The following is a 58705-nucleotide window of genomic DNA, read 5'->3' as shown; positions in this document are numbered from 1 at the left end:
TGGAGAGATGGCAGATGTAGTATTTCAAAACTGATGAAAAACTCAAATCAATGGGTCTAAGGAGCATCTCTGGACAAGGAGGATAAACAAAAAGTGGTCCATTGCTGGCTACAACATTTTGAAACTGCAAAAACACTGAAGTCAAGGAGAAGATTTTAAAAGGAGAGAATATTGAGATTGCTACAAAGTAGTAATTAGAATGATGAGCAGGCTTCTCAATAGTATCAATGGAAGCCAAAGTGAATAACGTTATATCCAAATTTTTGAGACAAAATAACTTTCGATCAAAACCATATGCTCAGTAAAACTGTCTTTCAATAGTGACAGTGAAATGAAGACATGTACAGATAAAAACTGAGAGTTTGCCACCAAGATCCTTGAACCAAATTTATCTTTAAAATACATTCTTTAAGAAGAGGAAAAACATTCTTGAGGGACAAGAACATGTGATAAACAAAAGCAATGGTAAGTATCATGGTGGATTTATTTTGTGTTGACTGGCTAAGCTGAAATGATATTTCTAAGAACTTCCTTCCCTGCGTGGATCTAGAGGGGTGTGGACCATCAGAGGCATTTTGCAAGAGATTCAGAATGGGAATGTTTGCAGCAGCAAGCATCTTTTTAGTCAAGAGATGCTGATGCAATTTATGTGCATTGCTGCTTATCTGCTGGTTCACAGTTTGGAACTTCAGAACACAAAAGTCAAAGAGAAGATCTTCAAAGCCATTAGAGAAAGTTACAAACGAACAACACTTAGAACAATAGCAGGTTTCTCAGTAACCCCTTCAAATGTCAGGTCCCAGCTCCTGTGCTGCTTGGTGTTCAGCTCTGTGCTGAAGGGCACCGGTTTCCTCTGCAGGTCCCCCTCACTGCCGTCCTGGGGGTAACGAGAGACTGATGTGGCTCCAGCTGACACCTGTAGGTCTCTGTTTGTCCTTGCTCCCCTTAAGTCACATGCATCTTCTATTTTTGACAGCCTGCCTGGCAGACCTGACACAGATGCAAAAGCATCATAGAAAAGGTTTAACCACAACTGAGGAAGACTGAATCCTCAAGGCAAAACTCTTGTTATATCTTTCCTAGTGATCCTGCTTCTCTGATGGAATCCTGACTCATACACATGAATATGAATTCAAATAAATATTCTCAATATAAATTAATAGCAGGGTCTAATTTCTAGGGTTAAAAGAAGGACATAATTAATATACTGGAGGATAATAATCATATGTGCATTCAGAGAGGTGGAATTAAAGTATTCTTTAATACTTTAAAGAATAGGCACTTACCCTCATGAACCCTGGGTCCTGGGATTGAGTCCTACATCAGGCTCCCCCCAGGGAGCCTGCTTCTCTCTGCCTATGTCTTTGTCTCTCTGTGTTACTCATGAATAAATAAATAAAATCTTTTTTAAAAAAATTAAAAAATCATCCAAAGAATAGAAAAAGAACATATGTATTTCCTGAATTTTACATCAAAATGAAAAAGAGGAAAGAAAACCAATTAAAAAGAGGCAAGAAATAGGGCACCTGGCTGGCTCAGTCAGAAGAGTTTTTTTTTTTTAAGAGTTTATGTATTTATTCATGAGAGACACAGAGAGAGAGAGAGGCAGAGACACAGGCAGAGGGAGAAGCAGGCTCCATGCAGGGAGCCTGATGTGGGACTCGATCCCAGGACCCCAGGATCATGAGCTGAACCAAATGCAAATGCTCAACCGCTGAGCCACCCAGGTGCCCCGAGTTTGTGACTCTTGATCTTGAGGTTTTAAGTTCGAACCCCACATTGAGTAGAGAATACTTTAAAATATTTTTTAAAAAGAAGAGGCAAGAAAGAAGAAAAAAGTAGTAGGATTCAAAAAGTTACTTGGTAAAATATAGGTTCAAAAACATCAATAATTTTGATACTTTAAACAATATAGGGACTCAATGAACCAATTAAAATATTGTCAGATTGGGGGCACCTGGGTGACTCACTCAGTTAAGCATCTGCCTTTGGCTCAGGTCATGATCCCAGGGTCCAGTATTGAGCTCCCTGATGAGCAGGGAGCCTGCTTCTCCCTCTCCCCCCTACGTGTACTCTCTCAAATAAAAACAAACAAACAAACAAATAAAATCTTTTTTAAAAAAGATTGTCAGATTAGATTTTTTAAAAACTAAGTCTGTGTGCATGTCATACACATGAGAGGCTCACATAAAATCTAAGGACATGGAAACATTGAAAGCTCAAGGGTACAAGAAGATATGCATGATAATTACTAAGCAAAAGACAGTGTGGTGGGGGTGAAGGGTTGGGATGTCTCTAGAGATCCACACTCTATTTTTGTGTAAACTTGGCACAGATTTAGTGACGGTTCTTGACACTGAACTAAATAGTTATGCTTATCACCCACACTTGCCTCTATTGTCCCTTATACTTTGTTGCTTTGTTGGGGGCTGTGTGTGTGATTTTTTTTTTACTTTATTATTGACTTTATGTATAACTGAAGTATGAAAGTGTCAAAATCGGAGGAGAAGAAGCTTTTGTTGATAATGAAATAGCTGAAAATTGCATCAGTGGGTTTGCTATGATATGAACTGATGTGAGTTTTGACAGTGAACAATTTATGGTGGGGAGAAAACTTCTCTAGAAAAGCTGATGAGGCACACACTCTTTGGTGTGCCAAGAGTGCTGCAGATACACACAAGATACATGTGGAACTAACAGGAAAAAACCCCAACATGTGCCATCATTGGAAAGTGTATACAACTTACTGTCTATTATCATGCAAATAAGACAACCAGAGAAATGTTTTCTGATTGACTAATAACCACTTTATGCCAGTGGTGCCAACTCATTGTAGGCATTCTGGGCTGGAAAAAAAGACTTATAAAATATTATCATCATTCCTGGAAAATTGCCATGTACGTCTCCTTCCTGAACTTCTTGTGAACACCAGTGTTTCAGTCTTTATGTCTCCCCAGTGAGATATGTGTATAACTGCCCAAGTACAAAGAATTTTAGAGCACGGATAAACACTTCTTTTCAGACTGTGCACTTGCTATAATCACAGAGCCTAGCTAGGACCCTGTGATTCCCCCAAAGAATTCACTCTTAAGAATGTTATTTACACAATTGCCAATGCTTAGGATGATGCTGACAAGTCAACTTTACCAGAGACTTGACACAGCCTCTGTGTACAGTGATATTTGAAAAATGAATCTCCCCATCAGGGCTTTGAAGACTTTTTCTTTGTGACTAATGAGAAGATGGTGATATAAAACTTCATTCTTGCATAAGAAGTTTATTAGCCTAAAATGTAAGTAAGTTAGAGGAGCTGATAGCAAAGAAATGGTAAACTCTAGGATTCATCTATTGTTCATTCCTTGTGAGATAGGGAAATTGTCGAAGTGGTGTTATACATAGATAAGAGTTGACTGGTAATCCTGATGGAGTTGTTGACATGGTGAACACAGATGAAAACATTCTCCTTGCCAATGTGGTGGATATCTGTTATCAGGTAATAGCCTTGAACAGTTTGCAATTAATAATGGGTAGAAGGTAATGGCAAATGGCCCAACCAGGAACAGACTTCTTGGAAGAAATCTAACTTAGTGGACTATCTCTGGAAAAAGTCATTAAAAAGAGATTTAGTTACAATGCTGTCTCTTCCTTTAAGACTTCTATTCCTGACTCAGCATCAAATATCCAATAGCAAAACTATGGTATCCTCAAATTAGGATGATTCAAGGGGTGTTTAATAAAGGAACTACTTACACAGATAGAGGCAGCATGTGGGGAACCAGAAAGAAGGGCTCAGTATCCCAGCGATAGGATTATGGACTTGTTGCATTCCTGGGTCCATAGAACTAAAAAGAGGAAGCATTTCCAAAACCTGGAAGGAGAGAATTGTGTACAGAGAGCTACCATGAGAAGGCCACTTTGCTTGTGGGCATGGTCAGCCCAAAGTAACTCTGCATGGAAAGAATCAGAGAAAGAAATACTCCATCGTCACCCTCCTCCTCTTCCCTCCATTCCTCCTTCCCTCCCTCTGATTTCCCCAAAGGCAGAGTTTCCCCTTGTCCAGAACTACCTGGAAGCCAGAGGACTAGGCTGTTATAATCCACACAGGTCATGTTCCTAGGGCAGAAATCAGGGTGGAGAAGAGTGTAGAGTAGATAGAAATGAGCAAATGAAGATATCTGGCACAATCCCCCCATTTTGCGCCCCTCACCATCTGCTCTTGTTCTTTATCCAAGGGGAAATTCCATGTTCCATGTACAGGGAACAGGGAAAGCCCCATCAGCTACAATATCATTGTAGGGCAATACCAACACAGACATATTCCCAACTGAAACCTAAAACATTTGCTGCCAAAGATATGCTTTATATAAATAGGGGGAGAGGTGGTGGTTTAAATAATATGATCGTAACAGTCACTGCCTCCCCAAGTGATCATAGGTCCTAAATGGGTAGTTCAAATTACTTCCCTCCCCCCACTCATTTCATTGTTCCCTTACTCTCTTCCAGCACATTGGCCAAATAGGGGCCTTTATTTATTGCGATGACCCAACACTTCATTCTATGGGATCTGAGTTATTGGAAGTCTTGTCTTTATTGAGTTGCCTCTGTTGGCCACTGACCAAGACTAGAGGGTAGGGAAATACTGTCACACACGTGAATCACTGCAGTTCCAGACATCACCTTCTTAATCTCCCTTCTGATAATAGGCATCAATAGCCCCAGTCAATACAGTGACTCCTTTCTCTGCCTGTTGGCTCAGTGGGACCCCAAATGTCTCTAATCTTTCAAAATGTGACTTTACCAGATCCCACAAGTTTTGGTATCCCATTGTTACCCAATTGTAGGTGTTCTTTAAATTCAAACATGATTATATTCTTTTTAAAGATTTATTTATTTATTTGAGAAAGAAAAAGCATGTGTGAGTGTGCACAGCATGGGGAAGGGCAGAGGGAGAGGGAGAGAAACCCAAGCAGATTTTTGCTGAGCATGGAGCCCGATGCTGGACTGAGATCATGACTAGAGCCAAAATCAAAAGTCAGATGCCCAACCAACTGCGCCACCCAAGCACCCTATGATTATATTCTTTGAGCTATTAGTTACTTAGTGTGCTTTTAAATTTCTAAATGTGTGAGGATTTTTTTAAAAGTTTTAATGGTCAAATATAACAATACAGAAAGTACATTAAAACAAAAATAACCGGAAACTAACAGGCTAATTTTCCAATAGCAGAAGTTAAAAAGGGAACAATAGAATTAGCGTAAGGACAGAAGGAAGAAATAACAAAGATAAGCACAGAAGTCAACAGCAACAACAAATAATACAGAAAAAGGTGAAAAAAAAAACCCAAAATAGTTTCTTTGGAAAGACTCTGGCAAGATTGATGAAGAGCAAAAAAAGAGATAAAAGAAAATAGTGTTAGGAATGAAAAAGAACCATAATGACAGATACAATAGAGATTTAAAAGAAACTCACAGAAATCCATCAAAAGCCAGAGGTCCTAATTTTAAATTTTATACAAAACAAATACTTAGAGTTTTATCAAGAGAACTAGAAGCCTGAATTTTCCCTTAAAACTGTTAAATAAACCAGAAGTATTTTACCTCACTAGGAATATACTACAGTTTTATGGGTGAATTCTACTAAACTTTCAAGGAACAGATCATGCTAATATGACAAAAAAACTTCCGGAAAATAGAAGCTAAAATACTTCCCCATTCATCTATGCAGCCAGAATTATCTTGATGCCCAAACTGACAAAGATAGTACAAGTAGTGAAAAGTATAAGCCAATTGCATTTATGAATATAGATAAACATTTTAGCAAATGAAATGCAGCAGAGTACCAAAAAAAGGCTAATACAGATGACTACATTAGGTTTAAACCAAGCATATAAGGGAACTCTGGCATTTAAACATTTATAAATGTTCACCACTGCATAAGACATTAAAGGAGAAAAACTATATGGTCATCCCAACAGATGTGGGAAAATGAAAATGATATTATTTAGAGATCCACTCATGATTTAAATCACATGAACATGCACACACACGAGCACACACAACTCTTAGTATACTGGAAATAAAGAGACTTTCTTAAGCTTATGAAGACCATCTTTAAGAAAACCTACAGGGGCACCTGGTGGCTCAGTCAGTTAACTCTTGGATTCGACTCAGGTCATGATCTCAGTAACCTGAGATGGAGCCCCACATCGGGCTCCCTGCTCAGCTCAGAGTCTGCTTCTCCCTTTACTCCTCCCCTTGATCTCTCTCTATTTCTCATAAATAAATAAAATCCTTGTAAAAAAAAAAAACACACCCTACAGCAAACATCATTCTTAAAACAAAAATACTGGAAATTAGCAGCAGTTTCTTCAAAAGGCAGGAAGAAGGCAAGAACACCGAGTACTGCTCATCTATGCAACACTAGAGGTCCTAGTCAGCTCAGTAGGACAATAAAAAGAAATTAAAGTATAAGGACTGCAAAGCAAAAGCCTATCTGTCACTATTCACATTTGATATAATTATCTGTATAGATAACCCAACAGAATGTACCGGCAAATTATTAGATCTGACAATAGAGTTTAGCTATGTGGCAGATTATATTAATACTAAAAGTTGATTGCCTTTTCACATACCAGCAATAAATAATTTGAAAAGAATTTTACATCAATAAAATCTTTAAGCTAGTTGGAAATAAATCTAAAGATGTGAAGACCTGTATGTATAAGATTACAAAACTAAACTGAATGATTAAAGACCAAAATAAATGGAAAGAGAGCCCATGTTCATGGATAGTAAACTAATATCATATAAAGATGTTTTTTCTTCCCATTGACTCACAGATAACCATAGGTTGAATGCAATTAGAAAAAAATACTCCAATATTTTTGTTTGTTTTTGTTGGTTTGTTCAAGGTTTCATAAATGTATTCTAAAATTTATATAGAAGAGGAAATGACTCAGGATAGCCCATGTACTCCTGAAGAAGAATAAAGTGATGAGACATGCCTTCCAGAAAGCAAGACTTCATATAAAGCAGTGGAAATGGAAAACAATGTGATACTGGTGCAGGAATTTACAATTTAGCAGTGGAACAAAATGAAGAGCCCAGAAATACCATGCACCCAGGGTATTTGATACATAAAAGAGGTACTCTTGCAAATCAATGGGGGAAAACAGGAACACAATTTTTAAAAAGTGCATGGACAAGCTGCTCAACCATATGGAACACAAAATAAAGGAGATTAAATCCCTAATTCAAACTATCCCAAAAGGCAATTCTAGATGTATTAAGTCATAAGGGGGAAAAGCAATACTTTGAGAGAATACATAGGATACTACTTACCTAATCTTGGGTTAGGTAAGGATTTCTTAAAGCGAAAACAAATAAATATTAATACATTTGACTACCACAAACTTAGGACATTCTGTTCATCAAAGACACAAGGGAAAACATAAGCCAAAATCTAGGAAATATTTGCAAGACATAATTGACAAAAGACTAGTATTCGGAATATAAAAGAATTCCTGCGTATCAATAAGAAAAATACAAATATATTTTTAAATGCACAAGAACCATAAATAAGAATTCCATTACAGAGAAAATAGTCATTAAATATATGGAAAGATATTGAGTAGAAATAAGAGGAATGTAAATTAATTCAATCACTTAGGAAAACTGTTTGCCATTAGTTTTAAAGTTGGTAATTTGTATATTTTATGACTCAGTGATGAACTCTTCTTGCACATGACCAGGAGACATAAACAAGAATATTTAGAGGCAAGTCTCTTTGCAAAAACAACCCAAATACCCATCCAGAGAATAGTCATTTTATCCATTAATTACAACACAATGGTGAAACACACACGAAGACATGGATGATTTTCAGAAACATATTGAATGAAGAAACCAAGTCTCCAAAGATATGATTTATTTTGATAAAGCTCAAAAACTATGAACAAAATACAGCAAACACAAAATTCAGGGAGGGAGGTAAGGAATGCATAGAGAGGAAGACACATAGAGATGATGACTGTGTTCTAGTACTTGGGTTTGAGTGATGGGTTCACAGCAATTTGTTATATTACACTTTATAGCTCACATACATGTGACATATATTCTTATCTATGCATCAAGTATGACATTAAAGATATAATTTATATTAAAAGGTTAAAAATTTAGATGAAAATGTTTCCATGGGAAGTTCTCCAATTTTCGGAACTTTGGCTTCATTTTGTGTGAATTAAATTATTTTGACCTATTAGACTAAGAGCATTCTTTCCCTCCCTGCCTTGGGCCACTTGGTACCTTTTTAGATGTTACGTGACACTGATTGGTTCTTGCTTTCCTCGTTCTATATGGGGCATGGCAGGAGTGAGGATGGCATCTCCCTTCTCTGTGATGATTGGATGGTGCCAGTATTTCCTAGAGGGAGTGGCTTCTATTGTTTATAGTGCCCAAGGCTGCAATAGAGAATCCATGAACTTATTGAACCTCAGTGGTTTTTTTTTTTGACATTCCAGCCAACAGCTGTGATGGAGGTGGGGCTTTCCTGAAAGACAGGGCAGGAGGAGGCTGTGGACTGCGGAGTCTGGCCTTGGAAAAGAACGGCTAGGGCAGGAGTCCAAGTCAGCACTGGTGTCAGGGAGGGATTCAAAGCTCTTCCCAGGCTGAAAAGTTTGGGACTTTCCACCTCGCAGTTCTGGTCAGTGTTCCATTTCCCTACAAGTACTAAATCCTGACAAGAGCCTCAGTTTGGAGATTTGTCTTTAGGGGCAAAGGGGAATAGGAGCAGAGGAAGGAAGGGCGGGTGCTGCAGGGCACAGGGTTGGGGAAGAGAAGTTCTCCTAAAAAGGAAAGGGAGGCAGCTCTCCGCCTGGAGGCTGCTGTGAAGAGCAGGGAAGCAAGGGAGGCCCCTTGGCCTATGGGTGAAAACATGGGTCCCGCCTCTATCACTTCCTAGCTGGGTGACTTGGGTAAGAGACTCAGTTTCCTCGTGTATAAAATGGGCTAATAAGAGTATCTTCCTTTGTCACAGGGTATTGTGAGAATAAAGAGATATATTTTGTTCATTGCCAGGCACACAGCAGCCACCCAATAAACACAAACTTAATAAAAGGCAGACCACCGGGGTAGCTCCAGTGGCGCAGCGGTTTAGCGCCGCCTGCAGCCCAGGGCGTGATCTTGGAGACCCTGGATCGAGTTCCACGTCAGGCTCTCTGTATGATGCCTGCTTCTCCCTCTGCCTGTGTCTCTGCCTCTCTCTCTGTGTCTCTATGAATAAATAAATAAAATCTTAAAAAAAAAATAGAATGTAGGGAGCAGTCATAAAAGAAACTAAGAAAGTGGTCATCCTAGCTAGACCATGAGTCCCCATGGGTACAGGGAGAGGTTTGGAGAAGCTGAGGAGTCAGACAGGGGTATGATTAAGAAGTATACAGAGCCCTCTGACATGAACACCTGGACTTCTGGTGGTAATTGGGGTGAACCAAAAAGTTGATGTGCTGGGTTTGCCCTAATAATCTCGTGAGGAAGGTGGTAACCAGTTCCAGCCACCACTGACAGCCACCCTCTCTTCACCTCTTGGTATTTCAGTGCCAAGTGGGGAGTGAAAGCTTCCTTAGCATCTTGCTCTCTCAAGAAGTGTTAAAGGTGAGTGAGGTTCTTCCTCCTAGAAACAAAAGAACAGAAATTCTCCCCCAAGGCCATCAAAGCAGAATTAGCATCCCAGGGCCCCCATGACCATTCTGTACAGGATAAGGGCAGGGTCTATGGAAGTTCTGGAAACTTTGTGACTTCCCTCAATTAGCTAGATTTATTACCCATTTTTCTTTTGTAATCAGTAGGAAAACAAAATCCTAAGAATGTAGAATGCCCTCATAGCAGTTTTGAAGCATCCTGCCTTAGTGGGTGTTGGGGGGAACAGGAACTCCTGAGGCTGCAGAGCCTGCAGAAGAAGTGGTCATTTGCAGAAAGGCAGGTGATGCAGAGCATTTTAGGAGTCTATGGAAGAACCATTTGCAGAGAAGACTGGGCTAAAAGAAAGGAGCAATGCTGGGGGTCAAGTTTCTTCCCAGATAGGGGAAGCCCTGATGGCCCTGGACCCCGGGGCTGATGGATGGCCCTGGACCCCAGGGATGTTTACCCCACACAAGCTGAATCTACTCAACTGTCTTCATCTGCCTCCCCACCAAATCCCAGCCCTTCCCTGTTTCATCACCTGAGATTGTCTGATGTGAGAGAATGCATGTGTCCAGTCAACACCCCCACTTCCATACTAATCACCCCAAGACACATGTCATACCACTTCCTCTGTCATACTCAGCAGTGTATCAATTCAAAGGAAACAGTTACTCAACAAAGAGAGAGTAATCTAGAGACCTGAATCAAACCACAGTCTAGAGAGCAGGAAAGTTGCATTTGAAATTGAGAATGGAATCCATTCCATGAGTTCTAGACACGTCCTTGCAATGGTGAGGTGAGGTAGCAATTCTCATGATGGGGAATGGGGTCATGTGGGCCTCAAACTCCCTCTCATCTTTCTGTCAGCCCCCCCCAATCAGGGCTAGTGCTCCAGGTTCACCACAATTGTGCAAGACAAAGCCCAGCCTGTCTTGTCTGAGCCCCGCACCCTACACATACGTCTTCTGGCTCCTCCATCCACATCTCCACTCTCAGACTGCCCTGAGTCAGAGGTGGCTCCAGGCCTTGAATCACACCCACCATAGGATCTATCTGTCCAGGCCTCTCTCCAAGATGCCTCCTGGGGGCCCCTGCATTCTTACCTTGGGCATGGCCTTCAGCCCTTCAGGACAGAGTTCTCAGTGATGCCCTAAATTCTCCTCTCCCATGGGTGAGCCACTGTCCCTTCACTCTCCAGCTGGACTAGAGCAGACCTAAGCTGTGATTCACAGGGTCACAGCTGTTCTCTAACCCTTCTTGAGACTCTGTTCTCACCCCTGAATCTAGCCTTGTTTTTGAGAGCCAGGGCCCATTTATGCCGGGCAACTGAATTTCTTTGTACCTCTCCATGCCAGAGTCCCTATGCTAAAAAGCTCAAGATGATCCTCAGCCTGATAGAGAAGATCTGCAAAAACCCACTATTGACATAATACTTAATGATGAGAAATTTGAAGCTTTTGCATTAAGATCAAGTACAAGGCAAGGATGTCTCTGCTCACTACTCTTTTCCAACATTGTTGGAAATTCTTGGTAATGCAATAAGAAACATAAATAAAAGGTATACGGATTGGGGGGGAAGGAATAAAACTGCTTTGTTTGCTGGTGGCATGATCATCTATATAGAAAATGTGAAAGGAAAAAAAAAAAGAAAATGTGAAAGAAGTTTTTAATCTCCTGGAAACAGTAAGTGATTATAACAGGTTCCTGGATATTAGGTTAATATACAAAAGTCCATCATTTTCTTATAACCAGGAATAAACAAGAGGAATTTAAAATAGAAAACACAGTTCCATTTACATCAGCACTTATACAAATGAAATACTTAGGTATAAATCTAACAAAATATGTATAAAATCTATATGAGGAAAACTACAAAACTCTGATGAACAAAATAAAATACAACTAAATAAATGGGGAGATATTTCATGTTCATGGATAAGAAGATTCAATATTGCCACGATGTCAATTCTTTTCAATTGATCTATAAATTCAATTCAGCCCCAGTCAAAGGGTTAAAAAGCCAAACTATGAGTGTCTTATAAGATAACATAGGAGGAGATCTAGATGGCCTTGGGTTTGGTGATGACTTTCTGGTTACTACACCGAAGGCATAATCCATGAAAAAAATAATCGATAAACTGGACTTGATTAAAATTAAAAACATTTGCTCTGCAAAAGACAAGGTCAAGAGAAGATAAGCCAGACTGGGAGAAAATACTTACAAGAGACATGTCTGATTAAGGTCTGTGATCCAAAATATACAAATAACTCTTAAAATTTGGCACTGAGGAAGTGAACCATCTGATTTTAAAATGGACCAAAGCCCTTACAGACATGAAAGATGTACACATGGCAAATATGCGTATGAAAAGATGCTCTGCATCACATATCATCAGGGAAACACAAATTAAAAAACAACAATGAGGTATTACTACACATCTACTAGAATGGTCCTAATCCAGAATGCTAACAACACCAGATGCTGACAAGGACCAAACGGAATGTTCATTCATTGCTGATGGGAATGCAAAATGGTACAGCCACTCAAGAAGACAATCTAAGGGTTTCTTCCAAAGGAGTAAAAAATGTATGCTCATACAAAAACCTGCAAAGAAATGTTTATGGCAGCTTTATTTATAATTGCCAGAACTTGGAAGCAACCAAGATATCCTTTAGCAGGCGCATGGATAAATCAGCTGTGGCCCATCCAGACAAATGGAGTATAATTCAGTTCTAGAAAGAAATGGGCATCTAGCCATGAAAAGCCATGGAGGAAAACTTAAATGCAAATTATCAAGTGAACAAAGCTGGTCTGGAAAGATTACATCTGTATGACTCCAACTGTGTGACTTTAAAACAAAAGGAGATGAGGGGGAAAAACATTCCAAAAAAAAAAGAAGGAAAGACCAAATTATGGAGACAGTAAAAGGATCAGTGGTTGTGAGGTGTTGGGAGAGGGGTGAATAGGGAGAGCATGGGGGATTTTTAGGGCAGGGAGACTGTTCTCTATACAACCATAATGGTGGATACATATCTTATACATTCATTCAAAACCATAGAATGTGCAACACCAGGAATGAATCCCAATGTAAACTATGTTCTCTGGGTGATAATATGTTGAAGTTCATCTATTTTAACAAATGTACCACTCTGGTGGGGGGGCGTTGATAGTGCAGAGAGAGGATGAGGGTGATGTATGGGGTTAATGGGAAATCTTTGTACTTTCCCAATCTTTCTGTGAATCTAAAACTACTCTTAAAAAATAGTCTTGGGGCACCTGGGTGGCTCAGTCAGTTTAGCATCCAGCTCTTGGTTTCAGCTCAGGTCATGATCTCAGGGTCATGAGATTGAGCCCCATGTTGGGCTCCACACTCAGTGCAGACTCTGCTTAAGATTCTCTCCCTCCCCTCTTCCCCCCCACTGCTCTCACACTCTCTTTCTAAAATAAAATAAATAAAATCTTTAAAAAATAAAATAAAGTCTTTAAAAATGTTTTTAAAGCTCAAGATGGAGGCCTGCCTGTCCTGTCCCTCCCCAACTAGCCTCATAACTTTGTACCTGCTACACCTAAACCCAAGCCCTGAGGCATAGGGCCCAGATCCCTGTTGACAGCTTGTCCCTCAGAACAAAACTGCTTTCTCTGCCACTATAACCAGTTACTACTGCCTGCCATTAGTAATTGCCTGAAGTCCTGTCCTTTAGCTTTGCACTCTCCTATTGGGAAACCTCAAGCAATAGGCACAGCTCTCAGAAGAGGGACAAGTAAATTCCTGCTTGTCGGGCAGGAATTTTTCCTATAAACTTCTCACTTGAGGGCAGTTGTTTTATCTGTCTCTGCACAGATGAAATGCTGACAGGCCTTTATCTTCCTCATGACTCCAAACCACACAGTTCAGTTCCTGGTATCTCCTTTACCACCTTGGCCCATCTTCGAAAAACAGCAGGTAGTTTCAGGGCAGAGATTTGAGTTTCCTCTGCAGTTCCCGATTTTTGGCTCAGAATTCCCTGCTGGTGAGTTGTGTGTTGGGTGCCTTTCTGGTGTTGGGAGAGCTAGTGGTCCAGGGCAAAGCCATTGAGTTGCTCCACAGAGGGGCATGGGCAGGAGGAGTTGGAATCATCAGGTCTCAAAACATAAATTCTCCAGCTCCCGGAGAGAGTCTGACCAGCTTCTCCTGCCAGGGAAACCAATTCCTTCTACAAATCCTGAAAGAGCATGTTCCATGGGCTCAGCCCTGGCCAGTAGCAGCTGCCCTCGGAGGTGGCATCTCCTCCAGACCTGCTACTGTCCTCCATCTACCCACTTACCTGGTGGCCACCCCTCCCAGGCCTGTGCGGGTACCATCACCAGACCCTGTGATTCTTTCCTTTAAACATGTCCAGAATCTACTCACCCTTCTCTCCTCCCTGTCACCACTGAAGATCCAACCAATGTCATCTTCCTCTTGGTGACTGACTGCTCAGTGGCATCCATGTCCCCAGTCTATTCTCAGCACAGCAGCCTTCTGTTCAAAACACACATCTGACCGTATTACTCCCCTGCTTGAAATTCTCATAGCTTCTTAGTGCCTGCAGGATAAAGTCCCAAATCCTTGCTGTGGCCCCAAAGCCCCCCAGAAGCTGAGCTGTCACCATATCTCCATCTCCCAACATCCTGCTCTTTCCTCCTCCCTCTCTGCCCTTCACCCACCCCCTGCTCTTCCCATTCCTCAAATGCCTCACCTTAGAGACTCTCATCCAACACTTCTCCCTCCGGACCAACTCCTGCCCACCTTTCCAGTCTGTGTTTGAATAAAATTTGGTTGGGGCACTTTTCCGAAACCTCCAGGCGAGATTAGGCAACTCTGCTATTTCCCTTAGAAGCTCTACTTTTCTTTTTACAGAGCTTTGAAATGTTCATCAAACTTTTGCTTGTTGTCACTGTCTTAAACAAAACTTTTGGCTTCATAAAGGCAGGATCAAGGCTTTTTTTTTTTTTCAGTGCTCTGTTCTCAGTGTCTTGTATGGTCGTCAGAAATCTGTAGGAGTTTAGTACATTGCTCAGTTGTGGTTGCGTTAGTCTGCAATGGCTTCGTTTGATTTTCCAGAATAAATCTGGAAGTGAGGGGGGGCTTGATAATATCAGGGTCAGTGTGTGAATGGTTCTCTTGGCTTTTTCCTCATTCGTGTTGCTCTCTGGTTGGAAGATACCTATGCTCCAGGCTTCAAGTCCATTTCAAGGATGGAAGGAGGCAGAAGAAGGGAAAGGCAAAAGACTACCTCCTTGCTAATCTGTCTTTTTATTTGTGAGGAGGAGGCTCTCTCCAGCAGACCACTCTTTTTGTTTTGATCAAAACAGGACAGATATTCATCCTTAGGTTAATCACTTCCCAAGCAGAAGACTTCCAAAACTGCCTTATTAATCATTCTTATTCTTTTTATTTTTAAAATCATGGTTCTTCTTATGGGTTGCAATAAAGAACCACCTTCTCTAAGCACAAGACATCTTCCTAGAGACCTAAAAAATAATGGTTCTGTTAGAAGAGAAGAAATAGGGTGAAAAGCATACAGAAATTTTCTATCATTATATATTGAATTACCCTGGTGCTTAGTCACTTAAAGCAAAAGACATCATCTCACAGTTTCTGTGGGTCAGACATTTGGGAGCAACTTAGTTATGTGGTTCTAGCACAGGATTTCTTATGAGGTTTCTGTTAAGCTGTTCGCTGGGGCTGCGCTCATTTGAAGGCTGGACTGGGGCTGGAGGATCCACTGACAAGCTGACTCATATGTTTTCTGGGAAAATGTCTCAGTTTCTTACCATTTGGGTTTCTCTATAGGCCTGTTCATGACATGGCAGCTGGCTTCTCCAGAGTGAGCTATCTGAATGGGGTTTTGGGATGTGAAGAGAGAAATATGGAGAAAGTAAGAACAAAAGAGAAAGAGAGAGAGAGAGGGAGGGAGAGAGAGAGAGAGAAAAAAAATGAGTGAACCAAAATGGGAACCACAGTGTCTATTACAATATCAGAAATGACATGCCTTCTCCTGCTCTCTTGTATCAGTCAGACAGACAAGCCCTGGTGCAGTGTGGGATAGGACTGCATAAATGTGAATTCAGAAGGCAGGAATCATTGCAGTGATCTGGGAGGCAGCTAACACAAACCTGTCGAGTAGACAACAGACCTCAGCTGTCACAGTGTGTTTTTATTGAGTTGAACTTGCATTGAAAGGAAGGAAGTGAGTTGAAATTAAGTGTTCCTGTTTTTAGGGCGAAGAGAAGGAACAAATTAAGAAAGCTTACAATAATTTCTTGCCTGCTATATGCTAGCCATGCTATATAGGTAATTTCACAGACTTCTCCCAATAGCACTATAGCAAGTAGGTGATGATGTCTCCATTGTCTGGACAAGACCATGAGGGGGGCCAGTATGTCTTCTCTGCATCTGACCCCCAAAAGCCATCGTAAGCCACAGCTGGCTCTCTATCTGTGATACTTGGATTCACTGAGTCTGTTTGTTTCTCTTTAGTGAATTTGAACAAAGGAGGCATAGTGAGAGAGTGAAGAACTGATAGTGTCTACCACACTGATGGTGGATACCGATTTCTCACTGAGATACCCTGTCAATGAAGGACTGGGAGTACTGTTGGCTCCACCAGCAACCCTTTCAGCAACCATTCAGCAGAATCTATGTTACTGGGACTATCAGTGGTGGGAAAAGGTATGTGCGGCAAAAACCCTGGGGTTCTGGGGCAAGGTTATAGTATCTGCAGTGGAGAATTGTATACCTTTTGGAAAATAATCCCTTGCATGCTATGAGTCTCTAGTGGAGACATTGCTTGATCATGGGACACCCCATGACTGTGTGACCATAACTGGCCTTCATGAATTGGGTTCTGTCCAACACACCAAGTCACAAAGTGGGACAGGCCTAAGGCATTATGTCATCAGAAGTGGTCCAGAGATCAAGCATGAGCAGGACTGAGGGGCATTAAAAAAGCAAGATGCATGAGCATGTTGCTTCTCCCCTAGCTCATGCTCAGACTGAATAGGGTGGGAGGTCCCTTAGGACAAGCCAATAGAGGATGAAAACACTAAGCTTGATTCATATATGGGTCAGCTGGATACGTGTGTGGGTGCCAGCAGCAAGAGAACAGTGTTTGCAGCCTCACGTAGGAGTAGTCTTACAAAACAATAGCAAGGAAAAATCTTCCAATGGACAGAGTTTTAGGCAGAGCACTGGCCACGTACTTTGCATGGAAAATAAAATAAATATAGACTTATGGGTGAGGCTGTGGTTGAACGTGCATCACAGCTCAGCTTTTGCTGGCAGCCCTGCTTCCTCTCCTTCCTTCTTACAGGTTTTGATCCCAAAGGCACATCTTAATAAGCATCCTGTAAAACACCAAACTCCATCTGGGAGTCTCCCTGACAGGGAACCCAACCTATGACAAAGAGAGAAGGCAGCTGGTAGAGACTCTGAGATGGAAGAGCCAAAGGGAGCCATGGATGGTTCAGGGAATCATGTGGGAGGTGCTCATGGGCAGTGACAGTAGGATTAGGGACAGAGATGGGGGGTGGTTACAGTGGTAGCAGGTGCTGCTGCTGAGTGGATGACAGTGAAACTAGAGCTGCTTCAGATTCTCAGCCACCTGCAACTCCCCAGTGGCCTCCTCAGTTCTGTAAAGCCTGGCTCTGGGCACACCCATCATTATCCCCCAGTGTCTGTACTTCCTTATTCTTAATAAAACAATTTGTTAGATACATAGTATAGTGGGTTGAATGGTGGCCCCTCAGAAGATAAGTTTACATCCTTACCCCCAAAACATGTAAATGTGACCTTATTTGGAAAAAGAGTCTTTGCAGATGTAATTAAGAATCTCGAGATGTGATCACCCTGGATTATCCAAGTAGGTTCTGAATCTAATGACAAGTGTCCTTATAACAAAAAAGGCAGAGGATAGACACAGGGAGAAAGAGGGAAGATCACCTGAAGGCCAAGGGAGATATTGGAATCACCCAGCCACAAGCCATGGAACGCCTAGAGCCACCACAAGCTGAAGAGGCAAAGATGGATCCTCCATAGAGCCTCCAGAGAGAGCACAGCCCTACTGATGTGGCAATTTTGGACTTTTGGGCTTTACATACTGTGATAGGAAAGATTTCTGCTATCCCAGGCCACCATGTTTGTGGTAATTGGTTACTACAACTCTAGGAAGCTAATGCACATAGTCACAGCGATAGAGGCTGCATTTCCCAGTTTCCCTTGAAGCTGAATGTGGTCATAAGACAAAAACTTTGCTCCATGGGAGTAAGATTCTGCATTTCTGACATGATGTCAGGTGATGCTGCTGCTGCTGGTCAAGGGGACCACGCTTTGAGCAGCAAGGGCCTGGTTAGCATCGCTCTGGGAGAAGATCTGGGAAGGCTTTGGAGAAAACAAAGACATCCCAAAGGGGAAAGAATATATAGTATGTAAAGGAGTGCAGCAGTGAGGCCCTGTCAACTGCAAGTAACCAAAAAACCACTGAAAGTAGCTGAGCTATAAGATACAGAGCCTGGAGGTCAGACAGCACTGTGTGAATCTCAACAGGTCTCAGTCTCAGCCTCATCATGAACCTATGTGCTTCCCCTCCTCTGCTCTAACCACTCAGAACGTGGGTGATTAGCTGGACTGGCTCCAGGTGTCACCAGCAGAGGACTGGGGGCATTTCCAGAAGCAGAAATGGTATTTTTCCTCACAAGGAAAGGTTTACCCTCCTGCCCCATTGGCCAGACTGACCCATGCCCCTTTCTAAGCCAATCACTGGAAAGAGGAGAATTATCACGAATAGCTTAGACTAATCAAATTCTGCTTCTTGGGACTGGGAACAAGAATATCTTATAGGGCAGCCCAGATGACTCAGTGATTTAGCGCCGCCTTCACCCCAGGGTGTGATCCTGGTGATCCAGGATCAAGTCCCATGTCGGGCTCCCAGCATGGAGCCTGCTTCTCCCTCTGCCTGTGTCTCTGCCTCTCTCTCTCTCTCTCTGTGTGCCTGTCATGAATAAATAAATAAAATCTTAAAAAAAAAGAATATATCTTATATCTAAAATCTGGCTAGTCCATTATATTTGGTTCTGAGGGGTCTATGTCTATTGTTTGTTGTTTCTTCTTACTCTCTCTGCTGGTGCCTTGCTTTCTTGTCAATTAGGTGATTATTAGTTATGGGCTTGTGTATGGAGGATATGTAGAAAGTCAACATGATTTGGCAAAACAAAAACAAAAAACCAGTTGGTGTTTTCTACAAACATTTAACTATAGCTTGGTGCCTGAGAGAAACCTGAGGTTGAGCTGATTTGTTGTGCTTCCGGTGACTGGTCATGTCGGTGTTTATAATGTCATGTGGTTCCGTGTCTGTTCTATCACACCTGCTCCTTCTACCACATGGCTGCCTGAGGGAACTCATGGAAGGCAGGATCCCAGGGCAGGCAGAGAAGGGTATTCTATTTCCTAACACCCTGCTATAGGGTTCAAGCCATCTAGGCATCTTGCCTTTGCCATGATTCCAGGGTTGGGTCCACACAGAACAGGCCATGACTGTCAAAAATGGCCATTCCCAGCCCCGAGAGCTCTCACTAGTGTTGTATCTCCTTGGGCTTATGACCATATTTCTAGGGTCTATGCACTACCACAAGCCTTCTGTTCCTTCTCTTACCCCAGACTTCAGGCCCTAACCCAAACCCTCTACTGCCTTCATCCTGCTCTGCCAGGGAACCCTCCAGACTCCTGAAATTTAGTTATGCTGAGCAAACTTCTGGTAGGAAGGCAGGGGCCTCGCCTTTCATAAACAAAAAGGAACCTGTAGGCTGCTCCAGAGGTCAGAGCTGAAACAGATTTGGGTTTCACAGCATGTGTGTGTGTGGATGAAACTTTCTAGGGGAAATACAGCTTGAGATAAGCCAAGGGCATAGATGGGCCTTGGAAACACTATCATCTAAGGGATGGGAAGAGAAAGAAGAGATGATGAAGGAGCAACAAAAGGATGCAAGAAAGTGCAGTGTCCTAGAGGCCGAGGCACAAATGTGTGTCAAGCTCTGGGATGTTCAATAGCATTAACCTCTGTTTCCACAGTGCTGGAAGGTGACCCCGGATCTGGTAATATGGAGGTCCTTGTTGGCCTTGTCAGAAGCAGTGTTTGAGGGGCAGATTTCTCCAGGCTGAGGAATAAGTGGGAGGTAAGAAGTGATGATGACAGGGAGTATAGACAAGACATTTTAGAAATGCTGAGTATTTCCCCTGCACAAGGAGATGTACCCTGATCACACCATTTAATACTGCAAAATGATCTCCCCATGCCCACCCAATTCTCTTGCCAAGATCTACTTCTTCCTTCCATAGCACTCACCTCTTTCCAAAATACTATATCATTCTATCCTTTGCTTTATTATACTCCTTGTTAGTTGTTGTATCTCCCTTGGGAAACTGTCCCAAAGGCAGAGACTCTTGTTTGTTTCATTCACCTATAAATCCTAAGTGCCTAGAACAAAGGGTTGGCACCCAGTAAGTGTTCAAAAAAAATATTGGTTGAATGAATAAGTGAATGAATGAGAAGGATTAGGATTGAGAACCTCCATGCCAGCAAAGGAGGGTTATGTTTTTAAAGATGGCGGCAACCTGATTATATGTAGGGCTTGGGCAAATGCTCCAGTTTGAAAACACAGGGGAGAGAAGGGAAATTAATGACGCAAGGTCTTGGACATGATGCATTTCAAAGAACATTTGAACAGAATGGTATTGTTTAGGCAAGTTGTGAGTGGTAACACATAAGGCTGGGAGGGGAGGTTCAATGAGAGTCTTAAACAACTCTGGTAGGGTAGGAGCTAATGTCCTGGGGAATGGTCATCCCAGGCTGACAGTCTTTAAATAGAGTAATGACAGATCCCTGTCATTAGGGTCACTGTGTTGCACAGCTCAGGCGCTCAAGAGACACCACTCACAACCCCACAGAACACAATGTGAATGGTGTCACTTGAAGTTGTGTGACACGGCAGCCCCATGAGAAAAGGCCAGCTCTGAGAGTAGTGCAAGGCAGGACTGTCGATGGGAAGCTCTTAGAGACACAATAAGGCACGATGAGGGGGTGGCACAAGGAGCAGGTTGAAAGTCACTGAAGCCCAAGTTCTCACTAGAGCAGAGTTAACTCAAATCCAGATCTAATAGCAGGTGGGAAGGTAAGAGGATCAGTAGTACTGAACATACATTGTTTATGGCACGTCCTTCAGGACGGGATGGCTGTGCTGGGGAGATAATGAATTGAGGTTTGGGTAGTTGCAGTTGCTCAAGAAAGAAGAAGGAAGTCCACTTAGATACCATAATTTTTTTAAGTATGATTATAGATAAATTACCAGATAAGCCCCATAAAGGGAATTCAGTACTTTGAAAAAAGAGGCTATTGGAAGAGTCTGTGACTTTTGAGGTTGAGGTAGGGAGGCCACCTATGTTCTACTGAGATCATCTTTGGTGCCTATACTATTCCTATGGGATCCGATCGCACTGTGTCCACTCCATTCAATTCAACGGCATTCCAGTCCATTCTACAGATGTTAATTGAGCATCTACAACTCCTAAGCATCAGAGATAAGAAATAAATGGGATGGTCCCTGCTCCTGACTGGCTGTCAGGCTGAAAAAGGGGAGAGAGAAGAACAACTACAATAGAATGTGGAAGGTGCTAAGTCAGAGCTTCTGCAGGGGATTGAGGGAAGCCAGAGGCAGACATTTGGGAGGGTTAAGCCTCCTTCTCTTTCTGAGCTTCCTATGGGGATGAGGCACAGTTGAACTTTCCTTGATCATCTCTCCTCCCAAAATCTCAGGCACTGAGGCATGCAGGGGCAGGAAAGGGTATCAGAAACTCAGGATTTCACATTTGTTCGTGCAGTCCTTTACTGCAGTCAGAGTCATAGAAGTAGCATTAGACTTGATTTGGTCACTAACTGGCTGTGACCTTGGAGGGTCACTCACTATTCATGAGCCTAGAAGTAGGGATGTGGGCTTGATCCTACATGGAAGCCCTCTTGGCTGCTTGATGCCATCCTTTGCTAGCCAGATCAGTGAGTAGATCCCAGGGATGATGAGTTCTAGTGCAAAAGCCCTCAGATCCAAGAAGGCTTCCCAGAGATACCTTTCCCTCTGTCTGGCAAGTGTGTCCATAAACTCCAAGGTCCAGCTCTGGAAAGGCCTCTACTTCAAAACTTCCTCAGATCTCCCAAGAGATGACTCTCTGCTCCACATGCTTCTACTGCAGTAGAAGTGGTGGTGGGGCTCTAGGTTTGCATACCACCCTCCCTAGATTGTGAATTTCATGTGGTCAGGCACTGGGTTTTACTCCTCCTTGTGTTCCATTACCCAGAGCATGGCAGGTGCTCTGTGCTTATTGCATGGTTGAATAAATGGCTGAATGTCAAAATTTTATATCCTTCTTCACTACCCAGAGCCAACATCACTGCCCTGGAAGCCTTGCCTTGCCTCCTTAGGTAAAAGTCACCTTCTTTCCTCATACTCTCATCAGGCACTCTGAATATCTACTATGGAGCAAGGGCCGGCAAATTTTTTCTATAAAGGACCAGATGATAAATATAGCTTTGCAGGCTGTAGGTCTCTGTTTCAACTACCAACCACCATGGCAGTGTAGAAACGTAGTGCAGCCAGAGACAAAGCATGAATGAATTAGCGTGTGTTCTGGTAAAACTATTTCTGGACTCTGAAATTTGAATTTCAAGTAATTTCCATATATCACAAAATATTATTCCTCTTTTGATTTTTTTTCTCCTAACCATTTAGAGCATTTAAGACCAGTTTGAGCTCATGTGCTGAACAAAAACAGGCTGTAATCCTTATTTGGCCTGCAGGCCATTGTATGCCAACACCTGCTCTAGAATTTATTTAGATCCACTTGCTAATAGGCTTATTTTGGCATCTCCTATTATTATATGAAAAGAGTGAAATAATTAAGAACCCAGCCTTTGGAGATAGTTGGGCCTATAATTCTAAATCTGATTCCAGACTCCCTCTCCTCCCTTCCTTCCTTTTAAGTTAGTCACTAGGGAAGACTGATAAGGGCAGGAAGGTGCCAGGATTCCTATAAAGAGGGTGCCTCCCTTTCCTACGGCTGCTGTACCGGTGCACCAAGAGCCTGGTGGCTCAAAACTATAGAGCTGCATTGCCTCACGGTTTGGGAGCCTAGAAGTCCAAAATTAAGGTGTCAGCAGGGCCATGCTCTCCCTGACCTGCCTGCACTAGGTGAGAATCATTGCTTGTCCCTTCTAGCTTCTGGCGTGGGCCGGCCATCCTTGGTGTTCCTTGGCTTGTACCTGTACCACTCCCTGTGTGCCTACCCATCTTCTTCCCTCTGCACATGTCTCTGTATCCAGATTTCCCTTGTATAAGGACACCAGTCATATTGGATTAGGGCCAACCCCCGTGACCTCCTTTTAACTTTGCTCTCTTGGTCAAGACTCTATTTCCAAGTAAAGTCCCATTCTGAAGTCCTGGGGGGTGAGGACATCAACATAACTCTTTTGGGAGGAAGGGAGAACAGTTTGGGTGTCAGAGCAGGGTAGCAGCCCAGCAGGGAAGGCAGCTACATGCAGGTGGGTGAGCAACCAAGTAAACATACCGAGACAAAAAACAAAAACAAAAACAAAAAAAGCATACTGAGACAACCAGAGTGTAGTCTCATGCCAGCAAGAGGAGAGGTGCCAGCGTACGTGAGAGAAAGCTAGAATGAACTCTGTGTCATTGGATTGGGACTCGGAGTGTCAGTGTGAATTTAGGATTTTCAAAATAATACACGTAGAAATAACTATAGTCGTAAATACATGGTTCAGGCATTCAATCATTCCCTGGCTCAGTCCACCAAGAGGGCCTCAGCCGCGGGGAGCCCTATATACCATCCTCCACTAATAAAACCAAACAAAAAAAGAGAAAGTAGGATTCCTTGGAGAAATGCCTGAGCCTAAGGCTGGAACAGGAGAAGTTCAAGGTAAGACAGGAGAATCTTACGGTGCCCAAAAATCAGGAAGCCCTAAGGAATGACAGGGACACATCAAAAGGACACAGGAGCCACTTTGAAGGAGCTCTTACTGGCCAAACCTGGGGTGATCAAAACATCCAAACAAATAATCAATCATCGTGATTGATGGTATCCATAATAAGCTAGGAATCCGTAAGTTTACACCGATTAAACAAGTGAATAAAAACATGGGAAGAAAATAAAGCTCTTTCTTACAGTGGAATGCCAACTGGAAAATGTCAAAGGAATGATACAATCACTCCACAGAGTGGGCCAGCCACTCGGACACTATTTAATTTCGTCGAGGAGCATCGTTGCTTATTAAATCAGCCGGTCAACGCAGGCTGACGAGGGGGTGTCACACAGTCTCAAGGCATCTCTCCACAAAATACTTACTAGTGTCAAGGGTGGGTGAGGAGCTAACTTTGCAATGGAGAAGCTTGGCCAGTGCCATCTTAATCACGTGAGCAGCGTGAGCCTCACCAGTAACCGGACAAATGAGTTTGACATCTGAGAGGAATTCAGGCATCACTTCTGTGTTATCCTGACCAAAAATCCAAACCTAAGGAAACACCAGACCAACCTAAACAGGGGGAATTTCTGCAAAAACGGCTGGCCTGCAGACTTCACAGAGGTCAAGGGAAGAGGGGCCACTGGTCCCGGCTGAAGGCATTTGGAGAGGTGTGACGTCTACACACGGTGTGCGGCCCTGGGTTGGACCCTTCGTTATAAAAGGCAGTGAGGCTTGAATGGGGCTTTCACAAAAGGGTGTATTGAGGTTCTTTGTGCTGCCCTTAACAACTTTCTGTATTTTGAAATTGTTTTGGAATTAAAGTATAAAGAAAACAATAATGCAATGTTCCCGTAGACTGGCCATGTCCCTTGTGACAGGTTACTTCACTTTTGATGCTTCAATTTCATCTGTAGTAGGAAGATAATCCTGGCGACTTGAAGGATGTTGTCAAGCACGGAAGAAATTGTGGGAGTGAAGCAGGGGGCCCACTGTCCGGCCACATGGTGAAAATGCTCGGGCCGTGGTCATGATTCGTGTTATGTCCTTGTCAGTATTGTACCTTGTTCTAGAGAATCTAGATGTCACCAAGTATAAGACACATTTTTGTTTTGAAATGCCACGAGGGAAGTAAAAACATGCCCAGTTAAACTGCCAACGTGGTTCCTCATGTAGAATGTTTCATGTTTATTGAGAGACCTACTTTACTTCTTAATTTTTTTTTACTTAATTTTTTTAATCCCAGTATAATTAACATATAGGGTTACATTAGCTTCAGGCGTACAATCTAATGATTCAACAATTCTACATATTTAAACAGAAGTACCAGGGGCACCTGGGTGGCTCAGTGGTTGAGCATCTGCCCGGGGTCCTGGGAGGGGGCCTCCTTCTCTCTCTGCCTGTGTCTCTGCCTCTCTCTGTGTGTCTCTCATGAATAAATAAATAATTTTTTTATAGAAATCAACAGAAGTGCCATATGAGGATGCCTTGGTGGCTTAGTTGGTTGTGTCTGACTTGGGCTCGGGTCATGGTCTTAGGGTCCTAGGGTAGAGCCCTGCATCAGGCTCCCTGCTCATTGAGGAGTCTGCTTCTCCCTCTGTCCCTCCACCTCCCTCATGTGTGTGTTCTCTCTCTCTCTCTCTCTCTCTCTCTCTCTCTCCCACTCAAATAAATAAAGAAAATCTTTGAGAAAAAAAAAGTGACACCAAAAATTCATTAGGGATGATACACTGAGATGTTCATCTCAGTGCTATTGAAAAAAAAAAAAGGTACCATATGATCAGCAGTTCCACTTCTGGGTATATTCTCAAAAGAATTGAAAGCAGGGACTGGAGCTCAAGTTCACAGCAGCATTGTTCACAATACCTGAACAACCCAAAGGGCCATCAACACATGAATAGATAAACAAAATGTGGTTTGGCTGTACCGTGGAATATTATTCAGCCTAAAGAAGAAAGAAATTCTGACTCATGCCACAATGTGAATGAACCATGAAGACATTACAGTAAGTGAAATAAGCCAGTCATGACCGGACACATATTGTACAACTGTACCTAGTGTAGCACCCAGGACAGTCACAGTCGTAAAGGCAGAAAGTAGAATGATGGTCACCAAGGGTGAGCAGGACGGGGGAATGGGGAGTTATGGTTTCACGGGGACAGACTTCCAGTGTGAGAGGATCAGCAGCTTCTGGAGGCGGTTGGTGGTTAATGGTCACACGACAGCGTGAATGAACTTGATGCCGCTGAACTGTGCACTTAAAAGTAGTAAAAATTACAAAATTTGTGTTATATACAGTTTACTATTGTAAAAAATAAAAAAAATAGGCACCACAAATTTACAGTGAGAGAAATCAGAGTGTTGGTGACCTTTGAGAGGCGGTGATGGGGAGGGGGCACCAAGGGGCCTTCTGGCACCTGGGAATGTTCTACGTTTAATCTAGTGGCGGTTATGTGAGTGTATAGATTTATAGATGTGCACTGCACTCTACACTTAGGACTGGTGCTCTTTAGCGTATAGAACTTGAAATTATTTGTGTGGGGGGGGGAGAGGTCTTGAGACAGAATCTCAAGCAGGCTTTACGCCCAGCACAGAGTTTGATGTGGGGCTCAATCTCACGACCCTGAGATCATGACCTGTGGTGAAATCAGGAGTCAGGACACTTAATCGACCGAGCCACCCAGGCACCCCTAAAGTTTTGGGGTTTTTTGTTTTTGTTTTTGTTTTTTTAGATAGAGGGAGTATAAGCAGGGTGAGGGGGAACTATGTTAAATGCAAATACAATAGACAATTTTTAAAAATCATATAAGCAAAACTTCCTAAGTCCCAGGAGGAGATGAGCTAGCCTCCATGGCATGCAAGACAGTTTTCTAAGAATCCCAGAGATGAGAAAAGCAAGATTCCAGGGAACTTGGTAGGATCCCTACATTGTCCACCCCTGTGGTCAGAACCCTGCTGAGTAACCATGCGCCCCACCTCCCCTTGTGGGATCTCACCGCCACATCAGAGGCACCCCCTCAAGAACATGACCGAGCTCTTCTTGTTCTATTGATTGCTCATTGTTGCTTCTTTGTTTTTATATCATTGACGACTTTATTTTTAAAAGTTGAAAACTTAGGGATGCCTGGGTGGTTCAGTGGTTGAGCATCTGCCTTTGGCTCAGGGCGTGATCCTGGGGTCCTGGGATCGAGTCCCGCCTCGGGGTCCCTGCATGGAGCCTGCTTCTCCCTCTGCCTGTGTCTCTGCCTCTCTCTCTCTCATGAATAAATAAATAAAACCTTTAAAAATAAATAAGTAAAAATAAACAAAAGTTGAAGACTGTTAAATTCTGATGCTCTGTATTCAGGCCACCTCACTGCTGAGCCCTGGTCACATGCCCTGTCCGTGCTCACCACACAGGGAGCCTGAGGCTGGGGGCACTTGGCCCTACCGAGGAAGAGGTGTGATCCACTATCAGGAGCTCAGCCCAGGTGCCAGAGTAGCCGTTACAGCCACAAGCACCAGGGAAAGAGGTAAGGGTAAGCCTAATCCTTCATGGATGGAATAAGCCAGGCTGTACCCCCAGAGAAAGCGCCGACTCCCCTCTCCTCTGCTTCCCTAGAATGAAGTAGAGGGTGTGTGGATCCTCTTACCTTTCAGGGAGCCAGAACAGAAGGCTCCAGCCATTTTACAGAGCCTGAGTTTTGGGGGTGAGGGCAAGGGTGAGGGTTTGAAGGGGAAAGAACGGGGTCCTGAGTCGGAGTGGGGAAAGTGTCTCCCAGGTGCCCCTCCTGAAGAAGACCTTGGCCAGAGGCCTCCGATGCAAATATGTGAAAGAGCATGACCCTCCAGGGGCCGCACCTCCTTCAGAGGTGCCCTCAGAGAAGGCACAGGGCGCCCCGGATCTGGTGTGGGAGGGCAGCTTCCCCCACAGGCCCGCCTGGGAAGGCTTTGCAATCGCCTACGCCCAAGGGGCCTAGAAGTCACACACGGATTGTCAACCTGGAGCCGGACTCCTCACCAGTGTGGGTTCCTGCCCTCTCTTGGTGGGCAAGGGGGGGTTCTCACCTTCACTCAAGGCCATAGCTTCCCAAGCTCCCCAGCAGCAGAAAGCAGAAACCCCCACGGCTGGAGAGCCCAGCAGCCACGTGGGCCTCCTCTGGCCCCATTGCTCCCACAGGGCAGGGGGACACTGCCCCACCCTGGCCCCCTGGAGGGCCGCTCTCCTCCCAGCTAGGCTCTGGGTGACCAGGCCCAGAGAAGAAAGGCCTGGGTCATTACTTCACCTCCCTCCTCTCTAGCCCTGGACACATCCCTGTGGGACATCTCCCCACCAGGAGATGTCACACCAGCAAGAGACTGGGAGGACCCAGGTCCTGCAGGTGCCACTCCACCCTCCAGCATGGGCATTTCCACCCCTCCCCATGCACCCCTCACCCTCCAGCCCCCCGTGGGACATTCCAAGCCACTCCTGGCAGGAGGAAGGCCAGGAGTCCAATGACTTTGTGACAGGGTCCCAGCCCCTAGCCCCTCTTCCCCGCCCCTGCCACCGTACCCTCTTCCCCTGGAATCCTCCTCCACATGTCTCTGCTCGGGAGAAATGGCCCTGCTTTTTCCTTCTGCCCCAGACCCCACTACGGTTCACGTAGCGCTGTTACTGAGTGTGTCTTTATTTAACATTCCATACTTTGTTTGCTGCGAATTTTTTGTTGTGTTATTGTTTACACTACCACACGAAAATATTATTTATCCTAATTACTGAGCGTTGGGGTGTTTGGGCCCCCTTACGTCTTTGGCCCAAGGATGTGTCTCACTCACTTTGCCTCAGCCCCACCCCTGCAGTGCTCAGGAGTCATTCACTCATTTATTCCACACCCGTGGCTAAGAGCCCCCTCTGTACCAGGCCTGGGTGTGCTGGGTGATGGGCAGAGAAAAGTGAGCCACACACAAGACTGTTGGGGAAAGACAGCCACGCGCGTTGAGGACTTTGGGACAGGATGGGGGTGCAAGACAGAAGGACATCAGGGCAATCACAGTCACATGGGCTAATGCTTGGGGGCTATTGTATGCCTGACTCTGAGCATCTCATGCAGCATTTGATTTGAGAATCTCATTTGATTCTTTCAACAGCCCTTCCGTGACTGTAGCTGCTTGTAACAAGTAACAGGTGGGGGTCCTGAGACCCCACGGAGCCACACGCCAGCCATCTGCACAAGGTCACACTCTGAGCAGGTGTAGGGGTGGGAGCCCCCCAGCGCTGTCTGGCTCTGGACTGTCCCTTGCTCTGGCTACTGCCACCAACTCCCCCTGCATCCCCTTGGGGCGGCAGGGAGAGCTGCATGAAGCAACTTTGCACTGAGCCGACGGAGGATGCATAGGAGTGTGTGTACAGGGAGCAGTGCTTCTGGCAGAAGGAACAACATTTGCAAAGTCAGTAAGGCTGAGAAAAAAAAAAAAAGGGTATCTTGGTGTCCACAGTTCTAAGAAGCTGGGCAATCTTGTGAGGAGTCACAGAAACCGTCCTGGCCTGGTGTCGCTTCCTCTTTCTGCTTCTCTGTTTCCTAACAACGACGTCAGCATAAATAGGAAGCGTGAGAGGCTCCCTGTCGCCTGGACAATCCAGCAGAAGGCTGATGCGTCCCAGCAGCAAGAGGTCCAGAGGTACCTTATGGCTTTCAGGGGTGGGCTCCGGGTGGGGCTGGGGAGCAGGGAGCCCAGGGCTGGGAAGCCAGGACAAGGAGAGCCTGGGGGTGTGGAGTGGGCAGGTGTGCCCCGGGGCTTGGGGAGGTTAGGGCTGGGCCTCTCGGGAAAGCTGGGAGCCAGTGGGCGAGGGGACAGCCAGCGCCCCCACCTTGCTTGCGTGTCATGTGAAGGGCTGTTAGGGCTGGGGGCCAACTGTCCTGGCAGCAGGGAGGATGCCAGGGGAGGTGGAGAGTCAGGTCCAGGAGTCAGACACCTAAGTCTGTCTTGTCTTGGCCACCGAAGTGTCACCAAGATGTTGGGAACATCCTTCCCCTGCCCCTGGTTTCTGCCTCCTGGTCCCCGGACAGGAAGAGTGCTGACAGTCCCTGACACACTGGTTTAGAAAGAGACAGCGGGAGAGCGACGGCATGTGTGCGCTTGAGGGTGTGGGTGCCCTTGGGGAAACAGGGGTGCAGGGAGACTGGGAGGCAGAGGGGGTAACCTGGAGCTTTGTCACGCGCCGACACAGAGCTTGGTGTGGCTTTGGAAGCTCACTTTGGAAGTTTCGAAAAAGGGTCTGGTCCCCTGCACAGGGACTATTTCTCCCCCTGGAAAAAAGTTTTGTTTTGTTTTGTTTTGCCATAGAATCCTCCACCTTGAGCCTCTGTTTCTTTGTGGGATTTAGGCCTTGGTGTGCTAGCCGGCCAGGTGTGGGGTGGGAGGTGGGGGATGTCTCCGGGTAGCTGCCTCAGGGTGTGCACAGGTGCCTGCATTTGCCGTTTGGGGGGGTGCAGGTGTTCCCATGATCCACACCGGGGTCTGAGCCTGTGGGGCCTCCTCAGACACCCTGGTGACAAGTTGCAATGGTATGTAGTTAGGCTTCAAAGACCCTGTAGTAATTTTGTATCACTGGGTTCTGATTTTCTCTACTTCTCATTTTTCCTGCTTTCAAATAGTTTTACAGGGAGTGAAACCTTTCCTGTTAGCTTTTGCTTGCTCTTTTTCTCATTCGCCAGTTTTTCTCGTGTTGTGCCATACCCACCGATACTATAGGATAGCTCATGAGTTGTTAAATGAGGTGTTTAATACTAAGTGAATACATGGGTATCTGCTTTATCCAACAGTCAGAATGACCCAGAATTATGTAACACAAAAGACAACATGCCAGCTGTCTCTACCCCCTGGTCCCACATCCTACTCTCCAAAACATTCTCTGAGCACACTGCAAGGAATGCAGTCTTCCTCTGTACGTAAATGGGATTACAATATACGTATCGCTCTATGACTTATTTTTCTCACCCAATGTTACATTTTGGGCAACGTTGCACACTAACACATATAGATTTAACTCATTTATTGACCCTAAGAAATAGCATTTATTAGTAGGTGTACACCACAGTTACCCGATCCCATATTGATCCCACATTTAGGTTGTTTCCAATTTTTCCACACCTGCAAAAGTGTTTCTTTTGCAGCCTGGATGCCTGGAAGCAGAATTACTGAGCAAGAGACTGTGTGTTTAAAAACTTAATAAATATTGTCAGTTCATCCTCAAAGTAGCTGACTTGGATAAAAGGCCAATTTTTCTTTAAGGAGATGATCAGTCTTTAAACTGTGTCCAATGGATGAAAATTATCTGAATCTTGCATGGATTTTTTTTCCTTTTCTTGATTATGGGTGACTTTAGGCATTTTCCATATGTTCACTGGCCTTCTGGGTTCCTTTTATGATAGGTATAGAGATGTTTTGTCCATTTCTTATGAGTTCCTTGCCTTTTACATATTTACTGTAGGAATGGCTCATTTATTAGGTGTATTAACACTGTATTTACATTGGTTAAATATATGTTTCCAGAGTATCACTTAGCTCTTTTCTTTACCATGTTTAAGATAACTTGTTTCATATAAGAGTGTTAGAATTTGGAGGGGTGGATAATACGTAAATAATCTAATTTTGAAAAAAAGATCAGCTAATTATCTCAACATCATAATTATGAGTACATAGTTCATCATTTCCTCTGTGATTAGAAATGCCGCTTTTACTTCTCAAATTCCTGCTTGGTTATTTCCCAGTTTCCTAATCCATCTGTCTACGATTATATTTCTCATTATTTTACTGGCTCATAGAAACCATCTCTCATGTTTGGTTTGTTAAATCTAGAATCAGTTTGTCAAGCCAAAGATTAAAAATCTTTTTTGGAATTCTGGTTTAGATTGCACTGAATTTAGAGATTATGTGGGGGAGGCCTGACCTCTGGAAATGGCAATAGTGGGCAGCCTTCCTGCTTGTGCCGCTAACTGGAAGGATACGAACACTTTTCTCTGACTCTGACATGACTACAGCTTTGCAGTCGCTACCCCCAAAACGCCAATGTTCCCTTCGATGCCTCCTTTGCCAAGGTTCATCTGGTGGTTTATTTAATTGGGAATGGCGTTTGTATTATCAAATACTGAGACGCATCTGTCAAGAGAAGTTGATCTTTTTTACCCTCTTAATCTGTTGGTCTGCTTCCTTTAATCATGAAGAGATTTCTTAATGGCTCTTCATCTGTTTCTGGAATAATCCCTATGTGGCCCTGAGGCAGTCTTCTTTTAAGTCTTTGTCAGATTGTCCTATGACATTCTTTTTGTCTGAAATGAATTCTGTTTTTTTTTTCATTTCCAGTTTTTATTCCTACTGTTAAATATTTCATGAATTTGGGAATTTTGGTGTGCATATTTCTTTTGAGTGAAAGGGTGTATGCTTTTTCTCTTCTCTTTTCTCCTTCTCCCTCCTTTTCCTGTCTTTCCCCCATCAGTCCTCTGCTCCCATGCTTATCTCTCACTCTTTGAGGTTTTTAACCCTTACATTTTTAACACATGCATTTAATGTATATTTTCCTACAGCTTTTGGGTGTAATTAACATATATATGCTCCTCCAAATGAGACATGGATCTTTAGCTCAACAGCCTTTCAGTTCTCTGCTTCCTACCTCTAATCTCACAGCCAACTCTCATTAGGATCATCTACGTTTTACTTGAATATAGTGATTGGGAATTTCCACTTTATAAGTAACAATTCTTTACTTAATATAAATCTTATTGGTTCCTTTTCTCATCACTAATTCCAGTATCACACACCACCTTTCTTGGACAATTTTTTTTCCTTGAATACAGTCTAGAGTAATTGCGTTTCTTGGCAACGATCTGAAAACTTTCTTTGCCCTTACATCTCCAAAATGTTGTGTTTTTCTGCCCTCAAGTGCCAATGTAACCTTGACTCTTTAATGATTCTAGGTTTAAATATATTTTCCCTCAGTGTTTTCAGGATATCACTCTCTAGAGTTCAGGTCACTTGTAAGAAAATCTTGCCAACTGATCCTTATTCCATTGAAAATAGTGTTTGTTTCCTTCTGGAAGCTTCTAGGATTACCCTTTTATTCTTGGATAACCAAAAGTTTACCAGCATGTGACTGAGTATGGCACTATTAAAAATGAGGTTTGTCCTTCACTTAGTGGACTGTCATCTCCTTAAAGCCCTGTGAAGTTTCCTTCTATTTCCAGTTAAATCTGTTTGGTCCCCAAACAACAGTGGTTCAACAATGTGGAAGTCTTTTTTTTTTTTTTTTTTTTTTTCTCACATAAAAGATGTCCAGAGGTAGGCACTTTCAGCCTGGTATGTTTGCTCCAAAGAGACAAGAAAGATCCAGGCTTCGCTCTTTCTATTGCATATGGCTCCATCCTCAAGGTAACCTTATATTCCAAAACAGCTTCTGAAGCTCCAGCCATCACTTTCAAGTTGTAGGCTGGAAGAAGCAGGAGAGGCAGGAGGGCCAACATGGACCTTCTGACCTGAGCCAACTCCCTTTAAGAAGCCTTTTCTGGAAGGCACACCCAACATTTCCACTCACATCTCCTTAAACAACAGTTAATGACAGGACCACACCTAGCAATAGAAGAGTGTAGGAAATGTAATCTTTTATTCTGTGTAGCACCAAGCCCAGCTGAAACCTGAGCTTCTTTTACCAAGGAGAAAGGGGACAGCTCACTGGCTATCTGCCACATGGTGTGCAAGTTTAATATGATTTAACTTCTTATATTTAAATTTGTCATTAATCTGGTATTTGGGGATGGTGTGGAGTAGAGATTTAGGTGGATCTGGTTGTTTGAGTGTCTTAGCACTTTTCATATTCCATTCCTTCTCATTGATTCATGAAACCTCCACTATGTGATACACCCTTGGGTAGAATAGAGTTGCCTGGTCAGTATGTCCATTGATCTATCGTGTGGGTGCAACACGTTGCTTTACTTACCAGATCTTCGTAATAAATTTTGCTATTGAGGGGGAGCCTCCTTGTTTTTGATAAATCTCATTAGCTGTTTGCACATATATTTTTTCCCTGAGTTTCTGAAAAAAAAATCATTGTGTTAAATTTTGTTTGGAATTAAACCTCTAACTTATTTTAGGATGAATCGCTCTCCTTACACATGCAGTATTTCTACTTGTGGTAAGACCCAAATAGAAGCTCCGGATTTTTAGCTAGTCCCAGGTAGGCAGACTAAGCTGTGCCAGCCACATGGACTCACACCCCTACCCGGTGGCATTGCCCCGATCTGTAGGAGCTCAAGTGGACAAATACTCTCCTCCTCCAGCTCCAAACAAACCTACTCCTCTTTCCTGAGCCTTGTGGGTTTTTTTGAGATCATATTTATTTATCTGAGAGAGAGAGAACATGCACAAGGAGTGGAGAGGGGCAGAGGGAGAAAGAGAAGCAGACCTGCCCACTGAAGCCAACTCGGGGCTCGACTTGGGACTGGATCCCAGGACCCTGAGATCATGCCCTGAGCTGAAGTTAGATGCTTATCCCATTGAGCTACCCTCCCCACGTGCCCCTTTCCTAAGCTTTTATCGGACTAACCACTCTATAAACATCATCGAGTTAGGTTCTTCTCATATGAGATACGTATTTGTGCTCATGTTACTGATGGAAAGAACAAGGTTCAGGGAGCATTGGTGGGTCAACCCAGGGTGCTCACATGGGAGAGGCAGAGGCTGTGCTGAAGGTCAAGTCGGCTGCGTCCAGAGCTGTGCTTTTCCAAGTAAGACAGTTGTTGCTTTGTGTACATATGTGCATCTTGAAGTTTTAGACAATCTTACAGGGAGAAAAGGAACCACTGTCCCCTGTTCTATACTCCTGGGTACTTCCCAGGGCTAGACAAAATGAAAAGAGGAAATCCCCAGCCTTCTGCAGAGAAAAGGGAACGGGCATTCTGAGGGTGGTGTGGGAGGGATGACAGTAAATGGAGTGAGGGCGGGACAGCACCCGGCCCTGAGTGTGTGTGCACACAGCGTGAGGATGTGTGTGATCACACCCAGGGGAGGACACTATGGGTCTCACACTCTGTGATTGCTCTAAGCAGATCAGGTCAGGGGCCCGCAGAGAGCTCAGAACAAATCAAATACCAGGGCTGCCTCTCAGGTTTTCCCAGCACCAGGGGATTGCGCAGGAGTTCCTGATGCACAACCTGTGGGTACCCACTTCTTCAGAAGCCATTAAATGCATCTTCCTCACAGTTTCACCCTAGGCACTGAAGCTGAGGGGAAGGGACTATCCTGGGTGCCAGGCCGAGGCGGCAGGGGTCCTAGAGCCCATGCATCACTCCTGGCTTCACTCTGCAACATGAGCCATGTCCAGGGGCTACAGGATGGGAGGGGGCAGCTCTTAGCTGGTGTCTCTTCTGCAGGGGGAGTCCTGGAGAGAGGATTCACAGGAGCCGGGGGCATGGGTCTGGCCTGGCCTCCAGCCGGGGAAGAATAGAAGATTCCAGGCCAGTGAAAACCCCAGCCCCTGCTCAGCCCTGGACACCCCTGAGCCAGCCACCTGCTGGTCCAGAGCTGACCCAGAGATGGTCCTGACCCAACGGCTGCTCCCCGTCATCTTGCTGACTCTGTTCTGGGGGCCCAGCAAGGCAGGGGCCCAAGGTGAGCCCGTGGCTTCCTCCCTCTTCTCAGCCCTTCCTCACAGGGTGTTCTTAAGCAAGTCCATGTCCACATGTCCCCTAGGAAGCCCTTAGACCTCTCCCTCCCTGCCTCACTTTCTCCTTTCCTGATCCTCTCTGGCACCTCACTCCCCCTCCTGGATCCTCATTCTTCTCCAGCCTCCTGAAAGTCCACCTGTGCTTGTGTGGCTTCTCTGCTCACACTTCTCCTCGCGTTTGTGGCCTCTCACCTCCAGGCTGGCCGGTCCAGCCCTATCTGTGCCCCCACCCCACCTCAGACACTCTGCCCCTCTGGCGACTTGACCAGTTCCCTCCTTGGTGCCTTTGTCCCCGGGGCCCTCAGACTGGTGATCTCTCCCTGCTTTGGCCCCACACTCTCCTCCTGCCCAGAGGCCCTGCTGGGATGCTACTGCAGCTCCTCAGGCCCAAGAACCCCCTCCCCAAGGGCTCCCAGAAAACATGGCTTCTCTGATCACCCTGAGAACCACATTCTCTTCCCCAATTATAAGGCCTGTGGCAGGGATGTCCCACAGGACTTGGTCATGCTGCCCCTTAGGGGTGGCCTTGTGCCTCTCCTCCCAGGGTCCCAAGGGCTTCCGGGATAGGGCCCGAACTGGATGCATGTGTCCCTCCTGGGATTGGAGGGAGACCCTGTGCCGGGAGCAGGGCACAGCAGGGGCTCAGAAAACATGCTGTGCCTCGACTAGATCTTTGTGTTTCTCTGCACTCAGGAGGGTCCGCAGCCAGGACCCCGCAGAGCCTCCGACCCCCTCAGGGCCCTCAGGAGCTGCTTCAGGCTTCTGGGAAACCGCTACCCAGCCCTGGGCACCCCAGAGGGCTCGGGAGGGGTGGTGACAAGGGACATCTGGAGGGGAGAGATGTGACCCCCTTTCTGCCTCTCCCTGGGCAGTGACCACCCCACTGCAGACTCTGAGCTGCTACAATGACTACAGGAGCCACATCACCTGCAGGTGGGCTAGCACTCGGGAGGCCCAGCAGCTCATCAACCTGACGCTCTACCGGAGGCTGAATGAGTGAGTGATGCCGGCCGTGGGCAGGAGGGCCGGCCGGCGATAATCGTATTTCATCACCGTGGAACAGAATTGCCTGTGAGGTGGGCGGGCAGGGGTATGGTGCCCGGTTCCCAGACGTGCAAGCCAAGGCCATGGAGGTGAGGTCCCTCTCCTGGCCTCAGGGCGCTGAGTGGGGACCAGTGCCCCGTGTCTGGTGCAGGGCTGGTCTCCACGCCTCCCCCAGGCCCTGCTGCCTCCAGAGGGTGGGTTTTCTCTTCTTCCCTCATGGGGTCTCCGGGGTATATGGCCGTTTGGGAAGATTCTTCACACCATCCTGGGGTCTGGTGACAGTCCAACTCATCAGAATAGGAGTAATTAATTAAATGGCTGGTGTTGCAGGTGCAGGGGGACCCCGCGGGAGGCCAGCCCTGGGGAGGAGCAGCTCCTCACGGCCCAGAGCAGCACCCTCAGCTCTCTCTTCCATGCTCCTGGAAGCCCCCAGCTTCCATCTCCACACTCCCCTGCCACCCCCACCTCCCCCCACCGCCGGCTGTGACGTGCCTCTTCCTGCACTGAGATACGCGCCCCCAGAAGACAGGCTCCGGCTCCCTCCATGCTCTGTGCTCACACCGCCTGCCTACCCGTCTGGCACCTCCCCGGTGCGCCCCGCAGCGAGTTCCTATCCCACACCTGTCTGCAGCTACCCCCTGGGATCCCACTCGTTCTGGCTGCCACCACGGGCCCTGCTGTCCCTGTGCCACCGACAGGGGCTCATTCCAATCCCTGAGCAAACATGCCCTGGCCCCCACTTACACACGCCAGCAACGGCTGCAGCTCTGGGGTGCCTCCTCACCCCCTTCTCTTCCAGTGGGCCCGGTCCTCTGCCTCCCTCTAAGGTGACCCTCCTCCAAGGAGTGGTCTAGACCCACTGCATCTCGGGTCTTTCCAGTATTCTGAACCTGCCCCACCCCGGGGCTTCTGTGGGCCCCACCAGGCCTCCTCCTGCCCAAGACCCAAGCCCTCCCTGCTGCTAAATCCAATGTTCACTCTCCGCTTCCTCCCTCCTTTTTTATTGTTTTGTTTTGTTTTTTTGTTTTGTTTTGTATATATTTTTTATTGGAGTTTGATTTGCCAACATATAGTATAACACCCAGTGCTCATCCCGTCAAGTGCCCCCCTCAATGCCCATCACCCAGTCACCCCCACCCCCCGCCCACCTCCCCTTCCACCACCCCTTGTTTGTTTCCCAGAGTTAGGAGTCTCTCCTGTTTTGTCTCCCTCACTGGTATTTCCCAGTCATTTTCTCTCCTTTCCCCTTTAATCCCTTTCACTATTTTTTATATTCCCCGAATGAATGAGACCATATGATTGTCCTTCTCCAATTGACTTATTTCCCTCAGCATAATTTCCCTCAGTTCCATCCACGTTGAAGCAAATAGTGAATGTTCATTGTTTCTGATGGCTGAGTAATATTCCATTGTATACATAGACCACATCTTCTTTACCCACTCATCTTTCGTGGACACCAAAGCTCCCTCCACAGTCTGGCTATTGTGGACATTGCTGCTATAAACATCGGGGTGCAGGTGTCCCGGCGTTTCACTGCATCTGTATCTTTGGGGTAAAGCCCCAGCAGTGCAATTGCTGGGTCATAGGTCAGGTCTATTTTTAACTCTTTGAGGAACCTCCACACAGTTCTCCAGAGTGGCTGCACCAGGTCACATTCCCACCGACAGTGCAGGAGTGTTCCCCGTTCTCCGCATCCTCTCCAACATTTGTTGCTTCCTGTCTTGTTAATTTTCCCCATTCTCCCTGGGGTGAGGTGGTATCTCATTGTGGTTTGGATTTGTATTTCCCTGATGGCAAGTGATGGGGAGCATTTTCTCAGGTGCTTGTTGACCATGTGTATGTCCTTCCCTCCTTGACCGTGGGCAGCACCTGCCATGGACCGACCACCGCATCCTCGTGAAGCACCTTCATCTCCAGCCTCCGCACTCACCCCCTCCTTGTGTCTTCCCCACCCTCACCTTCTCTTCTCCCTGTTTGCTCCCTCCCTTCTTTTGTCTCCAACCCCAAGTGTGAGAGGGTGAGATGCTCGGGGCAGGGACTGAGGTGGGGGGAGGCATTCATCCTTGGGTCTCTGCTCTTTTACCTTCTGATCCAGTGGCAGAGACCCCACCTAGCCCGAGGCTGCACCCTGGTGACTCTCAGGCTCGCCAGCCCCGCCTCCCCCCAGCTCCAGGCCCGGGGTGCACCTGTCTCTCCACAGGTCCTTAGAGAAAGGGGTCTTCCACTCCCATGTTCTAAACCAAATTCCTGCCCCCAGACACCGCGCTGCTCATCCCCACATCCCACTGCTCTGAATGGGAGCTCCTAGAAGCTCCCATCCAACGACTGGGAGGTATATTCTTTTACTTGCTTTACACCTGTCCTTCCCCACCGCTGCCTCTAATCCATCAGCAAATGCTTCGATTTCATCTTTAAACAAAATGTGAATCTGGCCAGGGCTAACATCACCACCCTGGTGTAAACCACTTCCTGTCATTTGGATATTCCAGAAGCCTCCTACCTGGTCTCCCAGTTTCCAAGACTACCACCCTCCCCCCAACTCATTCTATCCACAGCCCAGCAGCCAGAGGAACCCTTTCAAAGCATACATCACCATATGGCACTCCCTTGCTCGTAACTCTACATTTTCTCCACTTGCCGAGACAACCAAATTCCTTAAATTCCTTTTAAAAGCTGCTACCTGTTGCCTTGAGCTACTGGTCTCCTCTGCCTCCCACCTGCACAGACTCCACTCCATGCACACTGGGAAACAGCCTCATCAGACAACACCCCAAGCCTGTGCCTGCCCCAGGGCCTTTGCTCCTGCTCTTCCTGTTACCAGAACTCCCCATTTTCCGGAATTTGCATGGCTCCCTCCCTCACTTCCTTCGAGTTTCTGCCCTAAAGTCACTTTTTCCATGAGTCCTTTTCCCTGTCTCCTCTATTTGAAATTGCAACCCCACCCCAGCCCTTCTGGCTTCCTTATCAGCCTTCCCTGTTGTATTTGTCTATGTAAAGTTTGCTCTGTTTGACACATGACATATTTTATTCAGTTGTTTCACATGTGTCCCCCTCCACCAGGATGGCAGTGCCCCGGCCCTGGACAGAGCCCCGCACAGAGTGACCACTCAGTGACATTTGTTGAATGAGTGATTCTCCCTCACTGTGAGCTAACTGTGTTCTCTCCTGGCAGGGACCCTCCAAAGCCAGTGTCCTGTGACCTCAGTAACGACATGGCCTTGTTAAGCCACCCTTGTCCTGGCTGTGTGCCCAGAAGATGTGTCATTCCCTACGAGATTTTTGTTATTGCTGACAAAGACTACTTCTCATTCCGACCGGACAGGCCTCTGGGGACCCAGCTCACCATTACTCTGACCCAGCATGGTAAGGCCTGGGGTCCCCGATGGGGGTGGCCCTTCCATGGGTGGCCAGACTACAGAAGGGCCAAAGTGTGAGTCCTCGAGAGGCGGAGATGCTGGCTTGGCAGTGGGTTTAGTCTCTTAAGAGAAGACGGTATGGTCTTCCTATGACAGAGGCATTGGAGAGACAATGTGAGGAGCCCCAATGTGAGGCACCTCCCCTGGCCCTGGCCGCTCCAACACCCAGAGCAATAAAGCCTTTCCTTCTAGAACCATCCTTCCTATTCAGGTAGAAACCTTACAGCTTGAAAGCACTCATCACCAATCTAGTCTCATCCAGTGTCTGCAATAACCCATTTTTATTTATTTTTTAAAGATTTTTATTTACTTATTCATGAGAGACACACAGAGAGAGAGAGAGAGAGAGAGGCAGAGACACAGGCAGAGGGAGAAGCAGGCTCCATGCAGGGAGCCTGACGTGGGACTCAACCCCGGGACCCCGGGATCACGAACTGGGCCGAAGGCAGATGCTCCACCACTGAGCCACCCAGGCGTCCCCTGTAATAACCCATTTTTAGATGAAGTTCTATAACTTCTCCAAAGTTCCACCCCTCAGCAGTAGTGACAGTGACAGGTCAGGTCTGCTGATTGCTTCCTGCACGTTAGAGATGTGGGTCGTCACCTTACTGCCCTCCCTGGGAGGCCCCCAGCGAGTGTGTCCACAGCAGTCCCAAAAATCAGTGGTCTTGGGTCAGTGCCAATGATCATTTTATGTAAATAGTTAGGCTTCATTTGACTGTATATTACACAGAAATATAACCAGCACTTCAATCTCCGTAATTCAATTATATCTGTGCTCAGAATGAACCTGAAATAGAGATGTTCGAGGGAACATCTTTAAAAGTTGAAATTCACGTGGTAAGAATCCTATAGATGCCTGGCTTTTAGGAAACCCTGCCCAGTCTTATTTAATCATTACAATAATGCAGTGTCACGCACTACTTTTTTTTTTTTTTTTTTTTTTTTACCCCATTTCACTGAAAATGAAATGGAGCTGAGAGAGCAGGAACTTGCCCAAGGCCACTCAGATGCATGTGTCTGACTTAGTCTCCTGGGTCCCAAACACTGGGCAGCCCCACTGTACCCGCAGGCATTGGATGGAGAGGGGGTTCTGGCCTTTGCTTCCTGCCTGTTTTCAACACAGCAGCACAAAGCTGTTGCCTGGAGGAGGGGATGGATGAGGCCACGGTGAATTCATGTCAAACAGTGTCTCAAAGCGCGTTTGATGGATGAGAAAGAGTCCCAGCCCGGAAGGGCTCAGAGCACACGGAGGGGCAGGAAAGAGCAGAGGGTGAGCCACAGGTGGATGCCATGTGCCACCTGCTGACGGGCAGTGGGCGAGGAGCCTAGGGGACAGGACAGGCTTCCCAGAGGAAGGGGCTTTGCAAGGAGAGCTGAAGAGAGTGGGTGGGAGGACAGAGGAAGAGGAACATCCCTGGTAGAGAAAACAGCACACGCAGAGGCTGGGAGACGGAGGGCAAGGCAGGTTGGGAAAACCATCCACCGTTGTATCCCAGGAGCATCCACTTCAGAAGGGCTGGGCAGTGGGAGGAAGGAGAGGGGGAGCACAGGCAGGAGCGCAACCTGGAGACACCTCTGTGCCTCGCGAAGGGGTGTGGAAGCCAACATGTACGCGGAGCAGCGCCGTCGAAGGGGCATGCCGCGATCGCATGTGAGGATGCTGCGCGGGCGACGCACAGGCTGGACGGCAGGGGACAGGCTGCGGCAGGAGGCCGGGCCCAGAACGCAGCCTACGGCACTCATCCCAGGGAAAAATGATGAGGATTCCACTGGAATATGGTCAGGGGAAGGGAGCAGGGGGGCATCCAGACCACAGCGACGGTGTACACACACTTCGTCCGTTGACCTCTTCTCTGGTTGAGCGCCCACCTGCGCCAGCAAAGCGGTGCATGAGCCAGTCAGCATCCCTGTCCCCGCGAAGCTGGTGGCCTGATCACAGGGCAGGCGTCATGGTGGAGATGGAAACAACTTAGAAATGGGGGAGGGAGGCACCTGGGTGGCTCAGTCGGTTAGGCATCTGCCTTCAGTTCAGGTCATGATCCCAGGGTCCTGGGATCGAGTCCCGCATCGGGCTCCCTGCTCAGCCAGGCGTCTGCTTCTCCCTCTTCTTCTGCAACTTCCCTTGCTTGTGCGCGCTCTCTCTCTCTCACATAAATACATAAAATATTTTTAAAAAGAAAAAAGAAAAGTGAGGGAGGGAGTGGAGTGTGGTGTTTGCCTCCTGGAGCGTATGTCCAGCAGGGAGGACAGTTCCAGCCCCAACCATCTTGGCAATGAATCAGGGAGGCTGGCCGGTGCCGGGCGGAGCACAGGTGTGCATCTGACCTGCTTGGAGGCCTCCAAACGGGGACATAGGGGACATTTTGCTTCCCCTCTCAGGGTCTCCACCTGTGAAATGAGCTAGGGGCTGAAATCTCTCAGGTTGGATGAATAGGTTTTTGCTTGGGTTCCCGGTCAGTTCAGTTTTGGGTAGCAGCATCCAGAGGCCCGTGCTGAGAGGGAGTCCCCCTCCCTGCCAGGCTCGGGGGGCTGGGCGTGCAGGGACTGATGAGGGAGGCTGCTGAGGCTGCAGGGGCAGGGAGATAGAAGAGGGGGTGCCCTGAGTCTGCCATTCCTGGCTTACGGCTCTCCAGAGGCTCCAGCTCTGACATGCCGTGCTCTGAGTCCAGCGTGGAGCACTTACATCTTGTTTGGACTCATTGAATTTTTTGTGTTTGAAAGTCACCCCTCAGCATTCAGACACAGAAGCTTCAGGAAGGCAGGAGCCATGCCATTCATGGATGAGTGGCATGCTGGCCCAGCAGAGAGAAGCGTGCTGTTCGTTGACCGAAGGGTTTCTTGGAAAGTCTCTGCAGGTTGCCCACATGTTCATGTAGTCATTGATCATTCACTCACTTTGTCCCCCAAACTGCTGAACCACTCGTCTCAGGCCATGGGGATAGGAAAGGGCTACCAAGACCCACACCCTGGCACCCACGAGCTCCTGACTACTTGCAGGGGCAGAAACAGAAACACGTGAGTGCGCCAGGGTTGTAAGGACCGTGCAGCGGGACAGGACGGGAAAGGAGTGAGGGATCCTGCCCAGGGGAGGGGGTCCCAGAAGGTACTGGAGGAGGAGACATTTATGCTGGGCTCTGAGACGAGCAGGACCCCGGGCAGGTGGTAGGGGAGAGTGGACAGGGTGAGGGCCAGTTACGTGGGCCACAGCACTCTCTGCTGGGAGGGGGGACCACACGGGCCTCACGGTGAGCCTTGGGGACAGGAGGGGGCAGGTGGGGGCAGGTGAGGGCAGGAGGGGGCAGGAGGGGGCAGGTGACGGGGCAGGTGACAGGGCAGGTGGGGGCAGGTGAGGGCAGAAGGGGGCAGGAGGGGGCAGGCGGGGCAGGAGGGGACAGGTGAGGACAGGCGGGGGCAGGTAGGGGCAGGTGAGGGCAGATGGGGGCAGGTGGGGGCAGGAGGGGGCAGGTGGGGGCAGGTAGGGGCAGGTGAGGGCAGAAGGGGGCAGGAGGGGGCAAGTGGGGGCAGATGACGGGGCAGGAGGGGGCAGGTGGGGGCAGGCGAGGGCAGGTGAGGGCAAAAGGGGGCAGGAGGGGGCAGGTGGGGGCAGGTGAGGGCAGGTGGGGGCAGGAGGGGCAGGTGACAGGGCAGGTGAGCACAGGAGGGGGCAGGTGGGGGCAGGTGAGGGCAGGTAGGGGCAGGGGGCTCCATGGGGAGCTTATTTGCCAGCACTTCCATGGAGTTTGTGTGATATATTCGTGACTTTCATTCACATTCACAGTGAACCCCACAATTTTGCAGGTAAGGGGCCCAAGGTCCACAGAAAAAAGAGGACTTGTCCACGGCTCAGCTGGTAGGGGCAGCGCTGGGCCTGGAGCCTGTCTGCACACACACATAAAAATGCCGCCCTAGGGCACCTGGGTGGCTCAGTGGTTGAGCATCTGCCTTCACCTCACCTCAGGGCTTGATCCTGGGGTCCTGGGATCTAGTCCCGCATCGGGCTCCCCGTAGGGGGAGCCTGCTTCTCCCTCTGCCTGTGTCTCTGCCTTTCTCTGTGTCTCTCATGAATAGATAAATGAAATCTTAAAAAAATAAAAATAAAAATAAATAAATAAAAGGCCGCCCTACAGTCATCCAGCCCCTTATGGGCCCTTGCCCTCCCTTCCACCAGTACAGGCTCCTGCACCCAAGGACCTCCTGATCGATACTACTGGGGACCGCTTCCTGCTGACCTGGAGTGTGGCCCTTCCAGATTCCCAGGGCCACTGGCTGTCCAACCTGGAGTTTGAGGTGGCCTACAAGCGGCTTCAGGACTCCTGGGAGGTAGGGACCGCGGCCAGCTCTGACCCAAGCCAAGGAGCCCAACCTCGCCACCACCTGCTCCACCAACCCCTGTCTCCCCGCAGGAGGCCTCCACCCTCCACCTCAACTCCTCCCGGGCTGTCCTGGGGCCAGAGCACCTCGTTCCCAGCAGCACCTATGTGGCCCGAGTGCGCACCCATCTGGCCTCCAACTCGGGGCTCTCGGGGCGGCCCAGCCAGTGGAGCCCAGAGGTCCGCTGGCACTCACAGACAGGTAACACAGGCAAAGCTGGAGCGATGCCCTTCTGAGGGGGGCAGCCCGTTCGGCTCCTGGACAGAAAGCATCCAGGGGCCCATCCAGCAGGATGCCACCAAGCTGCCCTGGGCCGACTCCATCCTTGCCATGACCGGGGAGCAGCGGTGGCGACGGCACCTTACTCGGTGCACGGCCCCAGCTTCTGCACACTTCCTGGCTAGGAACAGTTTCAGTGATAATGACAGCGGCGTTCTGAGCGGCTGTGTTTTCCAGAGCGCTGTACTCTGTGGGAACAAACTGACATCACCAGGTCGAGGCCCCCAACATTGAAACTAGATGCTGTACCCATCTTGCCGAGGGGGGGTGATGGATCACAGAACTCACTCTCCGACCTGTGCGGCCACACAGAAGGCTAGGGGTGAGCCCGAGTTTTTGTGGTGCTAAAGCCCATGATGGCTCTGAGATGAGGCTTGTAGGCCCCCCAAGAGCGAAGGGATGAATGAAGGAGGGGATGAATGAGGGGCTGTCTCCCCTCCCAGGCGACAAGGCCCAGCCCCAGAACGTTCAGTGCTTCTTCGACGGGGCCGCCGTGCTCAGCTGCTCCTGGGAAGTGTGGTCTGAGGTGACCAGCTCAGTCTCCTTCACCCTCTTCTACAAGCCCAGCCCCAGTGCAGGGTGAGTGCCCCCGTCCCCTCCGCTCCCCTCCTTGCCACCCTGCCCTCTCCAGGCCTCCCCCTGACTCTGGGGGGCCTCAGAGGAAGCCACTGCTGGAGGTCACATCTCTCCCGTGCCTCCCTCACCCTCACCTCTGCCGTGATCGTGATCCGCAGGGAGGAAGAGTGCTCCCCAGTGCTGAAGGAGGAGCTCCCCAGCCTCTTTGTCCTGCACCGATGCCAGATTCCCGTGCCCAACCCCAGGAACCACAGCCAGTACACCGTCTCTGTGCGGCCCAAGGTGGAAGAGAAGTTCATCAAGAGCTCGGAAAACAGTGAGTTTGTCCCCCCAGCCTTTGGCGCGGGTGAACCCATTGCGTGTGTCACCCACATAGACTCAGGACCCCTTATGACTGGCTCTTCATGTTTGTCGCTTTCAACCAAATGCAGCCCAGTGAGCAAAAAGAGCAAAAGTCATTCTAATCTCTTCTTGAAGTTCTCGAAAAGCAACAATACAACAATGACAAAGGCAAATAATATGAAGGAAGAGTCAACTGATAATCCCCAGACACACATCTTTAAGACCTCCTCCCCCCGTCCCTGCTGCCACCTGCACCCCTCCCCTTGGCTTATCTCTGCTTTTCTGTCCAGCTCTGCAGCCCCCCTGCCGACCATGCCCCCTGGGCCCCCTCACCAAACTTTTCCTTTCCTTCCCTGATTGGATTCTTCTCTCCTGGGTTCCCAAAGTCCTCTGCCGATGGATATTTGCAGTCTTCAAAATAACTGATCTAGGACTGACTTCTTAAATCAAGGGCAAGAATGTGTGCAAAGAAATTGTAGTTCCTTGCAGGTTCATACCTCCAATTCTTTTAACACAGCGAGGACCCCATGCAGAGGAGCCTCCTGCGTGGCTTCTCAGGGACTCAGGCTCTTCTACTCAGTCTCCAGCGTGTGCAGGAGCCACAGTCAGTCTGTCTCGGTCACCCGAGTTGGAATGCACCAGTCACTCTGGGGATCTGCCGGGTTGTCATCTTTTTCTCTCCCACTTGTCCTTGGCAAGTTACTTAATCATTCAGGGGCTCAGTTTCTCCGTCTGTGAAACGTGACCAGTGAGTAGTACCTACCTCGTAGGGGTTGCTGTTGGAATCAAGGGCAGGAACTCATGCAGATCGAGCATGTATGACAGCATCCATGACACAGTGAATCCTCTGGAATAGGACCAATTATTAATGCTTTCATTTTTACTCAAGTGCTAGGAGTAACCCACACTTTGGGTCACCTCACTGCAAAACAAGTGTATCTCAGCATCTCCCCAGAAAGGGGCTGCTCAGGTCCAAGTGGATGGTATGGGGAAGGGGGGTGGTGCAAGGACCCTGAGATGGGCTGGGCCCGGGTCGAGAAAGCACCCATGAAGAACATGGAACGCAAAGAATGTCCCATTGGAGGAATGTTAAGAACATCGTTCCCTAAAGGTTTCCCTCCCTCCAGTCCAGATGGCTCGCCCGACACTCAATGTGACCAAGAACAGAGACGGCTACACCCTGCACTGGATGGCAAAGGAGATGTTTTATAAGCACATAGGTCACACCTTCCAGGTCCAGTACAAGAAAGATACAGTCTCATGGGAGGTGAGGACCTATGCCTGGGAAGGGGCCTGACTGGGGTGGGGTGGGGAAACACGCAGGAGAGCCCCGAGCTGCCAGGTGCCTGGCTCCCAGCAGGTGACCAGTCAGAGGAAACCCCCGAGGCTTAGTGGCCATGACCCTGTGTGGTCGGCTGGTCACTGTCCCCTCCCTTGGAGAAGCTGCTACGGCTCATAGAGGTGATGTGACACGGCCAACATTAACTACGGGACCCTGAACTGTGAACCATGTAGACGTCAGGGCTCGGAGGGCAGAGGGGCAGCTGGACGAAGGGTGTTGCAAAGGCCCCGGGCTCCTCTTCTTCAGAGGAGTCTTATCTGGCATGTGACTCTGCAGCCGCTCAGAGCAGAGCTGATAAAGCAGACAGGGCCCCAGCCTGGGGTTCGGTCTCTGGCCCCCACCTCCAGGCAGAACCTGGGGCTCCTCCCTCCCACCCAAGTCAGAAACCTGAGAGCAAGCCCCAGCCCCTCAGACGGAAGCCAGGAGGCACGTGGCCGGTGGGGGAGCTAGGAGCAGGCCCTTGGAGCCCGGTCATGCTGCACAGCATTCCTGGGAAGGCCATATTGGGGTCTAGGTGTCCCCGAGGAGCCGGGAGGCTGGGGGCGGGCCGGGAGAGGTTTGGGTCTGGACCCCCCTGCCTCAGCCTCAGCACACCTGCTCTCCCACCTGTGCCCGCAGAAGAGCGTGATGGAGAAGCTTGAGAACGCCCACAGCATGTCGCTGCCACCACTGGAGCCCTCCACCAGGTACCAGGCGAGAGTGAGGGTCAAGCCCACCAGGGGCTACGACGGGGTCTGGAGCGAGTGGAGTGAGGAGCACTTCTGGGACACCGACTGGGGTATGTCTTCCAGCCTCTACCCTCTATTCTTGGTGCAGCCCTTCTGGGCAGACGACAAGGGTGACGTGACTCCACCCCACCCAAGTATCCTTTCTTCAGTGTGTCACTAGTTGCTGCAAAGTGACACCTGGTATGCAACACTGACTGCAGGTGAGGTCTTGAAAGCAGTAAAAAGCAGTCCTCACTGTCACTCCTCCCTCAGACTGGACCTTAGTCCTCTATTAATATGGCCCATGGCTTCACTAGCCTTTGTGGCAGCCCTCATCTAGTGACCTCCCTCAGCCTGAATTTCCAGTTACAATGACTGTGGCAGTAAACATCAGGAGCTATGGACTGAGGCCTGAGACTGGAAGGGTTTGGTCTCATTTCTTTCTGATTCTTCTTTCTTTTTCTTTTTCTTTCTCTTCCCTTTTTTTTTTTTTTTAAGTCGGCTCCAGGGGATCCCTGGGTGGCGCGGCAGTTTAGTGCCTGCCTTTGGCCCAGGGCGTGATCCTGGGATCGAGTCCCACGTCAGGCTCCCTGCATGGAGCCTGCTTCTCCCTCTGCCTGTGTCTCTGCCTCTCTCCCTCTCTCTCTCTGCCTCTCATGAATAAATAAATAAAATCTTAAAAAAAAAAAAAGATAAAGTAGGCTCCACACTCTCACAATTGTGAGATCAAGACCAGAGTCAAGATCAAGAGTCAGACGCTTAAGCGACTAAGCCCTCCAGGCCCCCCTGATTTCTGAATCTCCCCCATTTCCTTGCACGCTGCTTCATGGTCCCTCACTGTTCGCCAGCAGCTGCCGAGAGACAAGTACGAGACTAGGTCCAGGAGGTAGTGGCAGAGAGAGGATGGAGGAGGTGTCAGCAGCCTTCAGGGGAGGAGTCCCAGGAAGAGGGCTACCATCAAGTGGAAAAGGGGGCTGGACACCAAGCCTAAGGGAAGAGATCAAGGGAATCCTGGAGGGGCCCAGCCTGTGAGGGCCTTGAAGTTTGGGGCTCCCAATGGGCCTTTACCTTCTGTTCCTCCACCAGCACGGTTTTTCCCATCTCCACTTCTCCAAACCTCCCTGTTTCCCGATGCTTTGGCTTATGTGCTGCCTCCTACAGGAAGTCCCCCATGATTGCCACGGGCTCCAGTCCTTACCCCGCCCCCTGCCATCCCCATAACACCTCCTGCTACTGGAAAGAATCTAACCTCCTTCCTGGTGGAGGAACAAAGGCAAAAGAAATGTAGATAAAATGACAAGTCCCTAAACCTGCAGCCTTTACCTCCCCCAGCTCCAGTCTCGGCTCACAATCCCTGGGCGGCCCTTTCTGGCCTCGGTCCAGTCCCCCTGCTATAATAAAAACACTTTTTTGCATGGAAGACATCTCAAGACATCTCAAGAATTCTTGCTTGGCCGTTGGCTCCGCTCCCCGGCACTCCAGCATTTCCACGTACTTCCCAGCCCTTGAGCATTGTGTTTGAGGGGCGGACCAGTTCCCTGTTCTTTGTGTGTCTGGTCTTCCCTCCCACTCTGCACCCCCAGGCACGGCTGCTGTGTAGAGCAGGGTGGGGGGGCACCGCCCTGGCCTCGCCTCCTCCCACCCCCAAGCCTCCAGCTCTGTCCCCCGCAGAGGCTAATGCTCTTGTTCTCCTTCCTGGCCTCCCGAAGTACTACCCATGTGGGTCCTGGTGCTCATCCTGGTCATCGCCACTCTGGCCTTGTTCCCTGCCCTGCGCTTCTGCGGCATGTACGGGTACAGGTAAGGGGACCCTGTGCGGGGCGGGGGCACCCAGGGCCCCAGGGGCTGCCAGGGACCCCACCAGCTGGCTCCCTCTAGTCCCTGCTCCGCCACCCCTTCCCTGTGGAGACAAATCTCGTCTTCTCCCTGGGCCTCCGTTTCCTCTGTGAACATGAGTGTGGGGCAGCTTCCCTGGGGGTCCCTGGCAGCTGTCACCTCCCGGGTGTCTTTCTAGGCTGAACCGGAAGTGGGAGGAGAAAATCCCCAACCCCAGCAAGAGCCACCTGTTCCAGGTAGGATCTGGCTGTGAAGGCGGCTGGGGTGGGAGGGGGTCCTCACTCCTGCACCCGTGTCCCTGTCCCTACGTCCTCCCCCGGCCTGTGGCTTTGAGTGTGAGGTGAAGGGGGCCCGGGAAGGTGGCTGGAAGCTCTGAGAGGCAGGCCAGCACCAGCACATCCGGCTGTGCCATCGTCTGGGCACCTGCAGCCACACAGGGCTGGCCCTGCCTGCAGGGCTCCAGCGGAGCAGGGGTAGAACGGGGTGCAAGGTCCGGGGGAGGGGGGGCGGGGAGAGGCTCAGTCCTGCAGGGCCAGTGGGCTGACACGAGGCAGAATGGCTTCTGGGGTGCAAGACAGGACAGTGGGGCTGAGCTTTGGAGGATCCAGGGTAGTGCCGGGTGGGTTGGCCTGTGGAGGGTGGACGCAGGACCCCTTTGTGAAGGGGACTGATGGGGGTGGGCAGCGAGGCTGGGCACACGAGGGGGTCATGAGGCGGGTGTCGGCACGTGGGTCCCAAGGACCTTTCAGTCAGGCAGGGCCAGCTTGCCCCTGGAGGGGTCTCTGGCTACTGGGGGTGTGGAGGCAGTGACACCCCAGATTTGTGGACTTGCCAGAAGAGGGTCCTCATGCTCAGGGGCTCAAGGGCCCACGGCCACCAGCCCCTCCCTGGGCCTCTCCTTCCTGGTGCCAGGAGGCTGGGGCTGGGGCTGGCCCCGCCAAGACTCCTTCCGTGTCTGGGGGCTCGCGGTACCCCCTGGGAGCCTCCCCCCACTTCAGCTCCTCGAGGACCCACACACTCACGGCACAAATGTCCCTTCTCTTCCCAGAACGGGAGTGCTGGGCTCTGGCTCCCAGGCACCATGTTGGCACTCGCCAGCAGGAGCCCCCCGCACAAGGGGCTGCAGGGCAGCCACTTCCCTGAGCTGGACGGGTGAGTGTCTGGGCACCGCATCCCTGGGAGGTGGGAGGGTGGCCCCATCGTGCGCGCTGGAGGCTGAGGAGGTGGCCTGTGGCCCGTGGCTCAGGATGGAGAGATCCCGGGAGGTCGCCTGTTCTAAAGCAAGAGGCAGGACACCTGGGTGGCTCAGCGGTTGAGCATCTGCCTATGGCTCAGGGCATGATTCCGGGGTCCTGGGATCAAGTCCCACATCGGGATCCCCGCTTGGTGGGGAACCTGCTTCTCCCTCTGCCTGTGTCTGCCTCTCTCTCTGTCTCTCATGGATAAATAAATAAAATCATCAATCAATCAATCAATCAATCAAGAGGTATACCAGCTGAATGTCAGGAGGAACTTCCTGATTCCATACCTCGGACGTGGCCAGAGGCAGGAGGCTGGAGCAGGTGCCCTCTCCCTGCCCTGCTGCCAGGGACACTCCACCCTGGGGTGCTGCTGGCATGGGGGAAGGGGATGATGGGACCAGGGCATGACTGGGCATGCGCGGGCTGGGCATCAACCTGGCCTCAGCCCTGGGTGGATGTTGGGGAGCAGGGGGTGAGGGGAGCCACACCTGGCAGAAAACCTCAAATGATAAGTGGCCCCAATGTCTCTTCATCCGTCCTCCCTGCAGGATGTTCCCTGTCAACTACAGGCACAGCGAGGTGTCCCCTCTCACCACAGAGGACCCAAAGGACGTCTGTGAGTTGCCATGTGAGCCTGACACAACTCCGGCCACCTCGGACGTGTACTCGGGGCAGGCTCCGGGGCCCCAGCCAGGCCGGTCAGCCGCCGCCACAGGCAGGCCCGAGAGCCAGGCTTCCGGCTTCGACTTCAACGGCCCCTACCTGGGGCTGCCTCGCAGCCACTCCCTGCCTGACTTGGTGGGCCCCCCGGCGCCCCCCCAGGCAGGCGGGAGCCAGAAGCCGCAGCCTTCGGGGTCCCTGGAGTACCTGTGTCTGCCGGCGGGAGGGCAGGTACAGCTGGTCCCGTTGGCCCAGGTGATGGGACAGCACCAGGCCAAGGATGCAGAGAGGAACCCTGGCCCGGGGGCTGAGGGGAACCCCTCCCTGGAGTCAGGGGCAGGCCTGGCCCCCTCTGTACCCAGGCTGATGGCAGGCGGTCAAGGCCCAGAGAACAGCCACAGCCCAAAGGACGGGGTGCTCACAGCTCTGCCCGCTGGCTCTGGGGGCCCCGAGGATGGCTTTTTGGCCTCTGGCTATGTCACCACTACAGACCTGGCACTCCCCTTGCCCACAGGGCTGCCATCTGTCCCCAAAGCTCACCCTCTGGGCCCGCCCTCAGACCAGAACCACAGCCTCAATCTTGGAGTGGCTGGTGGGCCCCCTGGAGCCTCAGCCCACAGGAAGCCCGAAATTGAGGGCTATGTGGATGTCCCTCCAACCCCAGACCAGTGTCCCAAGTCCCCTCTGGTCAGTCCCGCTCCTCCTACAGCCAGTAGCCCCATCCTGAACCCAGGGGAGCCCAGAGCAGAGGTGGCCCCCGCCTCCCCCCACCCGGAGGGCCTCCTGGTCCTGCAGCAGGTGGGTGACTACTGCTTCCTCCCTGGCCTGGGATCTGGCCCTCTCTCGCCCCAGACTAAGTCCTCTTCCCCTGGTCCCTGTCCCGAGATTGAAGACCATGACCAGGTGTTCCAGGCCAAGAAGGCCCTGTGCCAGGCCATTCCCCAGATGCCAGCCATCCGGCACTTCAAAGCCCTCAAACAGCAGGACTATCTGTCATTGCCCTCCTGGGATGTCAGCAGGCCTGAGGAGGTGTGCTGACACCCTCCAGAGCCCTGGGACCTTCCCTCCCACCAGCCCCGGCCTTGTCCACACTCCGTTCTGCAAAGCTGAGGAGTGGCTTCCCGTTGGAGCAGATGGAGGCCAGGAACTTGGTGGACCTCCTGCCTTCTTACTTGACCTTCAGCCAATCGATTGTCCTCTCCCTGCTGGCTCCTTCTCTCTCACACAGACAGACAGACACAGACACATGCACCTTTTTCTTTCAAGTTAACTTAATTTTAGGTTGACTTAATTTTGGGTATTAGGGCTTTCTAATTTCATTCTTTTTGCCCCTGGTTTTTTCATTTGCTTTGTTTTGTTTTGTTTTTATCAGCTTTCCTGGCTTTTGCCACCATCTTCTTTGTTTTTTTTGTTTGTTTGTTTTTTGTTTTTTGTTTTTTTTTTTCTGATTTATTATCCGAGGTAGTTTAAGGTCTAAGCTAAGCCCCTTCTGAGATGTCGCATCTCAGTCAGAGCCTGTTCTGGCACTGACATGTCTGGTTATGTCGAGGGCTTGGGTCTGTGGCCTGGCCCTGCAGGGGAGAATGCAGCCCCTGTGTGGAGGGAGGCAGGAGCACCCTGCAGACAGACCCGGGAGGGGGAAAGTTTGGGAATACAGTGCAGGACGGGCCTGCTAGTGGCAGGCCCTGCAGCACCAGGCGTGGTGGCAAAACTGGCAGCATTGATGGGCATTCCCAGCAATGGGTGTGGTAGGGGGTATGCAAGAGAAGAGCAGTTCTGAGCTCCTGGGTGGCTGGGGAGGCAGGAACTGCAGGCCCTGCCTTGGGTGGAGGCTATAACCTGAGAGGGCAGGGTGCCTGCTGCCTGCTGGCTGTGCTGGTGTGCTTTCTGGGTCCGGGCTGGTGGGTCCTGCAGAAGTTCAGAAGTGGAAGGGAGTCCAGAAACCATGTGCACTCCAGAAATGTTGGAAAGAACTGCTCAACAAAGGAAAACGATCAAAGACCTATACCATTTTGGGCTTATGATCTGAATCACCCTGCTGCTCTCCCTCCAGAAAAACCTTACAGCTCCCACCTCCACTGGCTTCGGATCTATGTCAGGGCCTACACTAAGGATTATGGCTTCTTGAAATCTGTGCCTTTCTGATATGCAAAAAAGGCATTAAATCGTTTTAATTTGCATTATTTGATAACTACCAAGTTTGCACGCATTTTTGTATTTCTTGGGCACTCGTATTTTTTGACCGGAAGGGTGTTCACCTTTTCCCAATTAAGTTTTTAAAACTGTTTACATGTGTCCTTTCATCAATGGTGCACGTTTTCCCCCTAGTTTGTAGTTTGTCTTTTAATTTTGTGTATGAGACTTGTAGACCTGCACAATGTAGACTTTTCTGCATTTCGAGTAGATTTGCTGGCTCTGCTGTTGGTGTCAAATTTGCAAAGGCTTTTCCCACTTCAAAACTCCATTTGTCCTAATTTATATTTTTCCTAGGGTTTTGTGTGTGTGTGTGTGTGTGTGTGTGTGTGTGTGTGTTGTGAGCTTTTTGTGTAAGATTGTGATGGGTTTGGATCATACACATGCAAGAAGAGCTGCCTTTATGTTTTCTCCAAAAGAGTGGCCTGGGTGTTTTTTCAGTAGTTGCTTAAACACCCATTCTTCATCCATGTGTCTCAAATACCACTTTTAAGATCTAGAAAGTCCCTGATATACTTAGGGGGTTTCTAGGCTTGCAATTTTCCTATCTTACATTGCCCTCTCAATGGCACAGGCCTGTTCTGGTTGTTCCAGCTTTGTAATGTTTTAACAAGTGCAGACCCAATGTTCTTGTGACTTTTGTTGTCGAAGCCCTGTTCAGTACAGCAATGTTGGGGGGTGGGTTGGGGGGAATTATAAACAATGTAAATATTCACAAATAGTGACATGTTACAATAATAACACTTTAGGTGACTCTCAAGTAGACTCCTGTGTTACAGATGAATGAGGTAGTCCTACATGGATTAGAAAGAAATCCAAGATAATGAATTCCAAAATGTTCAGACATTGTTAGCTGAAAAAAATTGCAATAAAATGTTTTTATTGTAAAACAAACCCCAAGCCCTGAACTTGTGTACATATGTGTTGGAATAGCAGGGGAGGGGATGCGGTTTGAAACCACAGCTGCTTTAAGGACATGAATTCCATGAAACAGAAGGGCCTGTGGGTCTTTGAGGTGCCACAATGAGCTTAGAGACAGTGTAGATGAGATCAGGAATGCAGTGCCAGCAGAGTCAGAAGCCGGTGGAGGTCCTGGGATGACCCTGGGCAGAGCTGGGCTCAAAGGCAAGGACTTCTGGCCCCAGAATTGTTGTGAGCCTTCCCCAAGGGGAGAGACCTCCTGGATATGTGTCCTAATAAACACCCTGAGAGGTGGATTCCACGTGGAACTCTTTCCCGCTCTGGAGTGGGTAAACCCCGTGCCCAAACCCATTCCCCTCCCATTTGCCTGGTTGACTTACTGTGTTTCTCTAAGTTTCTTCCTGAGAAAGCACAGGCCTGATTTCCATGGGATTGAGGTCAGAAGGGAGCTTTCTGTATCAGAATATGAAGCATCTCTGGCCTAATACGAAACGTCAGGAAAGGGAACCAGGTGGGAAGGGGGTAAAGGATTGTGCGTTTGAACACTCGGGCTGCAGACCCAGATGGAGCAATCCCCCACAGGAAAGCCAACTCGGGGTCCCCTCATAGTTGGGCAAGTGTGTGGAGGTGAGTCCATGTGGATTCAGACAATGAACTCACAACAAATGCTGGGCCAGATGAAGGATGGTTGGAGACAGGACCCAAGAAGTGGCCGAAAGGGGCCTGTTCTCTTCCCTGAGCCCCAGGGCCAGAGCGTGAGCTCGGGCTCCAGGCTGCCCTCATAGAGCCCAGGACCCAGCTCAGAGTTCCAGCCTTGACATCTTGGAGTGCAGTTTGCCATCCTTGATCCTCCCATTGAGGCCTCCCCAGCTGTAAAACGTGGGTACCAGATGGCATCTGCCAACCTGTGCCCTGAGCCTGGCTTCCCTGGGCCTGGGATTCCCTCTTGCCCTCACGGCTCTACTAATGTCCCCAGAAGCAGAGCCCCAGGCCCCGAGGACAACCGGGCCCACATCAACCATCACTGGCCTAGAACAAATTTCAGGGATCCAAGAAGAAATGGTAATATCTTCCACCAGAAACAAAAGTCACTACAACTTTATTATTATAAGTGTGAGTCTCCAAGCTTGAAACGCTGACATTTTCCTGAGTGCTAATAAGAAGGCCTCAGCACTGTGGGTGCCAGGTCACTCCCTGGCTTCCTCTCTAGCACCCCGCAATGGTTAATGAACACCCCTGGTCAACCAGCCCTTTGGACGTTACCCTGATCTTCTGGTGTGCAGTAGAACATAATTCAGGTCAAAGTTTCTGGCAATATGTTTCTTTTTTTTTTTTTTAAGATTTTATTTATTTATTCATGAGAAACACAGAGAGAGGCAGAGACACAGGCAGAGGGAGAAGCAGGCTCCCTGATGGAGGACTCAATCCCAGGACCCCAAGATCACCACCTGAGTCAAAGGCAGATGCTCAACAACTGAGCCCCCCAGGTGCCCCCAAAACAGGATTCTTAAAGACATTCTGTTCTGTGTGAGGAATGCTAGTACCCTCAAATTTCTTCAGAGATGAGAATTATAATATAATTAGATTGCTACTTTCTGCCTTTTACTATTATTTGAATTTAATAAGCTCATTCTGTAATAGTCTTCCCAAAGTTATCAAGCAAGCACACTGTCTTAATATTTGTGCTCACCATCCATCTACGTCCCTATTTAACTTTTAAAGCTCTTAATTATGGGTTTCTTCATAAAATTAATAGCCTTCACAATCCTTCATTAGTGCAGCATTTTGTTCTTGAAATGATAAATATGTATTTATACTTCAACTGACTGATTCAATTGCAGCATGAGAAGTAGGTAAGCAAACATGATGCAAGAAAGAGAAAAGAGAAGGTTAAGAAAGACCACGTGTGCGTAGTGTTCAGAGACACACGGCGGCTGGTGCCGCAGAGACACCTGCCGCCCTAGACGCCAGGGTACTGGCTAGGGGGAGGCTGGGAGGCTGGCCTGGGAGCCGTGCGTGGAGGGCTCTGCACGGCTGGTGAGGATCTCTCTCCGGTCCTCGGGGGAGGCAATTACAAGCAAATTCACCTTATAATAATTTATTAGGCTGAGCTGTTTCCTGTGGTTTCGGGTACTTGTGGTACAAAATGGGTTGTACAAAAGGATCAAGTGCCCATCTGCAAATAAGGAACACAAAATGCTGGGACACGCCACCTGACGTCAAAAGTCCTCGTATAAATCTATCATCCACCTGCCTGCATCTGTTCATGCATTTCCCCTTTTCCTTCTGGTCCTGGTGCACCAGCCCATCCCGCGGGGGTCATCGCGCACGGGAGCGACTTGTCCTTTCTCTCCTCCAGTCTCCCCTCCTGCCCCTTCCCAGTGCCCCCTCTGCTCCAGCTCCCACCGTGTGGAGCTGAAATTCTCCGTTCACCCATCTGTCTGTCTCCCGATCCGCTGTGAGCGACTGGGGAGCAGGAGCCCAGCATCCTGCCAGACACACAGCAGACACGCAGGAAACTAGATTTAAACTTGACGTTCCTCCCCGTACCAATAACATCTTGGGTTCCATTCATGGATTCCCATGATTATTCGGGGGGGGGGGCAATACATCTTTTAAGGAGTTTAATCATCAGAAAAGGGGTTCCTGGGTTGACTTGCCAGTCCAGGACTCTGCAGAGTGACCCACCGCCTCCCATTCTTTAGGGAAAGAGATTGCAGGTGATTTTCATTTTCCCTTTCTGTGGAACAGTGTCTTGTCATTTTCTCATACTAAATGCCCATGTGTGTAATTAAAGAATAAAGTAGAATGTTCACTTAGGATAATTTTTTCTCTTTTAATTAACATTCACTGAGCAGTTAAAAAAAACACTGAAGAAATTTTCATCACAAGTTTATTTCTCAAATGAATGTCGTGGCCAGCTGTTGCCAAAACCGATGGCCACCGTCCCTCCCACCCACACGCCCCTCTACGCTGTGACTTTGTGGCACCCCTTATTAGCAGGTGGGCACTATGTCTTCTCCCTCGGACTTGCAGCAGCCCCCGGAATGAGGCAGAGTGAGGTGTGGGACGTCTGGGGCAGGCGGGCAGGGGCTGGAGCTTACCGGTGAAGCAGCCCGGTGAAGCAGCCCGGGCCGTCGGGTGGTCAGGCCTCGTGGAGACAGCAGGCCTGGAGGGTGCTCGGCCCTGAGGAGGGCAGGGAGGCATCCCGGTGAGACCAGCGCCTTCCAGCCCCAGCCCAGCTCCCAGCTAACCGCCACCACATGGATGACCCCACCTTGCTCCCACCTAGCTGCATGGTGACACCTAATCAGTGCTTGCAGCCACACGTGTCAGTGGTTTCTTCCTGGGTGATGGGTCACTGGCTCTACAGACACATTGCTTTGTCAGGTGGATGCAGTGGCAGCTCGGGGGGCTGAGGGGTGTCACGTGATTGGTCACACCTAAGCAATGCCGGAACCTTCTCCAAAGGCAGGCACTTGGCCAGCAGGCTTTTCCAGGTCCAAGCTCAGGGCACTCTTGTTTTTCATCTTCCCTATGCCAGGCCGTTCCCTCCGGTGTCCCTCACCCCATCAGCGGACCCCCTGTCTAGTCTGCTTCACCAGACCTGAAAATATAGTCAACTTTTTCCACCTTTGAAACGATGCCTGCCCTCGCCCAGCCAGGACCCACTCTGGGCTTCCATGCCTCCTCTTCCCTCCTTCTGCAGCCAAGCTTTGCCCAAGAGCCCTGTTCCTCCTCCTACTCCTTGTTCGCCACAGTCTGGCTCCGGCCCACCACACCCCAGCACCATCTCTCGCCAGTGTCACCGAGACGTTGTGTCACCCATCAGCCTGTCCATGGGCTCACCTTGATCCTCAGACATGGCAGCCTGTCCCAGGGCCTTAGACACGTCTTCTTTATATCGCCTTCCACTTCTCAGCTCCTCACTGCCTCCTCTGACTGGCCCTACTCTGTCCTCCCCGGCTGGGGCTCCTCCCTGCAGCGTGGTGTCCCCGGGGTTGTGCTCCTTTCCACGAGCCACACCCCATGAGCCCCTTTCTGCTTCGTGCTCCGTCTTCAGGTTCTTGGGCTCTCCTATATCTCTCCCGGGGTTTCTCCAGGTCACTTCTCTCTTCCCAACCCAACAGCCACGGGACCAACTGCCCATGGGACACCTCCTGTCAGATGTTCCAGAGATGCCTCAAACTTAACATGCCTCACCATGGCCCATCAGCTCCGAGCTATTTCTCCTTTAATATGGGTGGTGGTCCTGCCGAGGCCAGAGAAGTTCTGGACACGTGGCCTCTCATGGCCAGGGGTGGCCTGAGCCCAAACTGCAGAGCCAGAGAGGAGGCCCCAACACCGCTCCCCCAAGCTGTATCCCTTTCATCAGTGGTGGGT

General features: G+C 48.7%; 1 protein-coding gene across 1 annotated transcript; it reads left to right on the top strand.

Annotated features, from left to right (window-relative positions):
• Nucleotides 1-29195: 29195 nt before the first annotated feature.
• CSF2RB (colony stimulating factor 2 receptor subunit beta) lies at nucleotides 29196-54295 on the top strand. The gene is made up of 14 exons (XM_025460957.3): nucleotides 29196-29354; nucleotides 35099-35336; nucleotides 36264-36387; nucleotides 39608-39798; nucleotides 44023-44174; nucleotides 44258-44426; nucleotides 44948-45083; nucleotides 45239-45396; nucleotides 46550-46689; nucleotides 47383-47542; nucleotides 49181-49271; nucleotides 49486-49543; nucleotides 50356-50459; nucleotides 51097-54295. Exons 2-14 carry the CDS (start codon nucleotides 35261-35263, stop codon nucleotides 52244-52246), a joined length of 2709 nt encoding a protein of 902 aa, XP_025316742.1. The 5' UTR covers nucleotides 29196-29354; nucleotides 35099-35260; the 3' UTR covers nucleotides 52247-54295.
• The last annotated feature ends 4410 nt before the right edge of the window (nucleotides 54296-58705 follow it).

This window comes from Canis lupus, chromosome 10 (assembly GCF_003254725.2).
Source record: "Canis lupus dingo isolate Sandy chromosome 10, ASM325472v2, whole genome shotgun sequence".
In the NCBI taxonomy this organism is placed as follows: Eukaryota; Metazoa; Chordata; class Mammalia; order Carnivora; family Canidae; genus Canis; species Canis lupus.
The sequence above is the reverse complement of the archived record's forward strand: the minus strand, read 5'-3'. Positions and strand labels throughout refer to the sequence as shown.

Excerpts from the sequence above, each read along its gene's own strand:
- CSF2RB (XM_025460957.3), top strand. The coding sequence starts at position 35,261 with ATGGTCCTGACCCAACGGCTGCTCCCCGTCATCTTGCTGACTCTGTTC. Across the intron at positions 36,388-39,607 it reads CTCTACCGGAGGCTGAATGA|GGACCCTCCAAAGCCAGTGT; the intron begins GTGAGTGATGCC and ends CTCTCCTGGCAG. Across the intron at positions 45,397-46,549 it reads CATCAAGAGCTCGGAAAACA|TCCAGATGGCTCGCCCGACA; the intron begins GTGAGTTTGTCC and ends CCCTCCCTCCAG.